The sequence below is a fragment of the Lottia gigantea genome, assembly GCF_000327385.1.
Source record: "Lottia gigantea unplaced genomic scaffold LOTGIsca_34, whole genome shotgun sequence".
NCBI lineage: Eukaryota > Metazoa > Mollusca > Gastropoda > Lottiidae > Lottia > Lottia gigantea.
In genome coordinates, this window is record NW_008709146.1 from 58,145 (window position 1) to 120,308 (window position 62,164).

At 30.9% G+C, this 62,164-nt stretch overlaps 4 protein-coding genes across 4 annotated transcripts; 2 read left to right on the forward strand and 2 right to left on the reverse strand.

Annotated features, from left to right (window-relative positions):
* Positions 1-337: 337 nt before the first annotated feature.
* LOTGIDRAFT_216573 (hypothetical protein) lies at positions 338-6,966 on the forward strand (the record flags this gene model as incomplete). The annotated part of the gene is made up of 14 exons (XM_009058397.1): positions 338-470; positions 750-835; positions 1,380-1,468; positions 1,628-1,829; positions 2,096-2,197; positions 2,367-2,414; positions 2,972-3,139; positions 3,531-3,712; positions 4,715-4,896; positions 5,166-5,275; positions 5,434-5,584; positions 5,903-6,042; positions 6,382-6,622; positions 6,890-6,966. Exons 1-14 carry the CDS (start codon positions 377-379, stop codon positions 6,964-6,966), a joined length of 1,872 nt encoding a protein of 623 aa, XP_009056645.1. The 5' UTR covers positions 338-376.
* A 2,049-nt stretch (positions 6,967-9,015) lies between these two features.
* LOTGIDRAFT_120424 (hypothetical protein) lies at positions 9,016-13,504 on the reverse strand (the record flags this gene model as incomplete). The annotated part of the gene is made up of 13 exons (XM_009058398.1): positions 9,016-9,162; positions 9,360-9,418; positions 9,841-9,955; positions 10,060-10,154; positions 10,443-10,660; positions 10,895-10,974; positions 11,257-11,370; positions 11,744-11,872; positions 12,118-12,209; positions 12,353-12,472; positions 12,688-12,788; positions 12,995-13,041; positions 13,355-13,504. Coding segments are annotated over 13 exons (1,467 nt in total), but the record flags the coding sequence as incomplete, so codon positions are not given.
* A 756-nt stretch (positions 13,505-14,260) lies between these two features.
* Positions 14,261-15,605, forward strand: LOTGIDRAFT_216578 (hypothetical protein; the record flags this gene model as incomplete). Its single annotated transcript, XM_009058399.1, has 4 exons — positions 14,261-14,333; positions 14,770-14,811; positions 15,042-15,140; positions 15,393-15,605. Exons 1-4 carry the CDS (start codon positions 14,331-14,333, stop codon positions 15,603-15,605), a joined length of 357 nt encoding a protein of 118 aa, XP_009056647.1. The 5' UTR covers positions 14,261-14,330.
* Positions 15,606-18,963: 3,358 nt separating this feature from the next.
* LOTGIDRAFT_120690 (hypothetical protein) lies at positions 18,964-52,184 on the reverse strand (the record flags this gene model as incomplete). The annotated part of the gene is made up of 24 exons (XM_009058400.1): positions 18,964-19,167; positions 19,350-19,430; positions 19,741-19,900; positions 20,396-20,523; positions 20,654-20,776; positions 21,629-21,813; positions 22,084-22,163; positions 22,414-22,618; positions 22,782-22,871; positions 23,268-23,368; positions 23,500-23,615; positions 23,891-23,994; positions 24,174-24,258; positions 24,513-24,610; positions 28,176-28,232; positions 38,343-38,414; positions 43,322-43,535; positions 43,756-43,833; positions 44,160-44,300; positions 44,761-44,878; positions 45,220-45,299; positions 45,713-45,800; positions 46,174-46,352; positions 52,104-52,184. 24 exons carry the CDS (start codon positions 52,182-52,184, stop codon positions 18,964-18,966), a joined length of 2,868 nt encoding a protein of 955 aa, XP_009056648.1.
* Between the last annotated feature and the right edge of the window lie 9,980 nt (positions 52,185-62,164).

Here is a 62,164-nt window from a genome sequence, read left to right on the forward strand (position 1 = left end):
TAAATCTGAAATATATAAGTATTATAAAATGAGTGAAATAGTCTGAAGCTCTAACCTGTCTAAAATAGCCATATTTACAGGAACTAGATTGTGTTTTGTTTTATCTACTCATATATGATATCAATCTTTACAAAGGTATACTGAATTCCATCTAGTACCTTAACTTCATTAGGCACTTTTAAAGGATTGGATTGTACACAAGCTAATACAACCAATCAGAGCCCTCAACAGAAAGTTTCAACATTCTGATTTGTCTCATGTGTATACCAGAATATATTGATTTGAATATGTATCAGTAACTATTTCAGTAATAGATGATTTGTTACCAGCTGAGAGTTTGTATACTACTCAAGGTGATGGTAGTGTTAGATTACGTATGACTGATAAAGGAGCTGGTTCAGAAGCACCACAAACTGTTGTCTCATTATTACAAACTACTGCTGAACGAATCCCTAATAATGCTGCTATATGTAAGTACTTCTGTTAATAGGGACAGAAACAGTGGTCACCATCTTGAACATTTATAATTGATAAGTTTAATGGAGGATAATGCAGATTTTATGCGAATATTCTGATAATGTTCACTATCAACCACTTCCATTTGTCACAGCCCAAGCGCTTTGTACTTTGTTACTTTTTTTTTTCACTGACCAGATTTGTTGGTGTGGTGTTTCAATTTGAACCTTGTCATTCTGTATTATAATATCAATATAGGATTGTCTGAATTATCAGATTTATTTTGTTTTTAGGTGTTAAAAGAAATGATACCTGGCTTAGATGGACATACAAACAATATTATGATGATTCATGTAGGGCTGCCAAAAGTTTCATAAAGGTAAATGAAAAATAAATATACTTACAAGAATTAACAAATTAGAAAGAGTTTTTCCAGCTTTTTATGATTTCCGATGTAGCACCACCAAACAGGGAGCGACTGTGAGTTAGACGCTAAACCTGAAAGCCCAGGGTTCAATCCCAGCATAACTATGATAATACCTTTAAGATGTTTCAACCCGGTTTCCCCCCGTTATTGATGCAGGTCGGAGGGGCTGACATAGAAAAAGCTTCTAGTCCTCTGAAGGAGTCAATAAACAAACAAATGTGCTACAGACACTTTAAAGATACCTTGTCACTTGGATATCAAAAAAATGTAGATTAAAGCAGCTATCCTGACAAAATTTACTTTCATTATCTTCATCAGCCCAATTGGAATATAGGACATTAAGCTACATTCATTTTATTTTCTAAATGCAAATGAATTTGATAAAGACAATACGCCTGGGATAATCACAGATGTCAAAGTGGAATTTGGCATAAGAACAATGTGTATTGGAGATACAAAGACAAAAAACCCAGTAAAAACTAATAATTTATTTCAGGCAGGGTTAGAACCATATCATGGTGTAGGTATTATGGGTTTTAATAGTCCAGAATGGTTTCTAGCTGATATTGGTTGTATATTTGCTGGGTAAGTTTTCTGATCATACAGAAAAAAATACAAGTATAGCAAAGAGATTTGTTACTTTTTTCTTGTTAACCATTTGTTAGTTATGCTTTTAATCAAGACAAGCAATTACTCTTGTATATATAGTTAATATAACTACATATTATGTTCATGTATTTTCAGTGGCTTTGCTGTTGGAATCTATACAACAAACAATGCCGAAGCTTGTCAGTTTATAGCCGCTGACAGTAAAGCTCAAGTTATAGTTGTAGAAAATACAGCTTATTTAAAGAAAATTTTACAAGTGAAAGATCAATTACCAGATTTAAAAGCTATAGTTCAATATTCTGGTGAAATAGAAACACCACAAGATAATCTATACTCAGTAAGTCCAATTAATTAAAAATTAAAATGATTTGACAAAATGTGATTATTGAACCAAAGGTTTTCATATCATATGTGACATTTTTCATAAAATTTGTGTTATTAACGAAACCAATCGAAAAACTGCATACTGCATAGCCTTAAGTTGATCACATTAAAGTTGTATTTGAGGTTTCCACCCTTGATATATGTCCACATTTATTGATTTTTGGCTAACTGTTTTGATTCTTTTGCTGTCAACTTTTATGTCTGTTTTTCTGTTTTTAGTGGGATGATTTTATGAAATTAGGAGATGATTTACCTGATTCTTCTCTTGAAGAAAGATTTAAAATTCTAGCACCAAATAAATGTTGTACTTTGATTTATACAGTAAGTTTTTCATTGGTTTTTATTTTCTTGGTTCATGGTGCCCAACATGTCTCACTAATTGCATTGAGACATTGAAACATGGCAAGTTTTTCTCTTTGCACACTATCTGTCATAGCCTAATGTTGTATAGAGGATGCATTATAATGCAGATGAATTATATCTATTTCAGTCAGGTACTACTGGTAAACCAAAAGGTGTCATGTTGAGTCACGATAATGTAAGTAAATAGGCTTACTCTTACAAATCTAACTGAAATGAGACAGTTAGTTGAATATTCTATAGGTTCTCTTCTGTCCTGCATGCAGTCTAAATACAATGGAAGCAATCCAATTAATCACATTGTCAAGCTATTTAAAAGCTTCTTTCTTGTAACATGGAAAACAGGAATTTGATTGAATTTAAATACGGCCAATCAGATTTGACAGAAAGATGGTAAGCAATATGGGTGATTTTTAACAGACTTTCTGTCAAGGCCTCTAATTGGCTGTATTTGTTAGATTACAATCCAATCAAAATGCTGCATTTACAAACTTTCGTTATACGAGCAAGGCAGCTATTGTAGTCAATGTATAAGATGAAGTTCGGAATAGCTTGACATAGTGAAGATACTTTCACAACCGAAAACTTTATTGTATTGCAATGTGATACTTAATATGGTGTATAGAGGAATACCCACAAAGCTAGATAATTTTGTATAAAGATGGTATGTTTGGTAACTCCAATCAGACATGAAAAACTAATGAACAGGTTACAGAATAATATGTTCTGTTTTAGGTAACATGGACTCCAGTAAATGCAGGACCTCTTGGTGGTTTATTATTTGGTGTTGAAAGATTAGTCAGTTATTTACCATTAAGTCATGTTGCTGCTCAACATCTTGATATATATTTACCTATTTATTTTGGTGCTACTGTATTTTTTGCTCAGCCAGATGCCTTAAAGGTGAGTGTGGAAAATATTGTAGGGTATACTTACTATTCTAGACACCTGATACCACTTTTCATTATGAAATATTTACTTATGATTGATATACCTCCTCATGTGAAAGTTTATTAACTGCTACCGGTACCAATAATTCACCAATATGTTGTTCTGAAAATCGGGTTTTGTTTTGGGGTTTGTATCGTTAGTACTTGGTTTATTTATTCTTCAGTTTAAGCTTGTTTCAAACAGTTGTTGTAATAGTTGGTTGACTAAGGTAAAGAATGCTCACCTTCTGGTACACCTGATTGCACTATGCCACTGACTTCATCCATCTGCTGTCCCTCTGGAAGAAGGCCATATGGCTGATAAATCTATATGTATTTCATTATTTGAACTCCTTTACTTGTAGGGCTCTCTTTTGGCAACCCTCAAAGAAGTTCGTCCAACAGGGTTTATGGGTGTACCTAGAGTGTGGGAAAAGATGATGGATAAATTGTTAGAAATTGGTCGAAATAATAAAGGTTTAAAACTGAAAATTGCTACATGGGCAAAGAGTATAGGTCTGAAGGGTAATAAGAATAAAATGAACAAGTAAGTACTATTTCTTATTTCATTTAAGATAGGTTAAAGGATTTATCTCTTTTATGGTCAGTGTCATCTTCACAATGTTTTACGAATTTGTCTTGACTGCTATAGCCACTATTAAATGTACTGATTTGCAAATACAATCAATCAGAGCTCTCCACACAAAGACTGTGGGTCATGCATGTGGGTTTGGTTGGAAAACAGGACCATGTTTAAAGATATATTACATGAATTTTCATTTGGAGTGTTGGGTGGTTTGTGTTTACCAGAATGCCATAGCTTAGTAAATACAACTGAATTTTATGATTTTCTTAGTGCTAGGAAAAAGGGTTGCTGGTAAAAATATTTTTAACTTTTGAATATTTGCATCAAATGAATGTGTCATCCTATTTCTTACAATCTCCTTTCTTTTTCTTATTCTTATTGCTGCATTTGTGATTTCATATATTTTTCTTATTTCTCGAATTTATAAAAGAATGTTAGCCTACTCTTTAAAGCTTTCTTTTTTGTCAAATTCTTACTTTTTTCTTTATTTGAACACCCCATATAACAATTGTCTTTAGAAATCATTGATATGATTTGATGTTGTACTTCTATTATTTCCTTCTTTCTTCTATTATGTTCTGGATGTTCTCATGTCAGATTGTTCTAGATATTCCAATACTTCCAGATGTTCCAATATGAGAAGGTTCTGAATGTTCTCAATCTTCCAGTCTCTGTGTTCCAACTGTAAAAGATAATATTATTTACTATGTTTACAGAATTATCTCATCAGCCTTATCCTCCAAAAAACTTCATTAAGATACAATCCTAATTTTATAATCTGATAAGATGATAAAACTTACTTTAAAATCGAATTTTATGTTTGACCAGATGACTGGGAATACTAAAATTATCTTAAGTTAACTTTTAAATAATAAGGTCTGTTTTAAAATTGATGTTACTGAAATATTGAGTTATATATTACTTCAAGGTTTAATCAAGAGAATATTCTATTTACAGTGGCAGTGTACCATTTGGTTGGACCTTGGCTAATTCCCTGGCTTTTAAAAGAGTTAAAGAAGGTTTAGGATTTGACCATTGTAAGATAATGTTTTCTGGAGCTGCACCTATTACTAAAGAAACTCTAGAATACTTTATGAGTTTAGATATTATGGTAGATGAAGTATATGGAATGAGTGAAAGTTCAGGTATAATATGGCTTAAGAATATACTACATCATATTTGGCTTATAGTCCAAGTTGGAAGACGTTCTCATCAAAAGCTTGGGCTCTGTGTGGTATAGGCTGTGCATCTGACAGCTGAGCTATTGGAAATCAATATATTAGGTTAATGCCTAAAACAACGTTTTGTTGAAATTCCCCTCATTACAATGCATGGCAATAGCCAAAAAAGTCATATAATACCATGCAAAATCTTTCTTTGGTCAATTTATCATGTTTGTTTGGTTATTTTGTAGGACCTCATTCATTCAGTAGACCAGGTTGTCGTAGATTTGGTAGTGTAGGTTCAGTATCACCGGGTGTTTTTACTAGAATAGATAATCCAGATGAAGAGGGAAATGGAGAGGTGATTATATTATTCTATAATTAACTGTTGTACTTAAATTAGGAGATCTAATAATATATAAAACAACTAAACACATTTTTGAAGCAGATGACATTATTGGTTGTCATTAAATTCTTAACTCTTAACTCAGGTATATTACAGTTAAAGTTATATTTCAGATATTAATGTATGGTCGTCATGTATTTATGGGATATTTACAACAAGAAGAGAAAACTAAAGAAGTAATGACAGATGAAGGTTGGTTACGTACTGGCGATATAGGCAGAGTTGATAAAGATGGTTTCCTCTTTATAACTGGCAGAATAAAAGGTAGGTTGCTTACCATACGGTACATTTATACCGTAAGAACTTGGATTACTTAAATTTCATAGGATATAGTAAAGAATATAGGTCCAATACCAGTAGAAGATACTGATTGTTTACTCTAATAAATTGATTGTTTTATAGAAATAATAATTACTGCTGGTGGTGAGAATATAGCTCCAGTACCAGTAGAAGATACTGATTGTTTACTCTAATAAATTGATTGTTTTATAGAAATAATAATTACTGCTGGTGGTGAGAATATAGCTCCAGTACCAGTAGAAGATACTGATTGTTTACTCTAATAAATTGATTGTTTTATAGAAATAATAATTACTGCTGGTGGTGAGAATATAGCTCCAGTACCAGTAGAAGACAATGTAAAAGAATGTTTACCATGTATTAGTAATTGTATGTTAATTGGTGATAAATGTAAATTTTTATCCATGTTCCTTACTGTCAAGGTATGATATATTCTAAGATTTTAATTCCGAGACTAAGGATAATGATAATGATCTTCAATAAACTGGATTTAAATTTAGTGACTTTATAGTGATGATGTTTTTATATTGAAAAGCTTTTGATAAACTTTTGAATGTCTTTGAAAAGTTTTGGATGAATGAAATACATTTTACATCAAAATTAGACTATGGAAATTGATTTACTGTTATTTCACATCTTCATATCAACCACCTCCAGTTACTGTAATGACATCTTCTAACCTACATTTTGAGCTTGTGTCTCAATTTTGCAAAATCCCAGAGTATTTTAATTTGGTTAAAAACTGATATTTTTGTATTTAGTGCCAGATAGATCCAGAAACTCAAGAATCTTTAGAACCTTTAGATAAACAGGCTATAGAATGGTGTGAGAGTATAGGTAGTTCAGCTAAAACTGTCAGTGAATTCCGAGAAGATGAAATTGTAAAGAAAGCTATACAAGAGGGTATTACTGCAGCTAATAAAAAAGCTGTCAGCAGGGCAGCCACCATACAAAAGTGGAAAATTTTACCTCAAGATTTTACAGTGTTTAGTGGGGAACTAGGTAGGTTCAATAGTATGATTTTCATTTGTAATAGAAATGGAATTTGATTGGACCACTAATTGTTAGTGAATCAATCAGCAATAATTTCACATATGCACCTCTAGAAGTGGAAGTTCGCCTGAAGTTACTAGACCACAAAAAAAGTTATGGCACAATTATGAGCTATAACACAAACCTTTATGGTATTTTAGAAAATACAGATTTATTAACTATTGAGACATATCGTTGGTATTCTATAATTCCATTTCCATACATACTTATTTTCAGGTCCAACATTAAAACTAAGAAGACCAATAGTAGTGAAGATGTATTCCAAAGAAATAGAAGAGTTTTACGCAGAGTAAGATGTCAAGGTCATACATTCCATCCATATCAAAACACCACTATAATTTGTGATACAAACAAAATGGAATTTTTAGTTAAAATTTATTTAAATTAATTATATTTTTATATTTGTATATTAAGGGAGAGTGTCCGCTTCAAAAAAGTAGGACTTGAAGGTAGGTCCTGTATCCCTGTGAACAGTATTATATCAATTTTGGTTCTTTACGTCAATGCAGCGGGGAAATTCATTTGGATGTAATTATTTTCAAATACAGATTTTCACAAAATGTTCACAATATAATTCAGTTAAGCAGGATTATATATATTAGTGTAGATGTATTTATATATGAACATCCATCAGCCAATCAAATCTCTGCCCTCTCCAATGCTGGGATTTTGCTATGCAAACAAAAGGTGTATTCTGAGAAGCATCAGACACTGAATGTATATACTGACCATAAAATACAGGTAAATAGCATATTTTTTATGTATACATTGCATTAACGTTACATATATGTATTTGAATTAAAGTCACACTACTGAATATTACACAGTATTTATAGCACCATTTTGCTCAAATGGGTAGAAATATATTTATTATTTAAATCAATTCAGTCAATGTTAGAGTATACTACCTCTAACAATTGAAACAATATATACAATGAGCTATGGCATTGAATTAAATCAACTGGGCATTAAAGTTTTATTATTTTTTTTTATAGAAATTGTAGACATGCCTTAAAAATTATATGATATTGGGTTCTATTTCTCTTCTCTTTGATCAATTTCTGTTGTAGAATTTTTGTTTATGTACATTGGACATTATTTTTCCATATAAGTGACCGAAGAATTTATCTGTATATCAATTATGTATTTATTTTGTTTGTTTTTGTATATTTTGGTTCATTTGTTTTGTTTACAAATATTTTTTTATACATATTTATGGTATCTTACATTGTTTTGTTTAGACATATATGTTTATGAGTTGACAGAATATGATAAAATACTATTTTTCAGTAGATAAATTTCATTATTTTCAATCTATATTTTTAATATCATAAATGTTAGTTTAATCTTGCCAGTGCTATTGTGCTATTATTGTATTTAAGATATGTTTTATATTGAGGGTTATATCGTTAATCAAATGAACAAGGATATTCTACAATTTTATTAATGCAGAAATAACTAAGACTGGATGGAATACAAGACGCATACGATGTATTTTAAGTATTAGCTGGATTGGCTCAGTGTTTCCTTTCATTATATAAAAATCCCATACTTTTTGCTTATATTGTAACTTACATTAGGAGTTCAAGAGCTTTTATTGCTTATCTAAAAGCTTTCATTTGCAACATTTAGATTTTCATTTCAATGTCTATGGTTCTTGTAATCAAAGATAGACGTTCAAAAATTTGAACTGATATCCTGGCATAATTTGGTCTATATTACTGTAATTACAGAAACCATACAGGCCAGGTTCTAATATTAGCTGTATTTTGCCAAACAAAGTTTAGGAAACCTCTTTAGTCCCTGTATGGATGGAGTTGTCATGTGATATTTATGTCAGTTTTGCACTAAGACTTGCCTTGTTTTGATTAGAATTGGCATTTGTTTATGGTGTTAAGATGGTTAAATTTTTGTTATGAGTTTATTAATTGGTAAAGGAATTATTGTGTTATCAAAAATTAATTATAAAACAAAAAGTTTCAAATTTGTATCATATCATTAATGTTTAAAAGAGAATTGTGTATTTTGTAGATCTGATGTTTATAGTTATTTCATAAAAAAAAAATTGAATCAAATAGACATTTCTTTTTAATTTAAGATGAATGCACTTAAGCCTCTCTCAAGCATTTCCATACTGTTTCAACTCGGATGAGAACAACTGGTTCTTATTGTGCTTCTATATAACAATCTACAATGATGGACTGAATTTGAGTAAAAATTCATTGTCTTAAAGCAGGACAGAGGAAAGTCCTTTATTATTCCATTCCCTTTTCAGATGGATAAACCAATGTATATGAATGATTTTCAATATCAAAAGCAGAAGCTGATAAAAGACTAAAACTTTATTCATAATATACAGTGGAGATATCATAAAATTGTGGCTGTGATGAATCCACACATTTATGATTTATATGTTTAATAAATTTGAGAGTATTTTTATCTCTATAAACTAGAGCTAGACAATTGTCTTCAGGAGTAACACTTAATAACTGAAATAAAATACAATGTTCGGTCATTACAGCTTTTTTGTAATATAATGGTATCAACATACAAAACATTTGCGAAATCACACTGCTTCTTTAACAGAAATACAAAACAATTGACAAAAAACAAAGAGAAAGTATTTATATTTCTGATTGTCACTTCCTTATTTTAATATAATAAAAAAAATCTCAGATATACTTACTTCATCATCTTCATCTTTAGCTATATAAGTTGTAAATCCTCCATATTCAGTCTTCCAATCTAAACATTGAATACAGATGAATTTTTAATAATCAAAGTTAACATTAAAATGGTTTTGATGGTGCTCAATTGGTTAGTTCTGAACAGATTCCGCCTGTACCAATTCAGGCAAGTTACAATCAAAATTTTCCGATCTAAATCTTCTCTGCCATTTTGAAGTCCTTTTTTCGGCACAGGTGGAAAGCATTCCAACTTGTTTTATTGAATGTGCAGAACACACCATCTAGAGCCCCTGATATGTATAACTCAAAAGTCTTCAAATTCATACAAGGTTGTGTTCTTCTAAAGATATTATATAACGTCTGATGAAGTGTTGTCAGTCAAGCTGCCAATTAGTGTTTTCATGACATGACCTTAGACATAAATAAATATCTATGACTCCTTCATATGCCCTTGTGAATTAACTAATGGTTCAATTTTACCTGAGCAGTCCATAAAGAAAACAGCATCCAATGAAAAGTCAGTATTTTGATCATGTGATTTATCATAAGCTAATGTGTAACAACCATGGCTCCATTTTCTAACTTCACTGTAACACTTTGAATTAACACTTCCTGATATAACTGAAAATAAAATAAGTTGGTATTTTAAATCCTACATTTAAGCACTTTATAGGAGTTGGTAAAGGCGGGCAACATGACAGATATTCCAAGATTATTCCTGTTTTTGTTGTAGGGCTGTTGTGGAACATCACACATATTTTTGACATACCGGTAGGTACTATCGGCATACAAATCTTGCCCAATATGATTCAGTTTTTAATCAACAGGATTTTTGACTCCTAGGTGATCTTTAATGAGGGGTTTTGTAGCACAGTTAGAGTGTTTGAAATGTTACATGATGTGATTTGCAAGGTTCCGACAATCAAATAGGTTCTAATCTTGGTTGATGTGTGAAAGTCTGGTAAACTCTTTGCAAGCAATTCTTTTTATGTCAGAATTAAAATTGTGGATGATTTTATAATTTGAGACCTCATCTATTAAATATTATCCATTCATATGAATACCTCTTTCTTTCTTGTCACCACTTCCATCATGAGGGATTCTTGAACTTTGACCTTCTTTACTTTCATTATCTTTTTTCTTTGTGTCCTTTTCTTCATCATCCGATTCTGGTGCTAATTCATGTAGTTTAAGTCCAGTTATATTGGATAAAACTAAAAACATAGCATCAGACTGTAGAAATTTCACACACTCTTTAATTATAGCAGGCTGATTTTCAGAATTACACACATAATATTTTCTATAAAAGAAAAATATATTTCATATAAAGTTATGATTCCACAATTTGACCACAGTTTCAGAATGATATAAGGTGACCTTCTAGGCTACATCTGTTATATTCCACTTAAAACTTCAGAAAAAAAAATTACACAATAAAAGACATACTGAATGATCATCCATATATAATACCCTTCAATCTTAATTCGCATAAATGTAAAAATACGAACTTGTATTGTACCCAGTCATTTCTTACCTTTTGTTAGCGGGACCATGATGTGACCAATGAATATCGCTTTCTTTCAAAGCTTTCTTCAATTCATTATATTTGTCTTTCTACAATATAATAGTATGTTTTACTAAACACACAGTCTATAATACATTATAATCAATTAATCTTAAATTTATGACAACATTTTAGATATTTCAGATATGCCTTTCATATCATTGTGTAAACTTTATAGGAGCTCCCCTCAAATGTAAGAAAGAAGACAGAATTTCTGAGGCTGAATATTGTGATGTTCTTTACAAATGAACAACCATATATACCCTAGTAAGGTCTGTTAAATGATCAGACAATATAAATTTGAATTAACTAAGCCAAATGCAAGTCTGTACCTTTATGAAATCTGTTAATTGTATTTCTGATTCAGATTCAAATTTCTCACTGATCTCACCCTGTACGTCAGGGACTAAATAGACTGGATTAATCCAGGAATAAAATTCATCTTCCTACAAAAGCAAAACATCCAAACATGTTTCAGTTAAGCTAAGAGTTATATAGAAAATAAGTAGAAAATGAGATTGTTCATTAATGTATTCAAGCACAGATGGCACATAAAAAATTATCAAGAAAGAAAATAACAAATTATCATTTTCTACTATAAACACGAATAACAATGTAGGTTCACAATGATCCTTGGCCAAACCTTTTATCATTGATCTTTCCTGGATTATCTGTACCCAATTACAAATGGGTTGAATGAATGAATGAATGAATGAACGAATGAATGAGAAAAGATGACTTATTAAGAAAAAGCATCAAAATTTCAAATTGATCAGAAGATATAGTAGCTCAGCAGAAGAGTATGAAGGTATTACTTACATCAACTGTGATATAGGGTGTCAGTTGGGGTGAATGTTCTTTATGGGGTGATTGTCGTGGTAACGGTGGTCCATGAAACCATCCACTAATTGATAATCTTGTTTTTTCTAATGATAATATTTCTGCTACCTATAAAATAAACAAAATATGAAAAGAAAGTAACATCTTAACCAGTTTTTGTCAAGTTGACTTGTAGGCCTATATTACACCATATTTACTTGAAATCTACTATCCACCGAACATAGATGTGTCAAGATAAGGCCTAGAATGTCTCTAGATAACCTACCGTTTTGAACCTTATTGGGCAAATGACATGCTTTATGACTTGGATTTTAACTCTTTTACAAAAACATAGAAAATATAAAGGTACAAACCTGATGAAATGATGTCTCTGTGACTTCAAAAAATAAAAAGTTATTGCGTTTGGGTAAAATTGATTTGACAATTTCTTTCGGTTGTATATGATCTAGAAAAAATATTTTGAATTGTAAATTTTACTGGCTATTATAGTAATACACATTAACTAACTATATAAAAAAATTACTAAAAATTGAAAAGGTGTAAATCAAAGCTATTAGTGTATATAATAGACAGTCTTACTAAACTTACGATCAGCAGAAAAGAGGTCTAAATGTCCACCATCTTCTTCACTCCAAGTTGAGGGTACGACATAATAAATATAAGCAAATCTTCTTTTTTCTAGTTCATCATCATGACATAATAATATATCTATCAAAAAAATAATAAACTTTCAACAAAACCATCTTTCTGGCAATCAGTTTATGACAAAGTTATTCATATATATCATATATACTTCATTACATTTTACACTTGTTCAAAATTTCACTATTAAAAATGGCATCTTGGTCAAGGTATGAACAATATTGAGAATTTGATTTAACTGAATAAATGTTCTAAATTCTTAGAAAATGGAACCTACCCACCTGTGTATTCATATTTTGAAGCAAATACATCAATTTCTTCAGTTAATTCTATATCACTTATTTTACACAACCATTCTTTAACATCAGTTTCTAATAACTTACTAAAATTATAATACAATTATATTATATATTACTTCGAATTTTACATATATAAATATCTAAATGTTTATTAAAAATATTTCTTTAAAGCATACGTTACAAAAATTGAAAAGTTTAAAACAAATTGAAATTAAAAAAACTTAAATTTTTTAAAGTCATAATCAACATCACAAATACACTTTTGTTCAAATTTCATGAAAACTCTTACCAAAATGCACTGATATGAGGTGAAGAGCTATGTTTTAAATCATCACTCTGCAAAATAAATAGTATAATGGATTATTCATTGCCTCGGAAATGCATTTATAATTGAAAATTTGGATCATAAAAATGAACGGTTGTCAAGTTAAGATATCAGAGGAGAGAATTAAAACTACGCAAGCCAAGGATATATGGTGTTCATTACCACATGATATTAATGTTTAATGGAAATGCACAAATAATAAAATATGTCTATTGAATACATATAAGGTCATCAATGTTCGACCAAAATATATAATCCAATCAAACATTTTCCTATTGGTGAATAACCTAATGAAGATCAACACAATGTAGAATGGAGACTTACCTGATGAAATTTATACAAATCATTATTTTTCTCCTTAAAATCAAGCTCACTCAGCTCTTTTTCTAGATTTTCTACAAAATCTTCTTCTTTAATGAAATCAGTTAAAATTGTATGAAAAAATGGATGAACATTTATTTCACCTTGTTCGTGTTTCTCTGAAAAAGAAATGGCATAAAACAAGGTTTCATAAAAGAAAATCAATTCAAAAGCATTAACTTAGCAAACTACATACAGCCTTAGACAATTTATTGTATACTATATCTTATTTATTGTCAGTGTCAGTGGTCAGTAATGTTGTGAGTTGAGTTGTCACATTCAACATTTCAAGCAATTAGTGACACTGTGGTCAGTGAACACTAGATTTTTCTCTGTAGAAATGGTAATAAAATCAATAACGACTGGAGCTACGTGTTTTAACAGCAAGAATGTAGATCTATCTAACATTCTTTTAAACTATTTACCACATATTGAATGCTTCTTTGTAGAAAAACATTTCTTCACTTGATGAGAAAATTCATCAGCAAAGTAGTACTTGTTCAATTCAACGAGTGGGGCGCTTTTCTTTTTCTTAGTAACAGGTTCATCACTTGTCATGTTGTCTGCAGACTCAAACAGTTAAATATTCTTTTCACAACCTTATAAACTTTATTTTCGAAATTTCAAATTTCACGTGTGTTTGTTTACGGAAGTTAGAGACCAGTCGATGTATGTCGTAAATACTCAATTGACATTTTCTTTAAAATGATTAGGTTACGGTTTTAACTTAAAAAATATATTTTCTATTAAAAGAGAAATTTCTAAATGAGTTGCCATGCGTTACAAATTTCAATACATCTTTTTCAAAGGAGAAGCCAAAACTTTTGCGACATCAAACCTATTTATGATATTCGCATGGCCGTCGAAATTAAATTTTCTTTCAATATTTTAGATAAACGTTATTTTATGTAATAAACTATAAATATTCTTAGACTATAAGATGGTGCGTATTGGCTTAACATGTTTTTGATATAATCAAAGGCTATAATCAATATTTGAAGTTCCTATTTTTCAATATTCTCTGTTTCATTATCTACTACGGTGAAAAATCGAAAGTAGAGCCTCTTTTCACAGCCGACTGAGTGCATTAACAACAACATACTTTGAAATACGCGCAGTAAACAATTGATCTTTATTATGATGAAGTTATGATGAATTTTATTTCACTCTTCAAATCCTAATAGAAGGAAACTTGAGCAATGTTTGAGGAATAAGTGTAACCTATCGGAAAAAGGCTATCGTTACAGTAGTCTATGTCATTATATGACAGATTTGTGTATTCTGTCAACTATAGAAAAATTGATTTCAGGGCTGTAGCTGTGAGCATAAGTACTTATAATCTAATTTGAAATTTTAATGGTAATAATTTCTGTTTTCAGTTACCTCTTTCTCTGTTACGAACAGCTGTCAATCATCCCATGGTTAGTATAATTATAAGCTTACCCTTCTATTTTCTAAAGGACACTGGTCTGAAGTGAAATTTTAGAATGTTAGAAATGATTTCTACCCATTTCTATATACGTTAACATGTTATTCAATGTTTTCAATAAGAAACATGAATTTGATATGAATTGATGGCAAAATATGAAAATTATAAAAAATATGATTATTTATGAAAAGAGAAATTGTATTTTATTTGATATATTTGTAGTTAGTTGAGTTGAAGAATGGTGAAACATATAACGGCCATCTTGTAAGTTGTGATAACTGGATGAATATCAATCTAAGAGAAGTTATTTGTACGTCTAGAGTAAGTTTAAATTAAATTTATCAAAACATAATATAAGAGAAGTCATGATTACAAAATTATACTAGATTTTGTAACATGATTTAGATTAAGTACAAACTACTAACTGGTGTTATTTTTCTTTCACTGTATTCAGGTGCAGGAAAGGATGTGTTTTCTTATTCTTAATTAAGGACCCCCGATATCAACCAAAATTCTTTTCCTTTATTTGAAGACCAAAGTTCAAAATAGAAAATTGTGACAAACTTGTTGTAGGATGGTGACCGATTTTGGAGGATGCCTGAATGTTATGTCAGAGGAAGTACAATTAAATATCTTCGAATTCCTGATGAAGTTATAGATATGGTCAAAGAAGATGTGATGCAGAAATCTAAAGGGCGTGGTGAGGTCAGGGGCCGAGGAGGTCGAGGTGGCAGAGGAAGAGGTAAGGAAAACAAAAGGATGAAAATTGTTGAAATCAGAATGTAATGAAACTTGCTAGGTTTATTGCTTCTATACCCATAGATCATTCTTTATGTATCGGACACTGTAATTTGTGTACATGTATTTACTATTTTTAGGAGCCTTTTCCTCAGGTAGAGGTGGTGGTGGTGGAAGAGGGGGAGGAGGAGGAGGAGGAGGAGGAGATAGAGGTCAAGGTGGAGGTCGTGGAGGTCAAAAACCAGGAAGAGGCAGAAATCAATAATTTGTCAGCCTTAGTGTGGGAGAAAGTAATAGAACCATCAAGATATTGCCTAGAAAAGAGTTCTCAGGAAGTTAAATCATTGTATATTTAGGAAAAGCTCCAGAAAATTCTTACATCAGTTGAACTTGCATTGACCTGTTTGAAAGAGAGCTCTATATTATTTTTCTATGGTGGTTTCTCATCACCAATTGATATCATTTTGCCATGAAGTTTTTTTTTATTTTTCTTGCATTTCTGTCACTTCATTTGTATATTCATTGTTTTGTATCCACTATGAAGCTGTGAGCTTATAAAACATAAATTGGGCTCGTTAAATAGAGAAGTAAACCCAAATTTTATTTGTTTTTCTTTTTATGTATTAGTTTGTTTGTTATGATAGTAAAGTGTTCATTATAATTTTTGTAACACAGTCTAATGGACATCATGTTTTTTGAAGTAAGCAGTACTTGCAGTTGTTGTAAATGTCTTAAGCCAGTGTTCAGAATAAATGCACCATTAATTTCATACTATATCTTATTCCTTCAGAGACAAGCATTAGCTGCCTTTGTAAGTGGTTATGTCAACTCTATACACCTTTCTCAGCAGTTGCACAGTGTTATTTGCCAATCAGAGTGCTGATAAACAAATATCACTTCACTTTGTGGATTGGAAGAGATGCCTGAGCACATCAGATATTCTGGCATGTTCTGCCCAGCTGCAATTTAGCTACTGAATAGAAAACTATGTCAGAAATGCTATGCCATAGCCATACAAATTGTAAATTCAAGTTAACTTTAATTGGGCTAATAATTAGCTGATGAAATCTATATCCACAACACAAGTGGAGTTGACAGTACAAATATCCAAAGCCCAATCTTTATAAAGTTATTTTAATCAAACATTTGGTTTATATACAACATACATTTAAATTGGTACAGAAATTAACAAATGAACTAATATATTAAAAGGAATAATTTGTATCTATGATTAAATAATATGACTATAAATAATGATATTAATTACTGGAACTAATCACTTTCAAATACTGTTTCTTTCAATAACTATATATAATAATAGGGCTCTATTTCACAATGAAAGAGGATTGTTAAGAGGTTTTCTAAATTTTGTATGTGTATGATATTATCATTTTTCACCATTCTAATTTTTAAACAGACATCTGTGGTTCCTGCAATTGCACAAAATAATGTCACTTCATGCAAAATATGCTTGTATCACATAAGACAGATTGCGATTAGTGACGTCATAAATAAATTGAGAAAACCTCTTTACAATCCCTTTAAACCTACTTTAATGTTAAAATCTTAATCCATAGAAATAAGATAAGGGTTTTTTGTGAAATCGTGTCTGGTTATGAACATGTCTTTACCACTCAAAAAGCTATTATAAATATCAGACACACATATAGATCATATTGAAAATGGTAAATGGGAATAATAGCTTAAAGGACGCATAATCCCTAATTGCAAATAATAATTTCTTTTCAAATAAGCATACTGGCTATTGAAATATTGAGTTACATATAACATTCAATGAGTATTCTTTTAATCTTTCTGTAACACAAGAAACTATAGTACATAATGGCTGCAACTGACTTTGGTGGAAAAAGTTGTCAATATTTGAGCTTTACCAGCTGATGAAATGAAATGAATGGAGTTTTCTGTGCCTAATGAAGACCAAAAGTCCCAGAGCCCTTTCAGCTATAAATATTCAATATAAAGACAACCACACCCTTTTCACTGATTAAATTCTAGTTGCTATATCATTGTAAGGAATGTACCCTTTAAAACCCAATCTATCTACAGTTCATTACCATTACATTACTTAAATACACTGAGAAAAATAGAAATAGACAGTTTTAAAAATATATTTCTTCTCTTTAGGTCACAACCATATAATAATCTGATATGGATTCAATGCTTTCATACATACTTGATGTGTTTTAACAGTATCAATAAAGTTACATTGTTACACAGTAACTATAGTTTTGACTTATATGATGAAAGCATAAAGACCATATCTAGTCACAGATTTCAGAGTATAGGACCATGGTCCTCAAACTTTAATTGTTGTTGAACAGAACCTACACCTTTTAATATTTCTTAAATTGAATCAAATTAAATTTTAAAATGGATACAAAATTCTCTTTACAATAGAAAAAATGCCATTTATACATCATAATATTTGTTTGGTACCTTAAAGTAGAAATTAACTTTTGTCTTTAACTTTCAATTAACTAAAGATAATTTTTATGATGTTACCAACCATGAACTATTTTTAGACATGTAAATGAATCCATTAGATACAAAAATACTGCCTATAATTAACATAATTCATTAAATGAAGGAATTATTTTAGGTGGGAAAGCAAAGCTTTTTATTGGTAAAAAATAAAACAAAAATATTTACATTTGCTGAAAAGGAAGGTTTTGTTATATTACATATTTCTACAAAAAAAAAAAAATAAAATACAACTAAAAACAACATATACAAAAGTTTGTCATATTAACAATTAAAAAAGGGAGACTATTTACAAAGAAAAACAGATTAACAACTAAAACATTACAATTACAAACAACTCATACAATTAACAAAACGTCTTCCATGTCTCTATTTGTTTGTCCAATGGTGTGTAAATGTTTTTTTTTGATAATTTATCTTAAGCACTGGATCAGGTGATTTGATTATAACTGACAGCCATGTTTGATGATGTCGAAAATGTAAAGCTTACTTACAGCTCAAGTTATACAGTCAAAATGTACAATAATTATATGTCTTCATTTGAAAGGCAAGCTAAAAGCATTATGTCAACTACAATAATCAGTCAACAATGACATTGTTTTGCAGAAATGTCAGGCTGTTATTGTGGCCTTAAGGACAGATCCAGTCAATAGAAAATATCATCGATGGAAAGCCTTGGACAGCAAGAGCAAGACTGCAGTTTTAATTTCACAAACATGATTCTCCCTTACTCTTATATTAAATATATAATTGCACCATTTATGTATTCTAAATTTTATTGGTTACTAAGGGTCTATACTTGGCACATTTTGCTGGATCTAACCAATCAGAACAACCCTTTCCTCTGCTGCCATTTTAAAGGGAGATAAGTATCATAATCCTAAATGTTTGTAGTCCAGATCTATCAGCTGAAAACACCTGATTCTAAGCGTGCACTATCAACTACATCAAGAAGATTTTTAGAGTCCATGGCGAGAACATGAGCTGCTTTGAGCATGCCTTTACGATATTCCACATCCATTGTGGTTTTACTGTACTGCTGGGCAAGTTTCATGGTACTAATTAGAGTTGCCATATCTGTACTCAAAACCTTCTGGGCCATTTGTATCTGAAAATAGTAAAAGGATAAGAAATAATAATCTATATTTTAAGATTTGATCCAAAATATGCTTTATACTCTTATCCAAAAAATCACAAATCTCAAGGGTCATAATATACAGTTTGTTGACAGATTGTTGACAAGAAAGGCAACTCACTATGACAAAGCAAGTAAAACAACAATACACTCACCTCGCGATGTTTGTCACTAGGTAATTTAGTTAATACAGCATCAACATTAGCTAATAAACCACGCAGATCCAGTCCTACTTTCTGAAATTGAAAATAAATTATTATAGAGATAACATCATCTCACTGTTGACTATTACGATAAGAACTTTTCCTAACCTTACTTAACAAATGAATTACCAAATAAGCTGTTAGTGAAGCTTATGGACAAGGGGCCTGTTGTCAGAAAGTGAATAATACTTGTAAATTACATTACTAACTCCAGACTGGATAATATTGACTTTAATATGATTATAGTTAAGATCAACTAGTCAGTAAGGATGTTCAGGAATATTTTTGAAACAGGTCTATCTTCAGTATACAGAAGATATTAGTACAAATATAAAACACAAACCTTAACAAATTCCACATATTCTCCTGCTTTGCCAGTCTGTGCTTCCTTAGTCATAGTCATAACAGATCTGACAACACTAGTAGTACTATCATATACACCATCATTAGTACGGTCTATATCATTAGTAGATCTTGCTAGTTGGTTCAATTCATTACTTTCACTAGTAGTACTACTACTTCTACCTATAAGTCAGAGCAAACAATAATGAGGTTTAGGATAAAATATCAACTTAATAAAAATATTTCCACTATAAAGTGCTGAATACATCAACTGTAGAGCTATATAGATACCTTATTCAGAGAATCATGTTACATGTTTCAGGTTCTGTTTTAATATGTATCTATTAAGTGAATTTAAACAGTAAATACAGTTGAGAAAAATCTCATATTTATATTTGTTCTCATTCTCAAATAGTAATATTTTTGTGTCATCGATAATAACTAGTAAAATCCAAATATTTTGGCTATTGGCCCTTTTATTCATTAACAGCAAAGGAACCAGGCCTAGGATCTTCATTTTGAAAAGTGCCACAAATACCTGAAAATGATCTATTTTAAGCTGAGAAGGTAATATTTAAATGACTAATCTACTAAGAATATGACCTCAAAAGTTATTAACTAAAGTCATATGGTAAAGATATTAAAATGAGGTAGACTTACTAGATGATTGGCTGGCTATTCTAACAGGAGCATGACGAAATTGATATTGGGCTGATGGGGGTGGGGAATTTTCTTTGGTACTATCATTATCATCATCACCTTGAACCATGTGAGTAGCAAATTTCTCTCTTCTCTGTAATAAATAATATAACTGATCAGTACAATTACACATATTGTTACATTTTACCTTATTCCAACTGTTTTTCTTACATGCAGTGTAAAAAACCTAAACATAAAAAATAACTCAAACTTACAAGATTTTTCTCCTCTGATTGCAGCCATTTACTGTCCATTTCTGAATCTCTTTGTTGTTGACGTAATCTTTCTGCTATTAATTTTTCATCTATTTCTGTTATGTGACTATGAGGTCTGATATCCTAATCGAAACATTTAAATATGAATACATAAATATATACAATATACGCCAGACAAAATTCATGTTCATCCTATGTATCCGTTTCTTGTTGTGGAAAGCAAATACATATGAACCAAATTTATGCATGTCAGTGGTGCTAGGAGACATCTCTAGACAACTTTTTTTTTAATATTAATTATCCCTTACAGTATGTCTATTTCTTGTTCTTTGGTTTCCAAAATTGCTATAGATTCTAAGGGCCATCATGCACAGTTCCGGTCTCTTAACACATATCAGACAAGATTTAAACAAGAATACTTACTGGACTATGAGGTGGAAATGGTGAAGAAGCTATATTTTGAGGATCTCTAAGTTGGGGTGAATCACGATGAGATGGTGCTTGATAATGACCACTAGCTATGAGTTGTTGTGACTGACTATCATGATAAGGGTTGCTCATCCCAGATAATGAGAACCCAGATGGATTAGCTGTTACACGGGTATAACCGGTTGATGATGGGAAAAAACCATGAGATTGTTGTTGTTGTTGTTGATGATGTTGTTGTTGTTGGCGTAAAAGAGGGGAGTCAACTCTACCACCTCTCATTTTAATCTAAAATTAAGATCATAATACCTTGAAACCAAACACTTTAATGCATGGACCTAGTGTTCTGGTCCTTTTGGAGTTGGACTTGTGCTCGAATTCTTAGTAATTAATTTTAAAGTAGGTAGGACCAAGCTTTTTAATGTCAAAAATGCTTATATCTAGTCTCGAATTTAAAGTAATCAAATTTTGAAGCTGGTAGGACCGTGGATTGCTTTGGAAACACTCTAGCAACTTCGTATGAAAAATCTAAAAATATCTTCTCCTTACCTCATCAACATTAGGAGATGGTCCTGATGCTGGTGTACTGTGACCTAGAGGTGTACTAGCAGAGTTATTCCATTGATTAGGTATACTAGCTATACTAGAGTTTAAACTATTATTACCACTAGTACCATTAGGATAGATTGGTCTAGCTGGTTTAGGAGGGGGATCTTCATCAGACCCATTGGAACCTGTGATAATTACATACATTAACAATATTACTAAAAATATACAAGACGGACCCATTAAAGACTTCAATAGAAATTAAGAGCAATAGTAGTGCATGTTTCGACAATATAAGATAACTTCAAATTTTGGGTAATGGTCAAGGAAAATATTCATGTAGATAAAGGTTGCATTGTTGCATTACATATCTAGTCAGGCCAAATGGACAAAAACAATTTGCAAATTGGTACGTTTTTCAAACTCATGGGTTGATGAATCAAAACAAATATACATACCCCATGAAATTGCCTGAACTCTACGATTCCCACGATGCATTTCTTCTTCTTGACGTAATCTTTCTTCATCAACAATTTCACTAAGAAACAAAATAAAAAAAGTTTATCTAAGGCCTTGTCTATATCTGTTCATCATTCAAGTGTTTTTAGTTCGAACCTTTCTGTCTGATTTTACTACGTTCTGCTCATGAAGAAGGTCACATCAATGACGTCTGAAAATGACAGACTTTTAAGTAACAAGGAATCTTTCAATTCATTCATCTCATTTAAACCTTGATGCAAACCAAAAAGATTTTCACAATAATAGTACTATTAAAATAAAATACTTACTATAGCCACGTTTTGAGATCAGCAAAAGAAGGTCGTTTGGAAGGTTCATATTGCCAACAAGCACACATTAAATTATACAAAGATGGTGGACAATCTATTGGTAGAGGTAATCTTTCTCCATTTTCTATTTTACCAATAACATCATTATTTTTAACACCTTGGAATGGTTTTACTCCATACATTAATATTTCCCAGATACAAACACCTGTAAATAATTTGTATATTTCAAATACAAGCTATATACATATATACAAAAAATATACATTAGAGATGCAGATATACACAAATATATAATTTGTTAGGCTCAATCTTGCATGAGATGCCATTGATCCTCTAATTTTGAGCTTACATCAGTAAGAAAAACTTACCAAACATCCATACATCACTAGCAGCAGTAAATCTTCGAAAGTTGATAGATTCTGGAGCCATCCATTTAATTGGTAGTTTACCCTTGGAAGCTGAAAATGTAATAAGAATGTTATGTCACAAGGGTCAGAGCTGAGCAATTACTGCAGAAGTCAGTATTCCTTTCTATTTGCTATGTTATGTCGAACCAATGGTGGTTGTGGGTTTTATTCTCGGACGGTATGTGAAAGACTGTTGACTTATTATTATTATGTCATCTTTCCTCATTAATGCAGGCGATCCGGTTGTAAATGGGTATGGATAATCCAGGAAAGATCAATACAAAGCAATACTGCTGGTAGAATCTAAGTTGTTATACTTGTAACATATGGGTATTTGGTTGCACAAGGGAAACAATCCTACTCAATTTACAATCAAAGACAGTCTGATCAATGGTAATGGTTTATCAACTCTTTCCATCAAAATGATCTTCAGATTGAATGGTTTACCTTTATAATAGCACTGTTCTTCTACCCATCTTGAAAGACCGAAATCGCCTAACTTGACACAATCATGAGCTGATACTAGAACATTTCTAGCAGCAATATCTCTATAAACATACAAAATATTTCAATAATCATTAGACATAAATAGAAAACATTTTTGTCCTAAAAATACGACAGTTGCTTCCTATTGGTTGATATGAATAATAAATTTCTTTAAAAAAATCACAATACTGACCTGTGTACAAATTTTTTACTTTCTAAATATGATAAGGCTGTACTGAGTTGATAAGCATACATTATCAATGTTACTAAATCTAATCTGGGTTTGTTAGACTGTAGATAGGCTCTCATCTACAAAACAATACAACATTGATATAAATTTTTGGGGATTTATGAAGCACTGTTCAGTCTAGCATAAAGTTTTAAGTTGTTCTATTCAGTCAGGCTATGTTCTCCGACATGAAAAAGATAGCAAGGAAAACCACAAAATAGTGAGGAAAGGGGGGTAATGCAATCGTTCAAGGACGCTATAAGTAGCGATAACAAGTAAAATGTTGAAAAGCCACAAGAGCAAGTAAAACTATAGACACAGTTTCCACAGCCTACAGTGAAATATAACATTTTACCTCTCCATGTCGAGCAAGTTCCATAACTATCCATACTGGTCTAACTTCAGAACAAATACCAATTAATTTAACTATATGAGGATGATCAAATTGTTGCATTATATCTATAAAATTAGAAGAACATGTAATAAATAAAACATTTCATATTTTGTACAACTGTTAAATACATATCAATATCCTTATATCAATGTCAATTAAATATTTCATACTTGAAAATTCACATGGTTATTTTGTAAGAAAATGAAATAGAGTTTTACATCTGATGATGTCATAAGGAACTTACAAGCTTCTTCAAGAAATTTTTCTGTCATGGATTCCTCATTATCTTCTTTACATGTTTTTACTGCCACTGGTACTTGCTGTTTCTCCTAAAAAATAATTCTTCTGATCTTAATGGACAAGCACAAATCTATTCTTGAAGAAGCAATCTTATTTCATTATACATATTGCCGTTAATGAGTACGATAATTTAGCTTCTTAGCCATCTGTCACTATATATATTGCGCACAATGTCTTCACCAAAAAAAGTTGGCATAATGGAGACACAATAATAGTACCTCAGGCCTACATGTTCTTCAATGTATGCTTCTTTTTTTGTACTTTTGGTTTTTCAATGACTTACCTTGTCCACAAAGATTCCTTTATAAACATCTCCGAACTGTCCTTCTCCTAAAATTTCCACTAATCTAATGGCATCACGGATAATCTCATAATCTTTTGCTACAATAGAAAAATATGCCATTCAAAATCAGGGTTTCTCAAATAAATAAGCTACAGTGCCACTTTCATTGTTTGGAATTGTGCCACGGACCTTAACATATTTTGGTATATACAAATTGATTTTGGGTTTTGTTTTATGAAATACCTTATAGTAATTACAGTAATTATCTTAAATTTCAACAACTCCTAGTTCGAGGGTGTAAAACTAAGTTTGATACTCATGAGTTAGTACTGTGCTACGTTGTGGCTATTTTTGTCAATAAATATAATAAATAATTCTATTCTACACAGTAGCCCTTACACCAGAGTGATTACCAGTTGTGTATGGTTGCAAATAAGAATAGGAGTCATAAGTTACGAATGCAACAGAGTTGTGAGTTGCATTTGGAACTGATTGCCACTTTCATTATTTGTAACCATACACATCTGGTAATCACTCTGGTGTGAGGTCACCTTTGGTTATCCACAATCTATTTGTGTTTTCCAAAAATCATTTTTTAGGCGGATGTTAATATACAGAAGTTTTTTAGCCATGCTTTTTGATCAGTTTCTTGCAATGCACACAGTGCTCAAAAGTTTAATAGCATCATTAGAGACCACTTAAATATTTAGACACAAGGTAAAGAGCTATTTAATTGGTTGAAATCTACTTCTGCTCACTTTCTTGGTAAAAGTCACATCCTGAAGTTTGCAGTGTTTCATAGTCATGGAATATCTTAATAATGGGCATGATATTCTCTCTTCAAAACAATTCTACTGAATAAGTCATTCAACTACTGTAGAGTATAGTAACATTCTGTAGCATTCAAAGCAATTCTTTGTGAATTGAAGTATATATATATATGCACCAAATAGAAATATCATGCTGTGTTCTGTGTAATTTATTCACTAGTCAATGATTTTCGTCCAACCAACTGCCAAAATATAACAATTCTCATGTTCAAAGCAAAATTTTTCTAAAATTTATCAACTCTATGACAGACTCTGATTTATAACATTTTTTAAATATACATGTGTGGACACTCTAAAACCAGTCTTAATCATTTAAAAAATTCTACAAAATGCAAGCATTAAATAGGCTTTTCAGATTTGTTCAGAATTACAAAGAACACCAGCAACATTTCTTAATATCATTCATAGAACATCAATCTAAACTTTCTTTGTCAACCAAATTCAGTTTAACTTTCATAATGAAGAGTGAGCTATAAAATAAAGTTTGATGATCTGTGTATGAAAAGATTTGAAACTACCTTGCTGAAATTAATCTTATAATAATTTAGTATGAATATCAATTGTTAATATACAGATTAATGATTGGTAGGTAGGCAGAGGTCATAGATAAGAGGTCAAAGAGCATGCGATTATGAGGTCAGTTCAATTCAAGCAGTCAGTGGTCAAGTTTTTGTTTACATGCTATTTCATTCCTAGTAGACTTACATTTCCTTTTCTTCTTTAATGTGTTAGATTTTCCTGTATTTGATAATATGTTTCATTATTTAAAACCTTTTCTAATTATCCAACTTTTGGTGAGTAGATCATGGGAAGAATCAATTACGTTGCAAGTATAAATTTCAATAGTTTTAATTCTCATGCTTACCAAGAAACACGAGCAATCTGACACATCACAAGTAAATATGTGATTCCTTATGAAAGATCTTGAAAATCAGTCTTTATGAAGGAGATAACATAGTTATTACCACATCAACAAGGGAATAATTTCAATGAAATTGCACAGTGGACTGACAGACAAAATGGCAATGATAAAAACCTCATGACATGACAAAAACCTAATGTCAATATAACCTTAACCTTCAACCGTCAATATCTATAATACCTCCAATCCCAGGGGAGTAGGGATAAATTAATAATAATCATAACAACCCAAGGATAATATCACCAACAGTAATAATACAATATTATTATCAGTCATGTTGTATTTGTTATAAAATTGATTATTAATTAATTTAATTATCTGATTTTACATTATGATTTACAAACGTCTAAATTTCTATCAGATTTGTATCATTATAATTAGATGAAAACTATGAAAATCATGTTATTTTTTAGACATTTAATCATTTTTTTAATTGATCTTTTTAAAATCTTTAATATATATTTTTCAAAAATTTGCTATAAAAAAAATTGGTTTAGGTAAACAAAACTAAAATTTGTCTGCAATGGTAAAAAAACTAAAAATAACAAAAAACTGATAAATTTTAAAATGAAATATCCTGGAAATTAAAATTAAATAGTACATAAAATCGGTACCCATTATAAAGTCTGGTCCTACCGCAATACCTCCAACCTCCTCCTCATACACTCTCTCTTTGTCTAAAAATCATTAACAACATTGATTTTTGTAATCTTTTTAAATTTTCAAACATTTGCTTAATGCTTTTATAATAGGTATCCATGGCAACCCTTATTTAAGTTTCTTGCATAATGAAGTGAATCATGTACTCTTTATTTGGGTCTTTATTTGGGATTTCTTCTGTATAATTTAATTCAGAATTAGCCTACTGTTTACTTTATTACTTACCATATATATTATGTTATCAAAAATATGAAAATAAATGGAAGGTTTCATTATATTATTTATTTTAAATAACTCAAGAACATTTTTTTTTTAAATCTAATGCCCAAATTAAAATATTAAATGCAATGGCAATTTTTTTATGTCCTATCTTCCAGCTGAGATAAAACTAATGAAAACTTAGCATACAAATTTTATAACAAAACCTTTTTTTTTATTAATAATTAGAACATACTTTTCCATGAAAATAAAATGGAAATGATAGATAGGGTGATAGTTATCCCGTCCAGGATAGGTTTTAACTTTATCGACCCATACATTTGAATAGACCTATCAATAAAGTATCAAGTCAAAGATATGCATGATTTACTATTTACATCGAAATATTATTGTTTAACTTTCTGCCCCAATCAATGCTACTACAGAATTTTTGAAGACTATCTGAAGAACTCTTCAATACAAGAAAAGTATAAAAGCTATATAAAGACAATATGTTATGGATAATGGAAGATGTTTCGCAGTGTTAAGATCATTGATTAATCATTATGATGAGTTTCTAAGATATGTTCACTGTATTGTATTTTACTATTAGTCATCTTATCCCTAGCAATTATTATCTAACAACATCAATTAGCTGTTTTTACATGTCTGAATCATCCCTACACAGATTTTAGTTTTAGTTTTTAGAAATATCTATTGAAATATCATACCAACTAATCTAAATTATTATTAATCTTTCTATTGGTTAGAATTATCTTAATTGAATGTAATTATAATCCAACTCAAGATATCTTGTTTCCTTTATTTTCTATGTGTTTATTCACTAATTCTTTTTATATTTTTTAATCGGATTAATTCATCTTCCAAATTATTTAAATCATTTTCTTTAATATTTCTATTTGCTTAGGAAAATTTCGTATGTGTTGATTTTAGTACGGTAGGTATCCTTTATAATTCGTACTTATAACCCCAACCTCCCCTCCCCCCCTTTCCATTCAACCCCAATTTAAAAGAAAAAGTGAGTATTCTTACCGTCAGGTGTGCTATAATCACCCTCATCTTCAACAATTTCTGCATAATCCGAAATTCCTGATAAAAATTGATTAATGAGTGAAAATCATGCAATAAATGTCAGAAAAACAATAAAATTCTTCATATGATGCTCTTTAATGCTTAAAAAGACACAATATCTAAATAATGATATTTGCATATAAAATTAATTACATGAAGATATGAATTCATTAAAATGGATAGAAACTTGAATTTAATGCATGAAAATTACAAAATTTCTAGTAAGGACTGGGTAGAAATTTGAAAGCCATGACAAAATGTCAAAAATCATGCAAAACAATTGCCATCAGTAGAAAATTAATTTTTCTATCCACTAATTTACTGATCTGATGTACACTTGTAAATCATTTAAGTTTCAATTTAACAAATGGACATTGTTGATGCATGTAGCTTAGGAAAAGTAGTATTTCTTCTCAAATTTTAAAGTTATAGAGTAAAACAATTTTTGAATTTTCAAATCATATACTGGCAATTGTTTAGAGCACTTCAATCAAAAGATAAACATTATATATAAGTAATAACTATTAAATATTTATAAACAATATTGTTATAAAGTATATAGTAACTCACGTTCATTGGGACTTTGAGGTTCTTCTGATTTCTCTATGGCATATTTTTGTAAACTGAAAGTATAAAATAAGTTGACATAAACAAACATTATACTATAGCAAAGTGCTCTACCACTCAAAATATATTTTAAACAACAGTCAAAAAAAAATCAGCAGAAAATATTTCTTACCCGTGAAATTAAATATCCCCCCTTCCCTCCCCCTCACAACTCTCTATTCAAGTGAGTACGAGATGAGTAACTCATAATACATAATTATACAACACATAACTATATTACACCAAACTATTCCTTTAACATATCAAATACAAATATCAAATACAAACCAATTTAGAAAACATGAATCTTTCATATTACAGCCATTGATAAAATTCCAGTTTAAATAACTAACATATTTATAGTAGGTTTAAGGCTATATAATATAGGTAAATGTCCTTTGGTCAATTTTCATTTGATCAACTTAAAGAGACACAGTCATACTTGAAAATAACTTGTGTTCAACAATTCACTTAAAGAGAAACAGCTATTTAAATATCAGTTTAACCATTTAAATATCTAATCAAACAAACTTTAAAGCCGTTCCTCTGAAAAAAATTTGATTTTGATTTTCACTTTTATACTTTAAAGTAATTTCTAATCACATTTTCTTTTTCAAAATCATAAGACTTAGCTACTTTAAATTACACCCTAACTTTCCTTATCAATCTTGTTGAATACCACACAGGAAAAATATCAACCCAAAATTCAGTCATGGAGTCATAAATTTTAGTGACTCACTCATACTTGGGTAATCATCACACCCCCTATGATTTATTTTATAAAATAAAAGTAACATGGCAGATCTAGAATACAATTGACAATAATAAAATATGATCACTTATAGACCTAACCCTGATTCCTCCTTTCACTTCTGTTTGTCAACTTTGTATGTCTGTCCAAGAGTTCACATAGGTAATGTCAAATTGGTTTATTAGCTGCACTATGTATTGAACCATGTGTTGTCCCTTTAAGCAATAACTTGACTTGGCAAATTATCAATCAGTAGAAATCAACCAAGCAAAAATTAATCCTCTTTAATTATTTCACTAATTAGTCAGTGACATGTCATAGTGACGTTTGAATGTCATCATTAAATCAATGATTACAAATGGGAAGGAATCTAAATTCACTGTCGGTGTCCAATTAGACCAATGACATGAAAATCTAATTTGCTTTTATCCCATAAAGTTCAAAATCAGTACAGTTCACATTCTGTAATTCTTCAAATTGAACAGTTATCATGACACCTGGTACCACTATCTTGCATATTTTCTACCAATTCTATTTATAACTTTGAAGATTGCTTTCTGCAACTAAACTTGATTTCGAGCAACATTCAATGGTTATTTTTTTATAATGTATTCATTTGTGGATAATTCCCTTCTAAATATTCCAGCACTGGCCAAAAGCTTACCATAAAGCTAGCTGAGGTGAGCTATTGTCTGGGCACATTCCTTGGTAAATCAAGATTATGGTTTGTTTCTAGGAGAAATAGAATATCAACCTCAAACTAGTAATATTAATCTTAGAATATTTTTGTCTAGAATAAATAAACATGAGCACATATTATCTCTTGAAATTTGTTTTCACAGAAAACAAATTTCAGCCAAAATTTTTTGGTTCAAATTTTTAAGAGCAAAGTGTTTATGTTCAATGAAATTTACAAAACTTTATATCTTTATCATTGCAAAGTCATTCTTAGACTATCATCATTATTGATATTAAAATCAACATTAAAGATAGCTTCCATTTCTTCCTCTGTTTTCTCTGATCAAAGATATTAAAGACGACATAATCTGGAGGTAGGCATGATGCCAAATATTTCTTATCACAATTAAGTTTGAAATTTAAACTTCAACAGTTAGAAACTTATCAGTAAATTAAGAATTCAGTGAATGTGTTCTGATAAAATTCACATTTTTATACATGAAGTTAATAAAGGTATCAATAAGAGGTCTAATAGCAGAATGGCATCCATTATCAATTTTAGAACCAATCCAGATACCACACTGTTTTGGTGAGCGTGGTCAGAAATTCTACCAAACCCGAGAATAAAAGATCTTCGGACTTATGGAAATCAATAATGGCATAGTGTTCAATGAAAGAAATTTGCCAAAGCAATATCACCAAAACACTTCCTCTGGTGCCAATTTCAAACTGAAGGCCTATACATCTGATAACTATAGGGAACAGAGTTGTAAAAGTCATGTATCTGATACCACAAGAGAACAGAGTGGGAAAACTTATGTATCTGGTACCTCAAGGGAACAGACTGGGAAAACTTATGTATCTGGTGCCTTGAAGGAACAGATTTGTACAGTTTATATTTATGGTACGTCATTTTGAACCTTCAAGTTAAAGAGAAAATTGGACATGAAATGAAGCTTTGCATCCTACTCTTTTTCTTCAGATTGGACGAATGAGTCAGAAGGGGTATCTATAATAAGAGAATAAGGCGTGGTCTAGGGTAAAGGTCATTGGCTAGTAGTCAAGTTTATTTACATCATATTGTATTAGTTACTACTAGTCTAATCTTACTATAATGTTAAATGTCAATGAGAACCTGTACCTAGATATCAATAAACAATAAATATATATTACTTTTATACTCATATCATTTCTACATTCTCTCATTTATAATATACCCATTACCCTTCCTGATCTATCTTTGATTATGAATCACAATTCTAGTTGCATTAAATTCATTGAACTAACATAGCTGAAAAAGCTGAAAGAGATTGTAAAGAGGTTTTTTACATTTTTATGTGTATCTGGGACAATGATAGCATCAATTAGCATTCTAATTTTCAATTAGACATCTGTGGTTATAGCAATTCTACTAAACTAAGTGTTTTATGACGTTGCAGCAACCACAGACGTCTGATTTTTATTTTGGAATGGTGCAAATTGATACTATCAGTGTCCCCTATAAAGAAATCCTTTTTTCAATCCCATTAAGGAGCTTCCAGTAATATTAAATAAAGCTTCAAGATCTAAAGTCGTTGTCCAATATCAGTATTAAATTCCAATTTCAATACTTTGATAGGAGTTGTTTCAGATGTTGACTCTTTAGAATGTTACTTTGGGACTTGATTTGCCACAGAAGCATCGCCCTTTCTATCCATATTTTCCTTATCACACATACTCAAAGGATAATTACAAATTTCTTAAAGGAGGTTGCACATATTTTACCTTACTGCAACATAACAAAAATGCAGATTCGGCAGATATTTTGGGTAATTTACATTCCATTCCTGAAAGGGAGTGCCAACAGGAAACAGACACATTACAGACAGGTACAAAATTACTTTAAGAAGTTTCATTGATTACTAAATAGTAAAGGGTTTGCTCAGTTTGCCAATTCTTTCAACATAACCTTTTTTGTAATAGTTACATCATATAAGAAAGATTTTGTGGTTAAGAAATGGGTGAAGCTTCATACTCACTTACTAACACACGCTGTCAGTCAAAATATCACATGATTAGAAAATTCTTAACCATTAAGTGAGCCACTAATAACCTTCATTCTTACAGGTAAATGATTAAAAAGTTTGAAAATAATCTGTAGGTTATTTAAACATTGTCTATATAACATTTAGAAACTTATAAAAGCAATAAACAATTTTATTATACTACAAATTCCTTACACAAGTTAAACCAAACAATACAGATTATAAGATTGTGCAGTTTATCAGGAAGACAGAGAATATTGTACAATGATATATCATATTTAACCCAGTTGGCATTTAAACTGTACTATTATTATAACTATTATCTTTGAGCTAAAAACATTCTCTACTTTATGATATATTTATAGGTTTTTTTTATTAAAGGAAGTACCAAGTCTATTTTTATGAGTCTCATCACAGGTGATTCTAGGTTCTGCTCTCCAAAGGTCTAAAAGCAAAGTACCATGATTTATTTCAGCTTACACTTTGGTTGGTTTAGAATCAGTTTCTGTTTATTGATAATCTAATTGCAGATGAACCAGAAGTTAGATTTTTGTTCTTGAAAATGTCACTGATGGCTACAGGAAGATCCAATGGTAAAGGTAAAAGTAAAGCAAACTTCTAATCAGTTATATTCGTTTCAGGAATTTGAGACTCAAGGAATCTTGCCATGGATCAATATGGGATTATATATATTATCAAATATAAGTAATTTCCTCCTTTCTGTTGTAGCATGATAATAAGTAAATTTCCACATCAATAAATCTAAACTTTCTTTGAAAAATCCTTATCTGCTTCAAAAAAACTGAATTAGACAAAGCATTTCCTTTAAATCTATGGTTCACTTCAAATATAGAAACTTATTACTGCAGCTGTTGAGATACCAGTATGTAGGACCAGAAATACATGTTCCATTGGTTAAATACACGTTTCATTACATAATTATATGTTTCATTACATAAATACAAGTATATATGTATGTTTGAAAATTTGAAATAAACTTAAATGTACCTGAAAACACTCTTTCACTTGTACTTCAATAGCTGATAACTTGTCTTTGAAATAAAATATTCGTTCAAGATATGTATTGCAAGCAGCATGTGCTCTTATATTCAAATATTCATAATCATTCAGATTATCAAGTCAGTCAGATACTACTAAGTAGGTACTAATAAAAAAACAGTACTGTTTAAATCAAAAGCGATTACCAATTGAGTTACTTTTAAATTTAGAATAGCTACTAATATGGGCAATCTCATGGCACAAGAGTTTAACAATTGAAGGTAGGAAAGATACTTATTCCTCAAGAGTCAAAATAAGCCTTCATAATTTTTGGTCTATAACATCAACTTTCAAATTGCAATTCAAAAATCACACAAATCAAGAAGTATTGAATCATAAATTAGTAGAAATTGTGGCTTTTTTTTTAGTTTGGCAAATAACATCTCCAGAAAAATGTTTTACACAAAATCCTTACCGTAACTGAAACCGAAAAAATTTCTTTAAAACAAAATCAAGTAAATCCAAGCGTTTGGTAGGATCTAAAAATTGTTGTCTTAAACGCCATGCTTCCATTAGATTATATCCCAAAAATGTCACAGATTTATTTTTCTAAGGTAATCCGAAATTCACAGAATGGACATGTGCCACATACTGACTTGAGTCAAGTTGGTAGTGTATAAATAAAACATCATGGGTCTACTCTAACTTTAGAACCGGTAAGATCAGAATTGTTTACAGGTTTGTACAAGTTATTTCACTCTTATATATGTAATTTAAAAATATAAAAAAATATGCAAAGTATATATGAAGTTCTTTCACTGTAAAAAATTTTGGTTTGAATATAATTCTTACTATGAAGTCCAGAGATTTGTCTATTTCAATATCAACCTTCAATATTGGCTCAGATGTCTCTTTAAAATAACCTTGATTACAACTGCTTCTGTCTATTAATGTGTAAGACATAGGTTATATCTTCAATCATTTACAAGTTATTTTAAAGGATTTAAATTCTCAAACATCAACGATTAGCTTATCTATCTTTAATTCAAAATTCCCTGATTTATTTGATTTTAATAAATGATGGGTCGTTATTTTCTTACTTAAATAAACTTCAATTCAAGTTTAAAATGATACAAAATAAGTATCAAGATATTAAGGTTTGGTGCTTATATGGAACGAACAAAATGAATATATATATTAAATTCTTCACTTAACAAATCATATTCCATACCAGCCTGTTTTTATATCACTCAGTCAAACGATTAGTGATAAATGAAACTTGGTAAAATTGTTAAGTATTGTAGATGTTCCCCTCCTGCTACCCATAACCTGATAAAAAGGAATGCTGGAATTATTTAGGAGTTCGGTTTACCCTCCCCCAACATTCCATTGTCAATTCTCTAGTCAATAGAAACATTCTTACTGAACTTGATATCTATAATTGGGTACATTCATTCAAAGTGAAATCACTATAAGTTCAAGATGGTTCAAGACACATATCACGACCAAACTAACTCTATTGCTTTCTAATATGCTTTTCAAAATAAAAAAACTGATACTTCTAAGTTTGAATTTCAAACCAAGTACATATATTTTCAAGTTTCTTTGAATTTAGGATAGTTATTGAAAACAAAAACATGCTGATCCTACTCAAGTATTAAATCATATATAATGGGTTAGGGAGTTTGAAGTTGGCAGGGTTTAATCCTGGCATATGTCTTGATAGTAAGTTTAAATTTAGCATCCTCAATGATGCAGGTCATACATGCATCTAGTCGTTCAGACAAGATATTAATGGTATATCATCTCTGAGTTTAGAGTTTAAAACTATCTGTCCATTTGTATCCAGCCAAATCCAGTAAATAGAGGCTGTAAGTTTTAACATTCTCAGTAATGTACTATAATGTTTAAAAACAATTCCACATCTTGCCATCTGGTGAAAAACAAACTTAGTCTCTTTAGCTGTTACTATCTTAAAGTGAATTTCAATTAACATTTTTCAGCAAAATCAAAATTGGACAAGTATTTTTTTACTTCTCAAAAATGGAACTGGACCTTTATGGCACATTTAAAGGGATTGAAATGGTTTTTCTAATTTTTGTATGAGTATAGGGAACAGGGATAGCATCAATTTGCACCATGCCAATTTTCAATCAGACGCCTTTGGTTAGTGCAATTTCACTAAAACTAAGTGTTTGATGAGGTCACTTAACATTAAGTGATAAAGAATATTTGCACAGAATGTATAATTTATCTGCATTATGTGAAAAACAGGAAAAGTGACAAGACAATTTGAACAGGTTTTTTTATCTATGGCGCCAACAACATTACCATTTTATCTTGAAATTTACTTTAAACTACTAAGTTAGTAAATGGAGGGTGAAGAATAGTATTTATGTTACCAACAGTCATTAAATTTGACACCTATTAGGTATTAGTATGTTTATAGGTTGTTCAGCTGATGAGTCAAAATACTAATAATATTGACTATCAGGATACTAACAGTGGAAGTAGGTAAAAGTAAGTACTACTAAAAGTATTAACAATTTATACAGACAAAAATGGCAGATGGCCAGAAATTTCTTTCAAGAGGCCCTAACCATTTTTAACACTTAACGGAACAATATCTTGATTGTCATTAAGTGGAATGAATCAGGGTTCTCTTTCTACACCCAGATTTTTATCAGAAACTGCAGAATCATCAAGATAGTGTAAGTGCCTTTTCTCAAGTCTAAACTAAAAGTTCATCAGACCATGAGAAAAGATGTATTTTCAACCCCGCTTAAAATGACTGAACAATAATGACCTGACAAGGGAATACTTCTATTCTAATGTGTAACCATCATGCATCACACAATTCCTTGACACCAAACCACTTGATGACAAAGAGCTTTCTGAATTTTTACACATACACCAACAGAAGCAGACGGGGAAAGGAACTATAATTTAGCACAATTTTCAAAAGAGTATTTATATGCTTGACCTAGTATCTATTCTTACTAAAATCTTTGATCACGGCTTCTTAGGCTGCAACATTCAATGTCCACGCGCTTGCTAGTCACCTGACACAACACAAGCTATAATTGGATATCAATCTCGCTGCTCTATATATAGAGTAATTATGTCACTATTACTCAATAAACTAATTACATAATGATTCTTCAATCTGAAATTAGAAAGTAAAATTCAGCTTACCTTAATCTTGGCGTTCTTGGAATCGTGTCTCCTGGAAGAAAAGAAAAACCACGATAAGATTTATCAAATAATGCCCACATAACTACACATCAGTCCAAACAAATTCTTATAAACAAGTGATACAATCCTTCACACTAACACAGCAGCACAGAATTTTAACGACTTTTGTCCACACTCGGAACAAAGACAGCATGCTGTGTGTTTGGGTCACATGCCGACTTAAAAAAAATCAATAAGAGTTCCATGAGTCTGAGAGTTTCAGAGTGAATGATGCCAGCAACTAGCCTCAAGGCATCCACAGAGAATAATTAATATTTTTATCAATAAAAGTATTTCAAGAGGAAAATAATTAAGTCATTTACTGATTAATGTTTAATTTCCCACTTTTCACTTCCCATAGAAATAAAGTTCACATGAATGTGTTGTAAATTATATATTTTATAGTTCATTTCAAACATAGTTCACAGACAATATTATTGAATTTAGCTCTATTATTTGTTTAGTATTATTTGTCAGGGTTGTCCAGTAAGTTTTCCATCCTACTTTTCCAGTCTAATTGTATGGATTTTACTTCAGGCCTGAATCGGCCTGTTGAGTATACCCAAAGTATATCATTCGAGTAAATTATTGTCACAGGGCATGTAATTCCTTAACTAGGCTTTTTAAGAGGTAACTTTCCGGATTATTCATCCCCATTTACAGCTGGATTGACTGGAACAATGAGGAAAGATAACCAGACTTTCATACACTGACTGAGATAAGAACCTAGGACCACCATTTGTTCCATGTAACTATGTAAAGATTGCAACACTCTAACACTGTACTACAGCCTGTGTAAATTAACAAAACCTATTGACATTCAGATAGAGTTCAATTCTTTTCCTTCTAATTCAATCCCAAAAGATTGCTTTCAATATTTCAGAAGCTGTTTATTGTATTGGTATTTCTATAAATGTATTAGAGAACCTCCCGAGGTATTGTTTAGGACATGTTTTCATTATGGCATGTGACAGGGAATATGTTAAGGGGATGTTATTTGTTTCTTAATGCCATTTATCCGTTTGATGTCTTTTTTATCAATAAAACTAATCAATAGTACTCAAAGAAAACACATTTGAGGAAAGTGGACATTTTTTTTTATCCAGATGAAAAGCAATACATCATAATGCTTGAGTCTTGTTCATCAATCATGTCTGGATTATTTAGGTTGTTCTTTCATAAAGGACCGGTTTTGAAAGTCGATTCTAAAAATCACTGGCCAAGGCATCAGAATCTTTCTCAACTTCAGAGGGATTCAATCCCAAGGCACCTTAATAAAAAGGAAGTTATGTACAAGCAGTCACACAATAGAGCAATCCATCTGTGGACAGACAGAATTCTGATAAACATCATTTACTTTTTGGGTTAAAGTCAGACATGATTGGAAAATACAGGGACAATCACGTCAATAGCCCTGATTCGCCAGATCAGAAAATGCTCATCAAAAGGAAAGAATGAGTTATTGATTACAAAATTTGATATCATATCAAATCAATACACTAACAGAAATTCTACCTTTTTTATGAATTGATTCCATTAAGAACTTAATTTCCTGTCACATTATTTCCCTATTTTGACCCCAACTGACCTTACGCTGACCTTCAAGATCAACTCTATTTCCGGGTCTCTTTTATGCCTTTAATGTGTCTAGGAAATAGAAAATATTTGTTAGGTTTCCTGATGGCGTGATTGATAATATATTAAGTGTTGCTATGATAAGTTTATGAATCATTTCTCAGGTATGATAACATAGGGTTTTACTAGTAGTTCACACCTAAAGCTTTCAGTCATATATAGTAGGATTTCTGTGGATTCGGATATTTACCTACCAAAGACGTAATGAAAATGTCTGTTTCATACAGTGGAAGTGCCCAGCATGCCGAGTCTGAGGGTCATATGGGAGGCAGGCTTGACTTGGTGAAAATGTGGAGGTTGCAATTCAAAATGCGACAATTCCAAGGAAGTGCATAGGTGCATGGAGTATCTGAGAAGGCTGTGACAAGTGGGGGTACAATTGGGAGTAAAATCCAATTTTCTAGGAGAACAATTTACAACCCCCCTTGCCACCATGGGCCACTGGCCAACTTTGATAATTACATTTATAAACTGACTTCTGCTTTCTTCAAAAATTTCAATTTAGATGAATCAGGAATTAGTTCTATTCATTTAATTGATAACTATCAGATGTTTTTATTTCCAAAACATGTTTGTTAACAGCGATAGAACAGAAAAAAGACAAAAGTTTCAGTAACAAACGTAGCCTGATATAGCACCAAATCAAACCAATCAAATATAAAATAAAAACATGCACATGCATACATTAAACAAGTAAATATCAGTATGATAGAGTGGACAACTTGATCAATACACAGTGTGATTAAAAGGCGTTATAATTACCAGTCCTGCACATGCATTAATTCACACACTGATCTGCATCAATTTAATATTGACGCTCATATTTGATTAATTTCTCAGCTAGCTTTGTATTGTCATAGTTGCAAATACAGGAATATAATCAGATTCCATTTGATATTTTGATTGAATAACCTAGAGAATCGCTGCTTTGTTGAAGAAATATTTTTCCTTTCATGGTTTTCATTTGTTTCTGTGAAAATCTATTTTGATCCCCTTTGATTGGCGGCTTTTTTTTTTTGAAAAAGCAGCCAGCAAAAGTTAGCTTTGAGTATAAGCAAGGAGTTATCTTGTCTCTTAACATTTAAAGCTGTCTTAGAACAAAGTAGGTTTATTCTTTTCAAAACACCTCGTAGTACTTCGTATGTGAGGAGTTCACTACTATGCAATTATTTCTACGATTTTTGTAGTGCTTTGGATGAGATTTTTGGTGAATGTCAAAATTCTGATACAGTGATTAGGTAGTTCAAAAACTAACCAAAAAAATAATTGTGAATCATTAAAAAGCTATTTCTCATCAGACAGTCAATAATTATCTTAAAATCAATCAGATGATAAATCTGGTAAAGGATTTCTCAACAACCAGAAAATATTACAGACTCCTTATTGTCCAGAAATGATTCACAGTTTTTTTTGTATGTTTCTCTTTAGAACTAGTCACCATGTCTATGAAATCAAATCCACTAGAGCCTATCTTATTAAATTAAGAATTATGAAAATACACTTTTCTGGTAAAAGAAGTTGTGGTGAGTAATATTGTGAATTAAGATGGATATCAATGGCCAGTTTTCCATACTTTTTTCACAGAACAAAACATGTTTCTTTTGGATCAAATTCAATCAAATGAAAACTGTAGTCTCACGAATAATTTTTTTTAAGTCAAGGGCAATAACTAACATAACGTTCACCATCTAATTCAAACTTGTCCAAGATCTCATCAATACAATTGTGCAAACCAAGTTTCAATAAAGAAATGTTATCAGGCAGACCGACAGACGGTCAGGGAGGATAACATAGGAGACATATAAAAATTCTTATTTCAAGGAATATAAAGTCAAGATTATTTTGGAAATGATATTCTGGTTAATTCTGGCAATTCAAGTTTTCATTTATTTGTCTGAAAGCTATGAAATTTTATAAAATAGTCTATTTTACGAAGCCACAGTCAATAAATAGAAATAGGTGACTAACGTCTATAATAATAGCAGACAATATGGAATGTGTGAACTATTTGTGGTTAGAAAGACAGTAATTAAGTTTGATATCTCTATTTAGCAGAAATCAATAGATGACCTTGATCTTATGACCCTGAATTCCCTCTAGTCTGCTAAATTTTGAGTGACCAGTCAATATGGATGAACAATAACTTGTCTAATATTAATGTGGTACATAAAGTAACCTCAACAAGTTAATTAGAACTCTCACAACGAAGAAGATAAAAGCATCGATCACAAAATTACTTAAATAAAGTTTTACTTCACGGAAAAGCAGAAGAATAAGCTCAGAAAAAGAAATAGATTATTCTACTGTAACACATTGAAACTATGGTTAAGGACATTATCAAAACACTTCATGGTTGACAGAGGAAACGGGACAGAAAATCTGAGGGTACTTTCTATGCTGGGACTGAAAATTGCAGATCATAAAGATGTTCAAACGATCGTCAAATCTGCATCCTTTGTTTCGCACATAAGGCATTATTTAGTAATTTGAGTAATAAGGACTATTGGGATAGCTCTAAATTATCATCCTACAATAAATAATTAATAATGTTGTCTTTAATTGCCACTTAAGACTAGAAAGTGTGTGTAAAGGAATTATCTTGTGTGTCTTGAGAATACAGATAATGTCTTATCATATTATAGTGGAAGTTTTACTGAATATTTTACTTTTTAATTCCCACAAAGAATATCACATCAAATTTTGCTTAATCAAAAAATATTTCATCCTAATTGAAATTAGGAATGTATATTATTAGTGCACTTAATTTATGCGCAATATTTATATATTTAGCACAGATGTATGCAAATAAAAATAACATAACCTAAATGAATTTTCAATTTGACATTTGATGAAATGTTAAGTTTTGCTCCATTGAAGATTCTAATGTACAAATTTCTTAGATTTTAGTTCAATAATTACTCATACAGCTCCATTATAATAACTCTGTATTTCTAACAAAGACATTCCAAGACAAGTGTCAAGGCTGGGTTGACAGCATCTATTGATTTTTCTTGATGCTACTAAATGCAGGAAATTTCTGCTGGCATCAATACACAAAGGAACTGTGTCATACTATTTTCTATAACTTAACAGGATAAAGAATCTTTCTAGTTGCTTTACACTAAACATTCCATTGGCAGATTTCAAAGAGCAATGTAAAAATTTATGTATTTATATCTTTTAACACTTTTATTCATATTATGTAACTTTCTTGTAAAAAATATTTTATTTTAAAAAGTTGAGCTGGTTACTTTCAGGAAGTCAGTTGATAAAAATATATAATCAAACTATACACAAACTCAGAACCAAAACTCATGCAATTTAACACAAAACAAAAAAAGCTGGAACTATGGGTAAAAAATAAAGCATGGAATCAAACTTAAAACTCTTTTCACACATAATTCTTTATCAGAATTAAATAAATAGATCAGCAAAAAGAATCTGCAACAAAAGTTGTGGAAAATTCAAAAAACAAAAAATAAACTGAACCAAAACTGAAACAGAACAAAAATTGTAAAATCATGGTGCAGGTAAAATTAAACAGAAGTGAAGGATGAAGGGGGAATAACTCTTGTTTACCTTCACTGTCACTATCATCTCCTAATTCATCATCTGTATCATAATTTAAACTAATGTATGCTTTACGTAGAGGTAAAGTTTCTTCTGCACAGATTTAAAAAATTAAAATAAAATATATTAACAAACTTAATCCAGAATATCCCTCGAACAAAAAAGGCACTTTCGAAAGAAATATTGCAGAAATATTTGAGACAAGCAAGCAGATATGACATACATGCATAAATATCTTATATCTTGTGTGTGACATAACCTGAACAGATTGTGCAAATTCATTAGTGCATTTCTTTTACGAACTCAAGAAATTTTGGACTTTGTAAACTTTGCAAAATAAAAACAACTCAGAAACACCCAGATGGGAATGAACAGATATATCATATCATAATATGGTAGTAATAAAGAATGATACATGGGTCAAAAAAAAGATTATTTGATTGACAATTTTCATGTGTTAAAAAAATTGGTTTCTGTTAAACTGATACCGTCCAAAAATAAATATCATAAAGATCATATCATGTAGAGTTCAGCTGTTAGTTAAATGTCAAAGTTCACATTATATTAGTATGAAATATACCAGTCTTTTCCTGTTTAATAAACATTCTTTCAATAGATATCGTACATTTCTTTTATTACTGTACTTCTTACAACTTTTAGAGAATTAAGATGAACGATAGCAGAACACTGGCAAAAATTTGTATTCAACAGTAACTAAGATCAATGAAGATGGTATTTTAAATCAAAAGGCTAATTCTATCAATTCCTACAGACATATTTTCAGGTAAAAATATATTTTACTGAGGTATGAGGCTTTGCTTAAAATCAGTTCTGAAAGAAAACATCTGTGAAATTATTGTAGTCAAATGTCTTTCCTACTAGCTGTACAGACAGGTCTTGTTCGGTGAAATATTTGTAGTCTAAAGTCATATATCTTAGACATTTGTTACTTGTGGTCTGAAGCTTATATTTGGAGATATCTAAAGAGTCAGTAGTATATACAGTATAATAATATAAGTATTTTCTAGAAATTCTATCTCCAAGCCTAAAGAATATATAAATATTATGACATTCTGTTCTATATTTTCTATAAATATAATATTATTTAATCTTTCTAGCACTTTATATTTGATAAACAATTCACACCTTTCTTATATTTATATAAAGATAGAATTTCATATAACAGAAAGAATTTTGTTTTCAATCAGCAAAAATGCACTTATATATTGATGTATGTCTTTTTTTGGTCACAGAGTTTTGATCATTAAGTGCAATTGACATAACGAACATTGTCCAATATACCTTGACTGCAATATCCACTATTCTTGTATCATGGAATGCAGCAATTTGATTGGATTGCATGTAAGCGAATACAGCCAATAAGAGTCCTTGACAGAAAGACTGTAAAAGTTTTGGCTTAACGTTCACAGACTTTATGTCGAGAGCTCTGATTGACTGTATTCGTTAGTGTCTATTGCAGTCAAGGTATAAGACAAAGTGTGTAATAGCTTGACACTAAGAAGATGAACACAATTTAAAGTTTCTTTTTAGTCACCATTCATATAATCAACAATATCCAAGCATTCCATTAAAATAATCAAGTTTCTTACCTTTCCGAGACCACAAACTTCCCTGCATATCATGAACTAACCGACAATATCCATCTATAAGATCGGCCATGTCTTCAGCTATATCCAAGGTGACACAAGTTATCATTAATGGTTCATTAGCACCTGCTATTTTTAATTGTAATATTCCCTTGCCATCTTCACTTCCTACTGTTTGTATAGATTGAACCTGAGCGAAATCTGCCATATGTGTCGGCTGAAAGTAAATAAGGGTAAATTGAGGTATAATTGATATTTCAATACCTGTTTTTGTTCAGTGACTAAAATGCAACCTTTCATAGCACCTTGAATTGATATATCATCAGTTTTTGATGATTAACCTGAAGTCCGATTGTCATTCTAGAAAGTGATACAGATAGTTCAGATAAGTTTTTTCAGTGTGCATGCTTTTGCTAAACATTTCCAAAATAACTTACAGAAGAAGCTTTTTCTGTGAGGTAACTAATTCCACACTCTGGACCAACTACTATTTCTACATAAATACTCCAGCCCGACTGAAATAATAAATAATAAATCTTATACTGACATTTATTATGCTTTAGGCAAATCACTTTCACTTTTTATCAAAATCTTAATTAACTACAAATCTAATTTTAAAAACCACTTTACAGACATTTAATTTCACAAAATTTATTTCGGTACGATTGGCCATTTCCTACATAATGGAACATCTTATTCTACTTTGCAACTGGATTTGTCATCTATGCATTCTTAAGTAGAGTCCACATAGTAGAGTATAAATGGGTTTAATCATGGCTAATCATACGTACTATTGGATTGCAAAAGGGCTGATTTCGACTTATAAATGTTGAGAACTTACCCCTAAAGCACATTTGAATCTTTCTTGATTAAATTTACTAACAATAAATAACGTTTCAAAAAATTTATAAACACATTCAGATTCTGTTAATTGAGCGTATTGTCGAAAATGGTGCTGGATTAATTTTCTTAACTGTTTAGACTGAAATACAAAGAAGAAAAAAATAAGCATTAAGAGGATGGTCACGCATGAAATCTTATTCAAATCGATCTGAAATGTTTCAAACTTCAGGAATGATGTCTTGGAAATGGTTATTAAATTTCCAATATTTTGACTTTCTAAATATAACTTAGTAAACACAAGCAACAAGCTTAAAGTACAATCATAACCAACATAACCATGTTCAATGTAAAAGGAAATCTTGCTTTTTGGGTCCTGATAACGCTCATGAACGCAGGAATGTCATGCAGTGCTCAATAATGGAAATTTTGTCAGGATAGCAGCATTAGTTAACTCTTTTTCTATCCAATAGTCCAATAGTCTAAGATAATCTAGTCTAGATCATTCGGCATTCAACTTATCATCCTACCCAAACTATGAGACACATTTTTCCATGACTGCTTTGAAACTGTGGAGATTTATTTCAGACCACATTTCTTACCTTCATTGTATCAATGACTGTTTTAGGGAGAAATCTTTTTAACCCAACTTCTTTTTCTAAATAATCAAAGTTGGATTTTTTATCTAAAGCCACTTGAGGCATGTCTTTAAAAAATCGTCTGAAAAGAAAGCAATTACATTTAGACAAGAATTCTCAAATCAGAACGCACATGAAATTCATTGAATATATACAGGACTTTACCATATATTTTGGGAAAAATTGGAACAGATGTAGAGTATTCCAAAATAAAACTTCTTCTGAATCGAATACCTTTTTTTCTGCACCATTTTATGTGATTTGAAACTTCCAAGAAAAATATGTAATTCAATCAGAAATTGAAGTTGAATTCAAAATGGTGAAGAAAGAAGTAGAAGGGTAAATCCAGTTCTGCACAGTTGGATTGAAGACAGGATTGGAACCTTTCTTATGGATTGACCTTTGAACCTTATACATACTTACCTCATTTCTATACAAGCTAATCGGACAGCTACATCATGATCTATATGTTCAGCTATATCTTTCATATAGTCATTTCTTATCTAGAAAATATAATTCATTGAATAATGGAGGAAAACACTCATGTCTACAGAATTGATATCATCAGCTGTTTGGACTGGTGTGTGGAGTTCTTTGATTCAGTAAGTCATTTTAATATATCAATCTTCAAATAATAATTAAGATAGTCTCTTTACAACCTAATTCAATTTTTCATCCAATCAGCATTGGCTAAATTTTTCTATTACTGGGTAAGTGAAAATTAATGTCATTTTGATGGTTTCTGCTATTACTTAAATTCAACAATAATGAAATCTTTCATAGTAAATTGTATTCCAAAGACAGACATATTAATGCAGAGATTTGATTTATTACTCTAATTATATGAATCATATTCAACAGTGAAATCTGTAAGAATTAATACATAAAACAGCAACTTTAAAAAATAATAACCAACCTGATCATATAAATAATAGAATGTAACTTTATCTTTGGCGTATAAATCTTGGAAATTTTTTGGAAGATAGCGAACACGTAACTCTGTCCTGTAATGACAAGGATGGGATCATAACATCTTCTAAAATAAGACTCAACTCAACTAAAAATGCATTGAGTGATGTAGAATGCATACATGCGTCAGGATTGAAATCTGGGCCTTCAGATTAGCGAGCAAGCATCGATCTCACTGACCCACAACAGGTCCTATAAGCCTTGTTTGAAATTAGCGTAATATATATTAGGTGTTCTTTAGTCAGATATGCTACTCATCTCAAATAACAGAAATGCAAACCTTGAATCATTTTAAAACTTAGACTTAGAAGCATATATCGCAAACACAAGACAATTATAGGATTGAAACAAACTTCTTGGACTTATGTTTGATAATATTTGGCTCAAGATATCTAAATTCTGGCTTACCGCCATTCTTCAGGTGGGTGTTTTGCTTCGTATTTTTGACGAACTTGATACATAGTAAGATCATTATGTAACCAATAGCTCTCTCCCCGAGACTGAGTATGTACAAGTTTTAAGGCGTAACATTTGGAATAAAATCTAACACCAGCAGCTAACCTGCCCACAACCAGTTTTATTATATCCTGAAATTATATGAAGATTTTTAACATATTTATTCCAAAAGGGCTGTGATATCTCCCTGTTTCTATCAGCTCTGAAGTTACAGACAGGCAAAATGAATTGAATGAGTTTAAGGTCTTACTTTTTTGCATTGGATTGGGCTTATGAAGACAGGCAATGCCTTGAAGTGTGCAATGATGCAAACTTATCAGGACATTAGCATTAGCCTAATCTTGTTTCGATTTCTTACTGTCAACTCAACGAACCTTTCAAGTTCACATCCTGTAGGACACGAAACCTCTGTTTACAGTCCATCCCAACAACTAGACCCTTTGCCATGTCAGATTTACAAAGGTTTTTGGACTTGACCATAAGAGCGTAATAATGCTCATATATGATAGATTTCATTATATATCATCCTTTATATGCCCTGCATATGAGTCTGTTATCATCTAAGAAGCTCCTCTATATAAGAGATCAGTAATACTGTTATCATACTATCACACATTGTGACTGAAGACTTATACCAGATCAGCATGTAATGATACTGTCAGCAGTAAATATTGATCACTTGACCTCTAGATCACCTACTATCACTTTCTGACTGGTATTTACCACTTTCTAATCAAGAATGTAATATATTGATCTATATGACCCTGAGAATATGTTCTGATTTAAAAACAATTCATATACAGACAGGAAAGTTTGATCTATATCAGAGCTATCTATTACTTTGTATTTGTCAGTGGAGTCAGAGAGAATTAAAACTGTCCAAATGAGCTATAAGCATTATGTGAGCATTTGTGTTTTAAGTAATTGCTTATTACAAAAGTGAACATTTGTATTGTATGCAATAATTCAAGAAATCTTTATGTTAAAAAAAGAGGGAAGAAATGTTATTTAACATTCTAAGAAAGTTTAGAAAAATTCAATGTGATTAAATTGTAATATTTGTGACTTTTTTTTAAGTCTACTTCACTCAAATGAACAAATATAAACAAACTTAGAACTAATAATGTTGTATTCATGAATCTAGAATTAATGATGACAATCCTTGAAAAAAGTGACAGAAGTTTAAATAGTACACCTTTTTCCATCATGCAAATCCTTTCTGGCTGAAAAATATTGATGTTGATGACCCTTTTATTCACCTTCTATCACTTTCTGACTTCCATTTATCACTCTCTGATATGGCTTGTCACATATTGATCATAACAATCAAGATGAAGATGCAGGTTTAAAGCTTCTTGTACAAGATATAAATCATAAAGGATCTCAGATCTGATACTTAGATAACAGTGTAAATCACATTGGAAAAAAGAAGTCTGTGGAGAGGTTTAAGCCACCCTGACAATTGCAAGTTTTCATTCTGTGCTATGACACTATATCAAAATATCAAAATTTTCTAAAATTTGGTACATACATATTTTTGTACATCTTGCCACAAGTATTGCAAAAAAACAACTTCGTAGTTGCAATTTAAATTTTTTTAAAAATTCCAGGACATGTTGGTATTAATTATCCTCATGAATTTAAGTTGTGATCCTTTCAAAAAAAATGGTTGTTTACTTCTTCAGTGACTTAAAATTTTGTTTTAAAAAACCTACATTTAGTCGAGGATTTACAGGAATTCCAGAGCAAATAGAAATATATTGATGACGATGACCTTTCATCACTATCTGATAGAACAATAACTACTTGTTAATTACAATATGATTTATTGTATCAATCTCAATGTGAGGAAGCCATCAGACTTTATAATTGCTGTCTCTATATTATTAATCATTACTGAATACATTTCTATATTAATTACTTATATCCAATAGCATTACACATTAGGATGCTACAAATTGTTCCATTCTCAGTCCAGACCAGGATATGATAAAATTACATATTCATCGTTTACACCATTAAAATCATGATTGTTTTGAGAACAGTTTTATAATAAAAGTGTAAAGTGTCTATTATTCTCTGAGCCATTTAAATGAAACTCTTCACAAAAGAGGTGATAAAAATGTCCATAACCTAGGTGGAAGCCAAAACATTTCCAAGGTCCTGGTGCCAAGATGCATATGCGACGTTCACTGAGTGGATACTGTTTACACTACCAACTTCATCTGTTCTATTCTTAGGCTTCCTTGTCATGGTAGTCTTGAAATGGAATTGTTCTCAGAACCCCTGACAGTTTACACTATTAATTTTTTTCCCATTTCGTTCGAATTTTTGTAATGTAAATGGCACTAATGAATGAAGGAATTGGAGTGTTATTTATGTAACTCATGAAGGCAATGCTGTGCAATATGCTATGAGGAAATTTTGTTACAGGAGCCATGCCTAGTCTTCCTGCTGTTCCAGATTCTTATTTTGGTCACCTCTCAATGACATTTCTGGAATTATATTCAGATAATTTTAGATTCCAATTTCAACCAGGTCGCATTTCATGATCGAAGATCAAATTAATACCATCAATCAATAGAAATAGAATTGGTCTAGACTATTTGCATAATCATAAAATTTCTATGCAAATAATATTTAAATTAGGTACATTTCTGATTTTGTGGTATCATTAAATTCAGAGTTATCTCAGAAACCTTTACATCAGATCAATAAGTTGATAACTGATAAGCTTTCTGTTGCCATATATATAAGCTAAATGAGCTCTTAAACTTTTGGTATTGGATTTTATGCAATTTGACTGGATACTGTATACTATATTGCAGATTTGGTTGAGTTTTATATCAGATATGGGGTTGGCCTTAAATACATTTTGCATGAAAATGAACTGGTTTTTGTGAAATTTCCATGAAGAACATGCCATAAATAGTCAAGGTATTTAGAGCCAACATAATGAAAGGTGTTTATATATGTGCTTAGCTTTCAGAATAAGAGTAGCTTTGAAGATAAGGTTTTTCTAACAGTTACCAAAAGCCACATTATAATGGAAAGAATGTGAACAGTAATTTTTATGTTAGCACTGTTTTTATGGAAGAGCATCTCAAATTCAATTAAATCTCTTCATCAACTTTGATCATAAAAAAGAAGATTCTGATAGTAAAAAACCAAGATAGTATTAAATCCATTCATGAGTTTGAATGTGTCCTATTGATAATAAGGAATAATGACAAGGGGTCATTATTCTCTATAGTTTAATAATTGATCTCATCTGGATTTTTTTCTTTAGTATGGCTTTGCTGTCTTTTCCAATTATTTTTGTTTGTAACAGATTGTTGTCGTCTTTTTTTTTATTGCTTTTCTCTATGCATTCTCCATTCATATTATGATGTACTTTTGTCAGTGTACAACTATGATCTACTTGCAAATAATAAAAGGGTCATTATTTTTCAATTACAAAAATTACTTGTCTTGCACATTTTCAATTTAGAAAAGTTAACCCCATTTCAAATTATAACTGTCTTCTTGAGGATAGTTTATCTGAAAAATCAGCATGAGACTGATTCTGTGAATGACAGCATGAAACTTGCTTTATTGACAGGGGTAAATCGGGTGGAAAAATCTGAAGGTACCTGAACCTATGCTGGGATTGAACCCTGGAATTTTAGGTTAGCTAGCAGCTCCTTGTAACATGTCGAAGGGTTTGAGGTTGATAATAAAACAAGAACCTCAGTTTCAAGTTATATCTCATTTTTATCTGTCAAGGTATATATTGATATATTACATCTTGCCTAGTTTTATAATTAAGATTAACGACACCCTGATTGTCATGTCTGTCACAATTCTAACTTATTGAATTTATCAACAACAACTAATGGCAATAATATTTAAATGAGTTAAGAAAAGCTTGGCAAATAAATCACAGACCAGGCAACTTGGGATTTAACAGAAGATTCAACTTCTGAGTATTCAATCAATCAGAAATTAGAGAGATGGTAATAATAATTTGACTCTGTTTGATTTTGGATATGTTAAGTTCTTGAATTACCATATTCCATAAGGGATAAAAGTCAGTCAATTTTACTTTTATGTGTGAACCTGAATTTGAGGACTGTCTATAGTAGGCCTACAGTTGGTTTGAGTGTTAGAATTTAGAGTCATTTGCTTTGTTACGTCAGAAATAAATTCTAAAAGACATTGTTCCTTATTATTTTAGTTACCCAGCTGTAAATAGGTACAGATCAATGGCAAGAAGTTTGGTTATGGACTAGACCTTGTGAAATAAAGTTGTTATCATGGTAGAAATTAGTTGTTTCTTTCTTTTTAACTTATCTTACTGCCTGTTGTAGATTTCAGCATAAAATTCACAAAAAAAAACCTTTTACTGAACGACAATCTATTAATATGCCATAGTCTCAAGAAATTTATGAAATTTCTCTGTACTTTCAATTTTCTTAAATTTTATCAAAAAAGATTCTGAATATTCAAAGCTTTCTCCTGTATATTTGTGACGGCTGAATTATTTATTCTTTAATGTTATAAATAAGTGTAATGTGTTCTAGTTTTTATAAATATCACTACTTGTAGTTTATATAGAAATGTCAAAATACTTAATAACTTCCGTTTCAATAGCAATATTAAATGTAACTGACCGTATTTCTCAAAATATTGCATTTCGGAGCTTGGAAATTTCATTCATATATCACTACATAACAATAAGATTTAAATAAGTTATCATCTTCAAAATAAGGCTTGTAAACAATTGTTCACTGCAGCAAGTTTATTATAAATTTCTATCAAGCTGAAACATTGTCATGACCTATGTCACTCTGCTGCAGAAATGGGAACCAAGGCAAAGGAAGCTCAGTCCTGTCTGATCTTATACTTCTAGTATTATTGGTGTGTTCATATGAGTAAAATTCAGTAGCCAAACTAAGCCAGCTTAACTATACAAGCCAGGTTTTAAGCCACCTCTGAAGTAGTTGTAAGTTAAGGTAGCTGAAGTTTAGCTGGTCACGTTCAGACGACTAAAAAATCGTTGATAGTGAAGCTACCTTAAATTTTGTCTGAAGAGGCTGGTCCACCTTTGTTTGCTCATTGACCATAACTTCTGAAAAATGGTTTTGGTAAATTCTAACCTAGTTTTCTCATATACATTTGTTATAAATATGAGACATACTAGAACACTCCTTCCTGTACACAGAAAGACAATAATCTTGTTTACTAATGTCTTCATGCCTACCATCAGTATTTTGGCAACATACACCTGTATCCTGAATGTAGGATGAGGTATTGGTATGTAATGAGGTATTAGTCAGACAAAGTGATTGGAAACAGACCACTACTAGTCAATAAATCAGACACAGTATCTGGAAGCAGACGGACTAGAAGGTGATTAACAGGTGAATGTCTGTTATCAGTTAGAATATTGTTGATTAGTACTAGAAGATATTTAAACCAGATTATTAGCTACCTCCATTCTTTAGATGTTGGTTCTGTCAGTTAGTATATAGTTACTCATGTTTATTAGTATCACAAACAGTCTGGTGATTATTTGGTGTTTTATGGTCATATCAAAAGAATTCATCATTCTTAAGATGTAGATGAGCCACACTTACTCACAGTGAGTCAATTAACAAAATAATGCATATGACAATGTTTAAGCATACTTGCTCACACACAAGTTACTGTTTAGTGTACATTGTTTATTTTTTGTCCTTAGCTTAATATTTTACATTTGCTTCTATTTTGTTTTGGTTGAAGCATTTTTCTACTAATTTTTCAAACTTTGAAAATGAAAATGAATGTATTCTCAAAAGCCGTAAAATCTTTCATTTACATTCAACTTATTTCCATCTTTAATGAAATGAAGAAGTATTTACCTTAATATCTGTAGCATCACCATATTTGACCATATTAAATCCTCCATTAGGTAAATGCACTTTTAATATTGAGCGATCCATGAGGAATTTCTTTACCCTAGGGTCAAGTTCAGAACTAGGGTCAAGGTCAGGATCTAAGATTATCTCTGTACACGTCTCACTCTCTCCTTCATGTATAAACCTCCATAATCTACTCCATCTTGCTATCTAAAATAGAGAGAAAATAAGAATGAATAAATGGATAGATATATTAGAATGAATGTCTGAGACTGAATGAATGAATGAATGAATGAATGAATGAATGAATGATACATCACAAATCAGTCTAAAACTGAATAAAATGGTATAGGCCTACTCAAAAGAAATTTTCAAACCAGAAATAACAGGCTTTTTCTAAATATTTTTTGCCTTGTATACAGATTCCCCAATATATCATTACGAATTGTGGGTTGATATATAATTGAAACCACACGAGTCTAGAGTCATCCATCCATTATAGCTGATATTATTAGAGCTTATTATAGACAGTATAGTAATATTATTATAGACACACAGAGGGACATCATTCATATATGTCACTACAATTGCTTCTTATGTATATTTCAATATATTTTATAGCTAAAGTCTAGCTGAGTCTTTTCATATTCTGATCTAATCCCTCTCCTTAAATGAAAAATGTCTACCGGTACACTAATGTCAAGGTAAATTGAAGAACATGCTTATTTCTCTCTTTTAATGAAGTTTAAAAAAAAACAACAGAATCAGCCATTCATTTTTCAAGTATAACTCTATTTTGTATGTTGGCCTATGCATGTATATGTCTCTTTTGGAAAATAAATTCTTCATAGGGTGAGTTTTCTTTTGTAATGATTATTTCTATGGAATAGACCTAGATCAGATACTCTGAGAGTAATTATACAATGCCTAGTCAAAACAAACACAATAGCAGCATCTTCGATACAATAAGCTTGAAGACAAGATGTTTGATTTTCAATCTTATCAGATCAAGTTAGCCTCATCAAGGTGTTCTCTATCAAGAATTCTAATTCAGAAAACAGACAACAACAAAGATGTCTGCTCCAATCTGATTTCTTCAGTATAAAACAGACCAGAAATAACAATAAACAATATACAGAATAGAACAATGCTATCAAATTTCTCAGTGGAATCACATTGCAGACAATTCTTTTAACAGTTATTCCTGCAAGAAAAAACATGGCTAGGACAATCAGATTCTATTACCATGACAACCAGATTAATTCACCTTTTCAGATTCTCCAGAGATTTTATTTTACAACCCACGTGAAGATTTAATGTAATGTTGAAATCAAAAGGAGACATCTTGCATCCCTATTAAGTTAGCTAGTTGCAGACATTGTCACGATAAGTAATTGATAACTCTTAATTAGAACTGCATTTTTGATGTGTAAAATGTCACAGTTCCTTGGTTGCTAGGCTGAAATGTGGGCCTGAACAATCCTTGTTTAGTGAATGCTAATAAAATCCTAATAAATCAAATTCATTGAAATTTATCTGAAAAGGTAATGTTTGTTGTTCCGACAGCAATCAACATATTTTGTATAAGACATTGACCACCATTAAGATATTAGGCTAAGTCAAAAGTCAGCATTACTATAAAAGTTAAAGAAATGATTTTCAAAATATTTCCAAATTGACTTTGGAAGCTGACCTGATACATGTGTACATAAATGCAAGATCAAGTTAAACACAAGATTTTTCTATTTCCCTGATAAATTGTCATCCTTCCTTCCTTCACCTTTATAAAGATATTCCAGATTGAATTTGATAGCAACAGTTGATCATCTGTTCTTACATATTGAACACTTCATTTACTTACATAGATGCATTACATTGATGTTTTGTAATGTAAAAAAAGTCACAAAATATCCAAAATTGTCATAATTTAATCCAAAAATCTAACTGACCTAGTTGTAAAGTAAATTTGCTGTAGGTATCCCAATCTATTAAAGTTACACCTAGATTACAAGTTCGACTGTATAAGTTATATTGTAATGTGAGGAGGGATGTTTTAGACCTATACCAAAATATTCATTTCTCAGCCACACACAAGATTCCTGCTGATTGCACATCTGGTGAGCAGACACACAAAAATATACAGGTACACAAGATATTTCGTGAATTTCATGCTTTCCTTAATCCAATTAGTGTAGTATATGAAAATCACTTTCTTAGTATACCAGGTTTATCAGCCAATCATAGTTATTTCTTCCAAATTCAAAATACCATAAATCACACTTAGTCAACCGATGACATTTACAGGAATCAGGAAGAACATTGTTCTCTACAGTGTAAGATTCTGGTTAGATCATTTTTGGTGTAGTAAAGATGGAATTTCAACTATTTTCTTGTATTTAGTGCAACACAAATTATTTGTTTGTCTTCATCACAAAAATAAAGAAGCTAGACCTGAAAACAACTGGATTTCAACTGAATAATCCACTTTTCCAAAAGTACAGGTATGATGTGACCAGTGAAAGCTTCATGATCTTGAGTAAATAATACCACCTAATGCAGTCCTTGAATCTGTTAGTAAATATTTTGTCCCCAGCCATATGAATTACTTTACATTGGCCTCAAATAAAATAATCTGTATCTCAAGTACCTTTCCACATGGTGCAATTCTTCTTACAACCAGATGGGAAAACATCTCTTCAATCACTATTATCCAGTAGCAACAACTCATCACATGTAAACATTTCATTACAATTCCAGTTAAATCTTGAATAACCAGACACACACTTATGAAGTGAAATTGTCACCAAATTAGGAAGTCATTTAGAGCATAAACTGATGATGAAATACACAAAGTTTGTGCCTGATATTTTCAACAGTAATTGTATGTTTTTAAGCATGCACTTCAGTCTAATTATTATGAGGATGTAATTTTTTGTCCAAAATGTCTTCCACATGCTTCACAATTAATCTAGATGTGTCAGCCCTGCTACCAGACGCTTGCATGTAATCAAGACAACTTTACAGAAGTATATATGATGTTATGTGCACCTGCCCAATAATTCAATAAAGCTTGAATTCCACCATTGATACAAGATAATAATTTATTGTAATCAACTACAGATGAAGATTCAATAACTATCTTGAAATTAAATGGTTACTTCATTAAGTCAAGGGTGTCTTTAAGAACTTGTTATCAATTTTAACAAGTTGTAACAGAAAGTCAAATTAGAGATTCCAAGCAACAGTAATATTTCAATAATAGTTGCTATGACAGGGTGTTTGCTGGTGATGCAAAGAATGTTCAACCTCCCAAGACACATGATGTTACTCTGTGACTGGGTGTATCAACTCCTCACAATAATTTTGCTATTTCAGTTATGAAATTCCAAATGGAAACGTTAATTAAGATTTATTTTGTGGTTTGTGGGGATGCAAATTTCACATCCCATGTGGCAAAGGGACGAACTCTTCTAATACATCACCAAAATTGTACAGATGCAGGTCTTGAAATGAACTTTATAAGCATCTCATCAGAGCTAAAATGGTGCTTAATTTTCAATTGCTCCAGACCACACATCCAAGGTAGTTGATAATAGAAAATCTGGGACCAGTATATATGTAAAGTTTTTACAAAGAAGATTGATTTGGTAATTTCCAGTTCTCCGTGAGAAATCAACCATAATAACTGAGATAATTTGATTGAAATATATTGGATGTAAACAAAAAGTGAATTGTTTAATGAATGAAAATAAAGGAAATAGTTGAAGTGGTTTATTAGTATAATAATATTGATGAAGCAAAGTACAAACATTACCAGTAACACCCAAAATATTTCTCTTATTAGTTGTTTATCTCCAATTTCACCAGATTCATCATTTCCTTTTCAGGGAATCTTGTACACAGAAGTCAAAGTAAAATTTTTGGTCAAATTCCATTCAAAAATTCAAATGAAACATCTGACACATTGAAAACAGATACAAATGGATTCTATTTCAATGGCAATTAAACAAATGTCCTTTCATAAAAAAATGATTTTAGGAATCTGCTTTTCCAGATCTGCATTCGATAAAGGGGTATATGGACTGGAAATTCAAAAGGTATCATCTCAACTTATGTCAAGATTAAAACCCTTCACTTCATTTCAGTAAAAATGTAAAATTTCTAAAAGCTTTTACAGAGCTCATCTGTATTTTACTCAATCTTAGCAAGGCTTGATGAATATCAATTGAGAATGATCAACAGAATGTTCCTACTTCTATCAACAGTAGTGTGAACTATGCTTAAGAATGTTGAATAAAAAACAGTTTAAAATCTGGCTGAGTCAGACACCAGTCCATCTGTTTTTCACCATGCTAAAAGAAGATAAAGTCTAGAGTTAGTGTAAAAACTAAGATAAAATACACCACTTGATGGAATTGGTGGAAACTGTTGATAAACAATGTGATATCTTACAAAATAACTCATTATAGTTATACAAACCTTGACCTCAGACACAGTTTTTATACCAAAAGATAGTGTGATTGAATCAGACACAGAAATTCTTGTAGAGCTAGTCTATAAAAATCCGCAAGACAATTTAGTTAATAAAAATCTCGTCAAATATATCATAGTCCAAAGTCTATGTATTTAATTGGACATTACTTGCATTCAATCTAACACAAGTCAAATGCATATTGGAATTGTAGATTGGAATAGATTGTTTGTGTAGTTATTATTTACTTAGTGCTTGATGATAATATATCATTGTAAAACTAATTCATTATTTTCCAGTGACGTTAAGTATTAATTAAGGTATCAGTAATTTCAAACATTTATAAACTTTATGAACAAGAATATTCAGATAGTGACCTAAGCTTTGTTGGTGTTTTTTGATTTCACATAATAATTTGGTAAGAAATCATCAGGGCCAATATCTAATTTGACTTAGAGATATAAGTCAAATATTTTGAAGCTCAAATTGGACATTATTGACAAACCAGACAAATTAAAAGATCTGCAGTCTGATATATATAACGATTGTAAGAAATAAAGATATAAGTAAAACCTATATAAACAGTAATATTATATGATCTAGGTATTGGTGTGGTTACAAGATGAGTAATATTAGAGATTTTAATCTGATAACCTGCTGCTGGATATAACATTACTTCAAACATTCTTCACAATTCATCATCATATGGTAATACCATTCCAGCAAACCTGCAGACATGTCACTGTCTGATTTCCTTAGCACTCTACCCCAACCCCCCTCCCCCCTCCAAACTTAAATGAGTTTATGACAGAAAGCTATACAAAAACATTAGACATACACGAACTATTCGTCAGTTTAGTGGTTCAGATCATTAAGACAGTTTCTGTAGTCTCCCTACTACAATTTTTGCTTCAATGTATTATATCGCTAATAAACTCATTTCATTTATAATTTGAACAAAATTGCCGAGATTCCATAATCATAGATCAAAATATGAATTTAAAGCAATGAAATATTTTGGCAGTTTATCAGGTTTGTAATAGGTTGTGAGAAGTAGGTTTATATGATCTAGAGGTGGTACAGTCAGGTTACGGTGCAGTTAACATGTTGATTAACTTCTCACACAACCTGGCACTCATCACTAATAAATGTTTCTCATTAATCTTAGGAATTTCAGGTGCAAAATTAACTTCAGGCATTCCATATTACTGTTGTAACTGAAACACCTTACACATCATAATATTGTTACTATGTAACAGAAAATACCTTAGTTTCTTTACACTGCAAAAAAAACCTTAAATGTTACAAAAAGTATCCATTCTCAGAACAGAACAGTACAGATCTTGTCTAATGTTAAGTTAAAACCATTAACACCATCTTTAATGTTTCACACCAGTTTTTGAGAATTTTCAGATTGGTGCAACTCCCATAAAAAGTAACATTTTATTCTATTCCTGAACATGCTGATATCCCATCAATGTATCACATCCAAGGAACAGGTAGGCCCAGATTTGTCATGTATACTGATTTGTCAACTAATTACTTGTTAATGTGATTATGATGATTAAAATGTTAATTTTGATGCAATTGTGATCTTATAACATTAGAGCAAAGTGAAAACAGCTGCAATGACAGGAAAGTACTTGTACCCTAAATGATTTCCATTTAAATTGTTGATAACTGGTATCTTATCATGCCATTAGTTGACTGGGTGAAGAAAGCAATTTTATCAGACGGGTATTGGTATCAATTACTGTTAATTGAAATATTGGTATAGTGGAGGAATTCCTGCAGGCAGAATTTCAAATACCTGACAACATCAGAATAAATACAGTAACTGCCTCTACAACATTGAACTATATTGAAAGTTGAGATGGACCATATGATCTAAATTGAGACGTATGTCTTATATCTTTGTTTCCAAAATTTCAATGTCAAGGTCATTTAGATTCAAATTCATAATGGCCTACAAGTTTACACTATAAAGAAAATTAGTTCCAATGCTGTTCCATATTTAACTTTCAGTTAAATTAATATCAGCTTTTATCAATTTTAAAAGGATAGATCAATGCCAATCTTCTTAATATTCTATTTAGATAGAAAGTTCAGTATCACTGAAATTAATGTTCTCCCCTTGTCACCTAGGCCAGTACTTTTAAAGAAGTGTCTCTTCAGTAACACCCAATACAGAATAGTATTAAGTCAGAGGTAAGATAAACAAAAATTACCCAAAATCATATCCACTCACCAGGTAGCAATTTAGTATGCAAACCCAATATTTATGAAAATTGCAGTTTCACATATACCATCATCCCAGGCACACATTAAATTAGCTAATTCATTACTCAGATGAGTTACTATCTATATTAAATGTGGGTGTATAAAAAAGAAATATTCAGAAAAAGAAATACTTTACCCGATGCCAGGATCCTGGAGGTTTATCACTCAATAATGGACTAGCTGTATTACACGTATCTAATATATATCCTGAATGTATTGTTTCTAATGCCGACATTCTTAATCTTCCATTTTACTTTCTGACACTGAATGGATTGTGGATAATCCAAAGTTAATCACCAACTAGGTTTAAAATATTCCAATGTTGTAAAATCGAAAAAGCACAAGTATATGGTTTGATAATTATTGTTGTTATATTACTTTATTAATCCAAGTCCACACTTTACATGTACTTAAAGTAAGTTTTCTATTATTAGCACTTGTTTAAAACACAGCTCACATTAAGTATGTCATTGATTCACAAAAGGTTAAGTTTTAATTAGTAGCCTATTACCATAATTGAAATTTCACAACATTTTATAGTGCACTTATTTTAATGTTTGAAATTGCAGTCAGTAAGTTTAATAACATTGTCAATCATAAACCATCCATCATAATATCGAAAGGTATCCACCCTTTAAATGAATAAATCAACAATTAATCATAATTAAATACACATTAACTTTCCTGTATATTGGTAATTATCACATGCATCAAACATCAACAAAGCTTTAAAACCACCTCACCTTATTTTAACCCTTCCTACACAAGGTGTCTAATTTTAGCATAGGAGACTTAAATTATTTCGAGGAAGATAATATCCCAGAGCTTTTTGCATGTTTATTTTTCCAATCCAATACTATACTTGATTCTTAAACCATTTTTCAATAAAAAATCTCACTTCAAATCATGAAACCTTTTACACTCAATTCAACTATCAAATAAATAATCCATTCACAGACAAACTGACAAAATCTTTAAAAACTTTCATATTTTTAACTTAACACAATGTATAGAACAAATTATATCTTGCAATTTAATAAATTATATTTTTACATACATATTTAACAGTAGTACTAGTAAATACTAACTGAAGAGAAAATGTGAAATAACAACTAATTTTCTACTACGTGATATTTTCTGAGAAAAACCAAGCCAACTCAAGGAAGTTAATTTTAAAATCACACAGAAAAAATATTGTTCATCACTTTTTCTATTAACTTTTTTCTCTTCAACATTATTTAGATCATCTTCATACAGTCTGTTGACCTTCACATGTCAAACTTTACTTTCTATAAAAGTACAAGAGATTTTATCCAATCATCCAAAAAGAGCAGTGGGAACGCTCAGGTTGTAAGCAGTATCTGCAAGATACTGATGCTATCGTCACTATTTGGAGAGTAGTTTCATTTTTTCACCTTTGTACTAATATTTTAGACATTATCTAGAGTATTTCATAAAAAAAGGGACCATCATTAGTTTGTTTGAAGCTCCAAACCCGTTTCATACTTAAAATATGGCACAACTGTGACTACCAACTGTTTGACAACAAAAACTATCCAGACCCATTTCAAGAATTTTCACTCATAATTCACAACAATAATTAAGATTATAACAACCTCCATTGATCAGTTATCATACCTTCATTAGAACAATTTTCACATACCATTTACACCATCAAACACAGCTTAAACTTTCACAAATTTCATAAAAAAAAATTCAAGTAATATTTCGATTTTCAACATGGCTGATTTACATTCTATCCTAATTGACGGTTCAACATTTATTTAGCTGGTTAGTTTCTGATATAGATATTAATTCAATCCTAACACATGCCTTGTTCAGCTTCCTTCCTTCCTACCTCTAAGATTGAAGATTATGACAAATGTTATGTGTAATGAACTTTTGACATCATATCTCTGATGTTACTACTTACTTCACACTAAAGTCAGGAAGGTGTGAGGTTCAGATTTGATTCAGCATTTTGGAATTTGAAGATCTAGGAGTGATAATGAACATAATATTCTTTAAACAAAACTTTGTCCAAAATAAACATGACTTATCATATTCAAAAACATATTCCAATCTCTTTTATTAACTAGTCAAAAAGAAATTTTTCTAATTTAATCTGTTCTATTTCCCAGGTACACAGTTTTCCAAACATTACCACCTGCCATTTTTGAAAAACTTGACTTGGAACAAAGTGTGAGAGGCTGAGAAACATTACAACAGAGTCAAAACTCTTCAAAAAATGTCTACCAATATACTGACAGCTAAATTTTCAGAATCATATAATATTAACTATTGATCATATCCAAAGTCTCTATCACAAGTTTTGTACGATTTCCAATAAATCTTCACCCTTTAAGAGTTAAAATGAAAAGCATGTACGAAAGTTATCATAACAGAACCACCTGAAACAGCCTGGATATAATTCACTATTGTTTTAATATTGGCAATGGACCCAGACCACAACAACTCCCTAGATACCAGATGGTTGAAATCAATCTCAAGTCTTTAATCTGAATACAATTTGACTTTATACTTATCTCTTGTCTAGTCAAAGCTTTTAACTTTCTGCCTTTCACCTATACAGAGGTGAGAAAAAATTAGGTCAAAGTCTTCCAGATTAACTGAATTTGAGACAAACTTTTTATCAGATAAAAAATTGAGTGCTTCACATTTTTGAATTGGTATCAAAATGTCTTTAAAACCAGACATTTAGGGTGAAATTAGGTGTTATTTGCTATAGTTATCAACAGTAATGCATTTTTAATAGAATTAAAATCTCACATAAAATGTCCTGGTTAAATTGTTCTTTAAGCAACCCAGGCAGATTTTAAAAATATCAAACTCTAACAAATCTATTGAAGACAATTTAGCTAATCTAAGAGATCACAAAAGATTAAGTGATAGCATTGTGAAGATGTAGAAAATATTTCCTGATTATCCAACTTTCTGGACATTGTGTCTCCATCAACAGTAATCAGATACTACTGAAACCTCAGAACTATCGCAGGATAGAATCGGTGTAAATAAAAATCAATTCCCTCATTGATAGAGAGTATAGTAGAAAACGTGGTTAACGGAAATAGAGAATTATAATGAATAGGATTCCGCCAAATGAAGCAAACTCTCTCCTTTATTTGGCTAATCAATTGGTAAAAATGTCACATTGCTATGTTTGGAAAACTGTTTATAATCAATTTGACCTGTCTGGATATAGATTCAAAGAGAATCTTTAAATTCAGTTTTACAACAAAAAGGAAAAGATTTCTTCTAAATCAAGAATAACGAGGCCAAGGACACTTGCTTG